General features: G+C 33.8%; 3 protein-coding genes across 3 annotated transcripts; 2 read left to right on the top strand and 1 right to left on the bottom strand.

Moving 5' to 3' along the window:
• Positions 1-25,217: 25,217 nt before the first annotated feature.
• On the top strand, positions 25,218-34,230 carry LOC112286635 (ARF guanine-nucleotide exchange factor GNOM). Its single transcript, XM_024528701.3, has 11 exons — positions 25,218-26,345; positions 26,798-27,055; positions 27,372-28,474; positions 28,944-29,250; positions 29,675-29,995; positions 30,103-30,436; positions 30,660-31,795; positions 32,176-32,448; positions 32,651-32,913; positions 33,128-33,336; positions 33,703-34,230. The coding sequence occupies exons 1-9, from the start codon at positions 25,857-25,859 to the stop codon at positions 32,909-32,911; spliced, it is 4,482 nt and encodes a 1,493-aa protein (XP_024384469.1). The 5' UTR covers positions 25,218-25,856; the 3' UTR covers positions 32,912-32,913; positions 33,128-33,336; positions 33,703-34,230.
• Positions 34,231-37,543: 3,313 nt separating this feature from the next.
• Positions 37,544-40,630, top strand: LOC112287101 (putative serine/threonine-protein kinase PBL18). Its single transcript, XM_024529768.3, has 4 exons — positions 37,544-37,828; positions 38,017-39,128; positions 39,232-39,633; positions 39,773-40,630. Exons 2-4 carry the CDS (start codon positions 38,130-38,132, stop codon positions 40,295-40,297), a joined length of 1,926 nt encoding a protein of 641 aa, XP_024385536.1. The 5' UTR covers positions 37,544-37,828; positions 38,017-38,129; the 3' UTR covers positions 40,298-40,630.
• A 208-nt stretch (positions 40,631-40,838) lies between these two features.
• On the bottom strand, positions 40,839-44,567 carry LOC112287102 (uncharacterized). Its single transcript, XM_024529770.3, has 7 exons — positions 44,039-44,567; positions 43,338-43,704; positions 43,072-43,184; positions 42,727-42,887; positions 42,264-42,313; positions 41,957-42,031; positions 40,839-41,554 (listed from the first exon to the last, which is right to left on the bottom strand). Exons 1-7 carry the CDS (start codon positions 44,244-44,246, stop codon positions 41,041-41,043), a joined length of 1,488 nt encoding a protein of 495 aa, XP_024385538.1. The 5' UTR covers positions 44,247-44,567; the 3' UTR covers positions 40,839-41,040.
• Positions 44,568-72,089: the final 27,522 nt, after the last annotated feature.

The raw sequence follows: 72,089 nt of genomic DNA on the forward strand, positions 1-72,089 counted from the left end.
CAAATTAATGGACAAATAGAACAAGTAAATGAAATTTTAGAGTAGTACTTGAGGTATAACATCAACTATCTTCAAGATGATTGGACAATTCTTTAACCATTGCCAAAGTTTACATATAAAAATTCAATATATTCTTCCACTTAATATTTTTTTCTTTTTTTTTTATCAATTACGGTTATCATCTATGACTTGATACTTTTGACTTTTCAAAAGTTGATAATCCTATGGCAAAAGATTAAGCAAATCATTTGTCTAAACTACATGAAAGAATGAAGGCACAGTTAAAGGGAGCTCAAGAACAACAAAAGATTAATACGAATGCTTATCGCAAAAAACAATCAAAATTCAATGTAAGTAAAATGATATAGTTACTTTGTCGTAATATCAAGACTACTCATCTTTGTGATAAGTTAATCTATCATAGGCTTGAACCTTTTTCTATTAGTGAATAAGTTAATTATATTGTTTTATGATCATATCTACTGAAATCTATGAAGATCTATCTTATATTTCATGTATCTCTTCTTAAGCTATATAAGATAATGAATATCTTGAAAAGAAGACAAATGCCACCTCTTCCTATAGAAGTTAATAATAATCAAGATTTTGCTGTGGAAGAAGTCTTAAAGTTAAGGTGGTACTAAAATAGATTGAAATATCTTGACTTTTGGCATGGATATGATATTAGTGAAATTACATAGAAGCTAACAAAGAATCTTATAAATGTAGCAAAGAGAGTTGAGAATTTTTATCAACAACATACATCAAAATTAAGATAAAAATAAAAAATCTTTGCTATAAAAGAAACAAGTTTAAAAAAAGATAACAATCTACTTTCTATCTTTTTTTATAGATTTTGTATATTTGTGATGCTAAAGAGATGAAAAACAAACAACTAGTAGATTCAACTTAAGAACTTTGATTTGCGGACTTATCAAACAAGACATTGCAATTGTCACAACCTTCAAGACAATAAAATCAAAATGAAGATCCAAAAGAAAGACATGTCTTTCCTCAAATAAATGGCGAGATATAATGTTATTGTATTATGTGAAGTATTACTTGAGAATGCACTTCGCACTTGATTATAGAAGATAGAATAGAAATTATAATAAAAAAATTATTTTTTTAATAAAGTACTAAATAAATTCTAATTAAATCTTAACATTGTTAAATAAGCTTTAATCAATTACAAAAGAAACTTTAAAGAAATTACAAAAGAAATAATAAGAAATCTTTAAAAAGTTGAAAAATAATCCTATCATAGATATATACATGTTAGCCAATAATTACCTATATAAATAGATAAAAGTAGATATAATTAAATAAAAATCTATTAATTCTATAATATCTTCTAAAGAAGCTTCTTAAAAGCTTTATAGATGTTTTTTTGACTTTATAGGTATCCATTGTTGATTTTTAAGTTAAAAACTTGGTTAATAAGTTAACCATGTGCTATACATGTTGGTAGCTTAAAGAGCAAGTTAACTATATGGTACACATATAGAAAAACTTGTCTTGTAAGTCAAAGCATTTGTCTTATAAAGTCAACATATATTCAAGGTCTTATAGAACATCGCCACATAACTTCTAATTAGATAATATGTATAAAGACAAGAGTGAAGCTCTCTTCATTTTTGTCAATTCCTTTTTTTTATTTCTAGTCTAATTTCAAGAGTTTCAAGTTTTCTTGTCTTTTGGTAATAAGCCAATCCAGTTTCTTTTTAATATATGTACTTTCTTATTTCTATTTTGTTACTTTTTTTTATAAGGATTTCATTAGTTTATGCATCATCTTATAATTCATGTTTCTAATAGATTGATAAGAGTATACTTATAATATCATAGCTTTGTCTTGTGTTGATTAAGAGTAGATTACTCCTTTCTCATGATAAGACATAAGCATATTAGAAGCTGTGGATTATCCTCTTCTAAATTGATATTATTCTTAGTATTTTCTTTGTCCTTAAGTCCTTTCTTTTACTTATCTTTAGTGATATTAGATATTTCTTTGAGTATTATTATGGCAAAGCTTGTTGAAATGAAGAGTGCAATAGTACAAATGTAAGAGCAATTGAAGGAGTTGATGCTTGTGATGCATCAACTTATCTTTCCATCATAAGGATCAACAAGAATGGTAGAAAGTGAGGATATAAAGATGATTAGAGCTGCTTCAATATGTGCACTAAATCATGTCCCTTCACCCATGGTAGAACATCCTTTAAGTGTTAAAGAACCAAGAGTTGCCCTACCCCAGAAGTTTGATGGTACAAGATCTAAATTTTGAGGATTTATCAATCAAGTACAACTTGTGATTGAACTTCAACGTCAAAACTATCCAACTCTAAGATCACAAGTTAGATTCATTGATACACTTTTTTTCAAGTTTACTACTATCACAATTTTCATCTTTTTTTGAATGACAAGATCCAATATTGGATAATTTAGAGGTATTTTTGGAAGAATTTTGGTCCATGTATAGAGAATATAATGCAACTCATGTTGTAATGAATAAGATCTATATTTTGTAATAAGGCAATCAATCTGTAATATTATATGCTTCCATGTTTTGACAACTTATAACTTATATCAAGTAGAATAATGCTGTATTTTTTAGCCAATTTTTCTATGGATTATAATATGAAGTAAAGAAATTGATGCTCAACTTACTTGATTCTGAAACATTGAATCAAGCAATTGACTTTGCTATAAAGTGTAACAATGAACTTTATGAATTTTGATCTAAGAATCTTACCATTGGGCTTCAACATTACTATAATTCAATGGCAATATTATCATCTCTTCAACATACATTTAGAAGTAGAAGATATACAAATTGATGCAATGCATTTTAAACCTATTATTGAGGAAGAAAAGACTTGTCACCATCAAAAAATATTTTACTTATATTGTGGAGAACCTAAATACATTGCTTAACATTGTCTAAAGAAGTGACAAAACCACAAAGAAGATACAGTTATCAAAAAAGACAATGTGTCAAAAAATGAATTATCTAGCTACAATAGAGATTGTGCGGCTAGAATCTTGTACAATTTGTAATGAAGGTCCTATCCTCTCCTCAAAATCCTCTCCTTATTTTATAATAGATGTGCATTTATGACCTAATAATCATAAAGCCTCTGCTTTGATAGATTCAAGAGCCTCGGCTTGTTTCTTAGATGTAGAATTTATTAAAAATCATAAAATATCATTATTATAAAAAACTAAACCTATTTATGTAGAAATCATAGATGGTCGTCTGTTATCTACTAGAGATATTACTCATGAAACACTTCCTATGGATGTAGCAATAAATGGTCATAGTAGTTGCGTAATCTTTAATATAATTAGATTTCTCTCTAATCCAGTCATTTTAGATTTATCATGGTTAAAAAAATATAATCCTTGCATAGATTGGATTTTTTAAACTCTTGACTTCTCTAAAATTATAACTAAGAGTGAAATCAATCTAGTAAAAAGTCATAAGTCTAGCACAATAAAACTTATGTTTGTAGGTACAAGAGTTTTTTTGCATATTACCAAAGAATGATCACTTTGTTTCATTTACACTACACTTATTTCTAATAATGCAAAGTCTTCAAGTCGCATTCGAAGCCAATATCAAGAGTTTCAAGATGTATTCAAGAAAAAGAATGTAGATACTCTTCTAGAACATCGTCCCTATAACTGCTCAATCGACCTTAAAGAAGGAGCACAACTTCCATTTGGACCAAGCTATAGTTTATCACAAAATAAATTAACTGAATTCAAAGAATATATTGAAGAAAATCTGGCCAAGAATTTTATACACCATTTGAAATCTCCAATAAGAGCTCTAATCTTATTTATAAAAAAAAAAGATGGATCATTATGGATGTGTGTTGATTATCAAGGACTCAAGAAGATCACCATCAAGAATATGTATCCTCTACCTTTGATATCTGGACTTCTCAAATAATTGAATCAAGCTAAGATCTATACAAAAATAGATCTACATCATTATCTTAATAATATTCTATCTTGGGATAGAGTCCTACATCTCTTAATTTTTGTAACATATGACAAACATGAAGTTCATGTTCATCTGTGTTTTTAAAATAGATCAAGATGTTATTCAAATAATATACAATGAAATTGTCAAAAAATACTCAAAATACACCATTTATTAGATGTTGAAAAGCTATCAATGCATTTGTAAGTCCAAATGTATTAGACTTTACCTATCTTATTTGTGAAGAAATAAGATGGATCTTTACAAATATGTATGACTATTGAGGATTCAACAAGATCACGATCAATAATAAGTATCCTTTATCTTTGATTTTAGAACTTCTTGATCAATTAAATAAAACAAAGATCTATGTAAAAATAGATCTACAAGGAGCATATAATCAAATATGCATTAAGAAAAGAGATGATTGAAAAATTATATTTCAAACTACGTATGGGTATTTCAAATATAATATCATGCCTTTTGGACTCACGAATATATGAGCTATTTTGCAACATTTAATGAATGATGTCTTTTGTAAGTTTTTTTTAATGATTTTGCCATATATTTTTGGACGATATCTTAATCTATACTAAAAACACAAAAGAGCATGAAATTCATGTTTGTTGACTATTACAAAAACTCAGAGATACAAGATTATATGATAAGTTAAAAAAGTGTGTATTCTATATTATTTAAGTTGACTTCTTAGGATATTTCATTTCCAACAAAGAGCTAATGATGGATTCGAAGAAAATCCAAACTATCATGTATTGAATGATTCAAAAAATAATAAGAGATGTGCAATGCTTTTTGAGCTTTGTCAATTACTATCGGATCTTCATTTCTGAATCAAGAATTTGATGCTGTATAAAGGAGTTTATTTTTGCACCAATCTTATATCATGTTGACTTTTCAACGGTATTTTTTATGGAAGCAAATGCATTAGACTTTGCCTTCAATGCAGTATTATTACAAATAGGAGTAGATGACAAAATCCATCTAATAGCTTTTTATTCTAAAAACTTTTCAACAACCAAGATTGATTATGAGATCCACAATAAGAAGCTTTTTGCAATCATGGATTTATTTCAAGAATGGCATCATTATTTGGAAGGTATTGTCATGTTGTAACATGACTATATAGTAAAAGATGATAATATGGATCTTATTATAGAAGAGCCAAGTTAAAAGATAAAGTAAAAAAACATAGATGAAAGATAATTAGATAGTAAAAATTTTAATAGTAGTACTATCTTTTTAAAAAAGTAACTTCTACTTACTTTATAGGGCCATAAATAAGGTAAAATAAGATAGATTGGAAAAATAAATGATGTAAGTATCTTTAAGAAAAATTTAAGATTAAATTCTATCAAAAGTTACTTAGAAAAGCTAAATATTGATATCCAAAGAAGGCCGGTTATGAACTAAGATTGAAATCAGATCCCAAGGCACTAAACCAAGCCTCGACAATGATTCTAGGACTCTTTTGTTGATTGCAAAGTAAGATTTGATAGCAGACTAGATAAGATTTCTATGAGCATTGATTTTGTGTGATTTTTATTTTTAATGACTTAATAAAGGCTTAACAAAGTCAAGTTTGTTTCAAATGACTTAGATTTTTGTGAAATAAAAATAAGGTTGATATTTTGGAGAATTTTGTAATAACTTTGTAAGAGATCTACAAGTAAAATTTTGTGTATTAATGGTTATGGTTGTGATAAATACGTAATGTGAATTTTACCTTGATCTAATCATTGAATTGAGGGTTATTGAGGTTTAAGTGGATTAAGGTCTCAAAAAGTAGAATTTTAGGTCCAATAAGGATTTTTAAGGTTTCTTGCAATCTATTAGTTGGATTAAAGTAAAATTTATAAATAAGGATAGTAGACTTTTTTTTCTATATATACAAGAATTTTGAAATCAATCAAATGAAAAAAAAAAAAAAGGAATATTGGCTCTAAGAGATTGGCATCAAGATTGAAGAAGGAAGATGGCTAATACTTGAGCAAGTTTTTGAGGTTATCGTCTATTTGATAATTTCGATCCTTTTCATATTTTTTGTACTTGTTGTCAATTTAATTATTAAAAATTATGTAAATTTTGAGTTAAGATCAACGGTTCATTCATTAGTTATTGACGTTTAAATCTATTATAGGAATTATTAGGATTTAGTTTAGGATTTAGGATTTGATTAAGGATTAGAGTTTGGTTAGGATTTGATTTAGGATTAGGATTTGGTTAAGATTTGATTTAAGATTTTGAATTTGGTTAGGGTTTAATTTAGGATTAAGATTTGATTAGGAGTTGATTTAGAATTTAAGATTTGAGTAGGATTTAATTTAGGATTTAAGATTTTATTAAGATTTATTTAGGATTTAAGATTTAGTTAGTTTATAGCCTAAAATTTGAATTAAGTCCAATAGGATTTTAACTAGGATTAAATTAAGATTGAATTAAGATGTATTTAAAATATATTTGTAATCAATTTAATATTTTTTTAAGATTTCTTATTGTTTCTTTGTAATTCTTTTGAGGTTTCTTTGGATCTGATTAAAGCTTACTTAATATTATTATGGTCTTATTAGAGTTTAGTTAGTTTTCTATTAGAGTTAGGATTTTGTTGTTGCAATTTCCATTCTACCTTCCATAGCCAAGTGCTCGGAGCATTCTCAAACAAGACTTCATGTATTATGATAGCACCTTGAGTTTAGTCACTATGTATACGGATTACAAGAAACTCAAGTATTTTATGTCAACATGTGTTTTAAAACATTTAATGAATGATTTTTTTTGTGAGTTTCTTAATAATTTTGCCATATGTTATTTAGATAATATCTTAATCTATTCTAGAAATACAAAAGAGCATCAAATTCATATTTGTTATATATTACAAAAACTTAGAGATATAGGATTATATACTAAGTTAAAAAAGTGTGTATTCTATACAATTTAAGTTGACTTCTTAGGATATTTTATTTCCAACAAAGGGCTAATGATGGATCCGAAGAAAATCCAAACTATCATATATTAAATGATTCAAAAAATAGTAAGAGATGTATAATGTTTTTTAGGCTTTGTTAATTACTATTGGATCTTCATTAAGAATTTTTCTCAAGTTAAAATTCTACTTACATATTTGACTTATAAAAATAAACTTGAGTGGAATAAAGAAGCCAAAGTATCATCCAATGCTTTAAAAAAGATTTTACTTTTGTATTAATTTTATATCTTCTTGACTTCTCAAAGGTATTTTTCATAGAAGCAAATATATTAGACTTTGCCTTGGATGCAGTAATATCACAAATGGGAGCAAATGACAAATTCCATCTAGTAGCTTTTTATTCTAAAATATTTTTATCACTCGAGATTGATTATGAGATCCACAACAAAGAGTTCATTGCAATTTTAGATTCATTTCAAGAATGGAGTTGTTATTTAGAAGGCACTTGGAGCCCAATCTTTATGTATATAAATCATAAGAATTTCAAGTATTTCATATCAATACATATTTTAAATTATTGCCAAACTCATTAGAACATGTTCTTATCAAGATTAGATTTCAAGATCATTTATCGACTTGAAAAAATAAGATGGTTTGTTAGTTGCTCTTTCTAGACATTCTTATCTTATATCAAAAGAAGGAGATGCATCTTTTGATCAATAAAGAATGATTTTCTTGAAGTCAAAGTATTTTCACCTTCAAGCAACATAATCAATATTGACTATTGATTCAATACGTATCAAACAAATTCAATCAAATATGTCCTCTAATACTCTTATCCATGATATCAAGAATAATTTTTATAAGCCTTATGATACTTCTAAGTTCAAGTTTAAGAACAACCTACTCTATTTTAAGGCATGATTATATATTCTAAAAAGTAAAGCATGATTACGTATTCTTCAAACTTGTCATAACTTTCTAATTGCCAGACATTCTGGATACACTAAGATTTTGGAACTAATATCAAGAGATTTTTGATGGCTTCAAATGTAGAAGGCGGTTAAAGACTTTGTACAATCATGTGATATTTGTTCAAGATCCAAGACTACTTAGCATTGAACTTAAGGACTTCTTCAACCATTATCTATTTCTAAACAACCATGGTCTTTTATTTTTATGGATTTTATCACAAAACCTCTAATCTTAGATTTTTATGATTCTAACTTCATGATAGTAGATCATTTTATCAAGATGGCACATTTTTTACCATATACAAAATCTATTACATGTGAAGAAATGACTAAGTTTTTTCTTAATAACATCTATCGCTATCACGAATTGCTTAAAGATATTATATTAGATAGGGGGACTTAATTTATATCATGATTTTAGATAATCTTTTTTCAGATTTTAAAGGTAGATATAAAGCTTTCTTTGGCTTTTCATCCTCAAATTGATGAATAAATGAAATAATGTCATGTAGCGTGATTTATAATTTGAAAATACACAAAATATCTAGTTGTAGAAAATTTAGTTTTAATTTATTGGCTAATCTCCAGTAAGTGATTTATTCTCCGTTTAACTTATATACAAAGTCTTGGCTTCTAAAATCTCTTCACTTTATATAAAATATCCAAAATATAGCAAAATCTCTCAGAACATATTTTTAATGTAAAAGATTTCTTTTTTCCAAACTTTAGAAATACATATCACTTGATCCAACCATTTAGTTTCTCTTAAATTCTTATATGATGTAACTATTATCCTTAAGATTTATTACAAAAAAATGAACCATAAAATTACTACTAATCTTTGTGCATCTTAGAAATCCTAGCTTACAAGCCTCCAAGTACTATTTTCTTCATATTTCAAAATTCCAAAATTTAAATGCCACAAAATTTATGCAAAAAGTTTATTTATATGTTTATACATATTTTTTTAAAATTTGAGCTAAAATATTATCAAATTACTCAAGCTATAGTTCAAAACAAAACCACTAGTAAATCGAGTTACTTACTACCTTTAGATTACAAGTGCTGACTTAAACCTCCAATATCTCCTTTATTCCAACTTAGAATTCATCAAATAATATACCAAAAGTATAGTCGAGAAAATGCTCTTTCTAATCTTGGTTGCCAAACTTATATTGCTTTATGTATGCATGTGTAATATCTAAAAGAGTGACAGTAGATACAAAATCAATATCTTAACTTTGAGTGCTTCTATTTCTTACATAAAAACTCCAAATCACATAAAATTTTTACCAAAAAAATAGCCAAAAATCTAAAAAGACTCACTTTAGTCCTTGAAATTCAAACGCCCTCGAACGAATAATCCTAATTCCTAATAAGGCTTCGAGCAACTTCTTTAAAGCCCATTGGACATGATTTTTGGCCAATAGGAATAGAGATTTTTATTACCCATCTCCATTCATCCTTATAGATACCTTTACTTCTCTTTGTGCTATCAAGGCCCCTCTCCAATCTTTTTTCTAATAAGAATTATATAATATATGTCCTAAATATCAAATAAAAAAAATAAAATAAGAATTCAAGAATCACCAATGTCTAATAAAAGTGACTTTAAATATATAAAAGTTACTATCAACCAAAATTAATCATAAAAATCACTATTAAAAAAAATAAAATTATATAAATTCTAATAGTAGTTCTTTTAAATAACTTCTTTTCAAAGTAGTAATTTAATTATATTCTACAATCAATTAAAATCAACTAATATGGCTCTTATCATATTATTTAATAAGTTTTATGTCAAACATATAAACTCAATATTTTTACATGGTAGCTAAATCACAACACAATAATAGATGCATGAAATTTTAGAGCAGTACTTGAGATGTGCCATCAACTATCATCAAGATGATTGGACAATTCTTTTATCATTGCCAAAGTTTACATATAATAATTTGGTATATTCTTCTACTTAATAAACATATTTTTTTATCAATTATAGTTATCATCTATGACTTGATACTTTTGACTTTTCAAAAGTTGATAATCTTATGGCAAAAGATTAGGCAAATCATTTGTCTAAGCTATATGGAAGAATGAAGGCACAGTTAAAGAGAGCTCAAGAATAACAAAAGATCAATACAAATGCTTATTGCAAAGAACAACCACAATTCAATATAAGTGAGATGGTATAGTTACTTCATTACAATATCAAGACTATTCATCATTGTGATAAGTTGGTCTATCGTAGGCTTGAACCTTTTTCTATTACTGAATAAGTCAATCATGTTGCTTTTTGATTATATCTACTAGAGTCTATGAAGATCTACTCTATATTTTATGTGTCTTTTCTTAAGCTATATAAGATAGTGAATATCATGAGAAGAAGATAAATGCCACCTCTTCTTATAGAAGTCTAATAATCAAGAGTTTGAGATAGAAGAAGTCTTAGAATTAAGGCAGCACTAAAATAGATTGGAATATCTTGACTTTTGGCATAGATATGATATTAGTGAAATTACATGGAAGCCAACAAAGAATCTTACAAATACAACAAAGAGAGTTGAGGCTTTTTATCAATAACATCCATCAAAATTAAGATAAAAATAGAAAATCTTTGCTATAAAAGAAATAAGATCAAAGAAAGATAACACTCTACTTTCTATCTTTTTTTATAGATTTTTTATATTTATGAAGCTAAAGAGATAGAAAATCAACAACTAGTAGATTCAACTTAAGAACTTTGATTTGTGGACTTATCAAACAAGACATTGTAATTGTCACAACCTTCAAGACAACAAAATCAAAATGAAGAACCAAAAGAAAGACATGTCTTTCCTCAAATAAATGGTGAGATACAACGTGTTTGGTATCACCACCTTAGAAGAGACTCTCATTATTTGGTGATTTTATTAGAGATAGAAACACTTCCTTATAATATTCTAAATATTTAATTTGAAAGAAGTTAGAAAGGCCTCAATAACAATCAAAGAACATGGTGGTCTACTTATCATAGTCTAGAACAGTATTGATGGCTAAAAAAGACCTATCAACCATCTTCAAAGAGAACAAAGATCAAAGTATCTGGAAAATCTAATTTGCCATATTTTAAATTTTTTTAATATATGAAGATCACTCTTCACGAAATTCATTTCTAAAAGATAGAGTAATATCATAGATATACATATGTACTTTATTAAATATCTATATGATTAAGTAGAAGTAAGCAAAAATAGATAAAAATAAGCTAATTTCATAATACCTTCTAAAAGAACTTCCTAGAAACTTCATAGATGTTTTTTTTACTTAATATATATTTGTAATTGATTAGTAGGCCAGAAACTTGGTCAACAAGTTAACTATGTGTTGATAGCTTGTATAATAAGCTAACTATATAGTACACATATAGAAAACTTGCCTTACAAATTAAGATACATGTCTTGCAAAGTCAACATGTTTTGGAGGTCTTATAAGATATTGCCACATTGCTCCTAGTTAAGAGTATATATAAAAACAAGAGTGAAGCCTTCTTTACTCTTGTCAATGTTTTTTTAGCCCTTAGTCTTATTTCAAGACTTTCTAGTTTCTTTGTTTTTGGTAATAGCCATTTTAATTCAATAATATATAATTATTAAGTGGCTTTCTAGTTCTTTTCAGTATTACAAGAGTATATTAAGGATTTCTTTCTTCAAGATTCATGTCTTGGATACTATACTCCATTACAACTATAATACATATCAATATTTATAAATATATTATATATTTTAATTAATTTTTATATATTATAAATAATTATTATATGATAGAAGCTCTTCTTATAGGTCTAATATGTAAAGACAAATTTGAGTGGAGCAAAGAAGTTGAAGCATCTTTTGAAACTCTAAAGACATCATTTATTTTTGTACCAATTTTGTATTGTATTTTTTATTTTAAGGTATTTTCTATAAAAACAAATACACCAAATTTTGCTATAAGTATCATTTTGTCATAATTAGAAGCAGATAATAAGCTCTATACTATAACTTTTCATTTCAAAAAATTTTAGCAAGTGAGATCAATTATGAGATCCATGACAAAGAGCTTCTTAAAATTATGGATTTGATTCAAGAATGGTATCATTATCTAAATGGTATTTAGTTATTATGTATATGGATCTTAAGAATCTTAAGTATTTTATATCAACACATATTTTTAATCATTTCCAAGCTTGTTGAAGTATGTCTTTATCAAGATTTGATTTTAAGATCACTTATAGAATTAGAAAACAACAAGGTTTGTTAAATGTCCTTTTTGAACATTCTTATCTTTAATCAAAAGAAACAAATCTAGCTTTTGATTAAAAAAGAATAATTTTCTTAAAGCCAAAGAATTTTCATCTTTAAGCAATAAATCAACATTGACTATTGATTCAATCTTTGATAAGAAAATTCAATCAAGTATATCTTCTAATCTTTTTATTCATAATATCAAGAATAATTCTTATAAGTCTCATAATATTTTTAAGTTTGAGTTCAAAAATAATCTATTTTATTTTAAGTGATAATTATATATTTTAGAAGGCAAAGCAAAATTATGTATTCTTCAAGTTCATCATGGCTTTCCAACAGCTAGATATTTTGGATAAAATAAGACTTTGATACTGATATCGAGAGATTTTTGGTGACTTCAAATATGAAAGGCAATTAAAGACTTTGTACAATCACGTAATATTTGTTTAAGATTAAAAATTCTTCATCATCAATCTTATAGATTTCTTTAGGCATTACTGTTATGGACATATATATTTACTTTAATATTTACCTATATGATTAATTAGAAATAGATAAAAATAAATTTATTTCATAATATTTTCTAGAGATGCTTCTTAGAAGCGCCATAGACACTACTTTGACTTTATATGTATTTGTAGTTGATTAGTAGGCAAGAAACTTAGTGAATAAATTAATCACATATTACTGGCTTAAGAAACAAGCTAATTATATGGTGCACATAAAAAAACTTGTCTTATAAGTTAAAATATATATCTTGTAAAATCAACGCATTTCAAATGTCTTATAGGACATTGCTACATAGCTCTTAATTAAAAGTATATATGGAGGCAAGAGTGAAGTCTTTTATACTCTTGTCAATACTTTTTTAGTCTTTAGTCTTCTTTTAAGACTTTCTAGGCTTCTTGACTTTGAAATTAGTAATTTTAGTTTAATACTGTATTATCTTTGTATGATTTTTTAGTCTTTTTGAATGATATAGGAATGTATTCAAGATTTCTTTCTTTGAGATTTGTGTCATTGATAGTTTAAGAAGAATATTAAATTATTATTCTTATTTTATTTTAGAAGTGAGTGGATTATTTCATTTTTATTATTATATTTTGAAGGTTGCAGACTATTACCTTTAAATAAATAATATTATTTTTTAATATTATTTTTTTTAAAATAGAATTTTTTTTTATAGAATATTTTATTTAATATTAGAAGCTACATATTATCTTCTTCTAATTTAACTTTTTGAATTTTTTTAAATTTTCTATAGAAGGAATAATCATGGATGCTATTCTCAAGAGAAGTAAAAATAGATTTGTAATTATTACACATATTCATGAACTTATCAATATCTTAAGAGTGTAAATCTCTCGTATTTTTAATATGAATCAAAAAAGTACTATTCCTATATCCATAGAAGAAGTCAACAATGAAGTTTAAAATTTAAGTTAAGATATTGTATAATTAAGAAAAGCAAACAAATCAAGTTTACAATTGAATTTTAAGAGTCTTACTACTAGAAGTATGAAAGAGGCAAGAATAAGTATGCAAGAAATGTTTGATGGAATAAGATCAAAATTTCAAAGATTTATATAATAAATAAAGCTCTATCTAAGGTGCCATTTTTTTTAATATCATAATGGATTTACTCAAGTTAGATTTAATAGAGCACTTTTCTTTGGAAGTATTCTTTTTTATTTGTAGTTTTAATAGAAAAATATTTAAGACTATATTATGATTTGAATTCATTTTTGGAAGTTTTTGTGGATATATTGAAGAAAGTAATCAAGAAAGGATAGCTAAGACAAAGCTTATATTTCCACAATAATGATCATAGTAAGCTACTACATATGTTGGTGAATTCCAAAATCTTGCTTGAAATATAGAATGGGATGACAAATTCCTTATCAATCAATTTTAATATAGGCTAAAAGACAATATCAAAGATTTATTGTTGACAATGCTAAATAATAGATTCATTAAAGTAATTTATTACTGAAGTTATTATATGTAATAATTGATTCTTTGAAAGATACCAAAAATAAAATTTTAATTGAAGAAATATAAATTAAGCCATAGTGACACCTTTTAAGATTTTGGAAGCTTACTTGTCTATGCCAAAGCCTATCCAAATTAACATGATCTGTTTTAAATTTCTTATTAAGCAAGAAAAGACTTGTCATTATCAAAAAGATTTATGCCTATATTATGGAGAATCCAAGCATATTGCTCAACATTACCTAAAAAAACAACATAATTATAAAATGAAGAATCTCGTTGCCAAAAAAAATGATATATCCAAAAACAAGTTTCTCCAATTACAACAGAGACCATGCAGCTGGAATCTTATGAAATATCTAGTATAGGTCCTAATGTTTCTTCAGATTCTTTATCTTATTTTATAATAAAATTTTATTTAAAACCAAAAAATTATGAAGTCTTAACCTAATTAAATTCATGAATCTTAGTCTGTTTTACAGATAAAGACTTTGTCTAAAAATAAGATATATCTTTAATTAAAAAAACTAAATTTATATACATAGAAGTAATAGATCTTCATTTATTATCTTTTAGAGATGTTATACATGAAATTGATCCTTTAGATATAATAACTAATAGTTATAATAATTTAGTAATATTTAACATAAATAGATTTTCTTCTAATTTAATTATTTTAAGATTATTATAGTTAAAAAAGTATAATCTTTAAATAGATTAGATTTCTTGTAACTTTAATTATTTTTATTATTTAATTCAAGATTTTACTAAGTGAATAGAATTCATAAGATTAATACATCCAAACCATAAGTAAAAGGTACAAGATACAAAAAAAGAGTAGAATTTTGCTATATATGTGATATCTAATATTAATAAAAAAAAAGAATTCAAGTGGAATCTTAAGCCAATACTTATCATAGACATATAATTCAAAAAAATTCCAGAAGATTTTAGAAGGTTCTAGAAGATTCCAAAAGGTACTAGTAGATTTTAAGAAGGCTCTTAAAAGTTTTAAGAGATTCTAGAAGGTTCCAAAAGATTCCAATAGATTCTAAGAAAGTTCTAAAAGGTCATAGAAGGTCCTAGAAGGTTCTTAAAGGCTTCAAATGATTTAGGAGGTTGCTAAAGAAAGAACTTAGGCTTACTTTGTTTTCAAGCCTCATAAAAACTTCTTAAGAAGCTTCTTAGGACCTAGTATATATAAGAGTCAAGGCTGAGAGGATCCTTAGTCTCGACAACTCACTTCTTATGGTTTAGCCAGGACCTTCTTGCCTAATATTTAAATTTTGTTTTAATGTCGAATTAATTCTATTTCTTGGTCTTGAATCCTTGTCTTGTATATGGTCCCTAACAATTTGTCAAGACTGTCATAAAATAATATAAGGAGCTTGGACTTTCTTGACAAAGAGTGGATTATCCTTCTTCTTAAAAATACTATAGCATTCTAAAGGTTGTGGATTACCCTCCCTTAGACTAATATTGTTCTTTTCTTAATATTCTTTTGGTTTTTTTTTTTTTTATATATATATATCATAGATCATTTTTTTTTTTGAAGCCATATATTTCTCTCATTTTCTATAGCAAAAGGTAGAAAAGTTAATATGACAAAATCTAAAGAGATCAAGTTAGATTCTATTATTAATGCTCTTGAAGCATTGAGGATTAAGACAAAGACTTTTTCAAAGCAGAATAAAGAGCTATATATGACCATACATAATTGTCAAGGAGTTGGAGTGCATCAACTACCACATCAAATCGCAATAGAGGCTTCAAATTCTCAAATAACTATGTCTACTTCATACGTGGAAGGTACATCCACACAAGGCAATGATTTGACAACAATAATAATAAAGAATCAAGGATCAATCTTTCAAAAAAAATTGATGGCACCCACTCAAAATTTTATGGCTTTGCAAACCAAGTGCAATTAATCACCTTCCTTCAACCTCAACAATATTCCACTGAAGCATCTTGTGTTGGTTTGGTTGAAACCTTCCTCTTGGATCAAGCTTTATCCTGATTTGCTCTATTATTTGAAAAGAATTCTCCTATATTGCATAATTTTGAAGTATATTTGGCAACATTTGTAGAAGCATTTAGTGAACATGATAAGGTTCTTTCTTCAATAATTAAAATTTAAATTCTTTGACAAAGAACACACTCTATATCAATGCATGCCTCATATTTTTGATAATTAGCATGTGATATAAATTGGAGAGAAGATGCATTGATGAACCAATTTTATTGAGGATTAAGACACAATATCAAGGACTTATTGTTGTCTATGCTAGATCCTCTAATACTCAATGAAGCCATTAATCAAGTTGTGAAGTACAATAACCATTTATATCAATGACCATAAAATAAACATTCTTTAATTATGTCACATGCATACACCAATTATTCTGTAGCTTCTTCAATATCCAATTCTAATGAGCAGTTGGAAGATAAAGATATACAAATTTGATGCAGTTCGCTTCAAACCTCTTTCTAAATAAGAAAAAAAAGCATTGAAAGAAACTTGGCTTATGCTTATATTACAAAAAATATAATCACAAGATTATTAATTGTTTAAAGAAATATCAACATACATATAAAATGAAGAGTGCGGCCATATCATCAAAAGTGTTACAAAAAAATGATGGTATTTAGCCACAGTAAGGACTATGCAGCTAGATTCTTCACTATCACAAATCAAAAAAGATCATGTACTCTCTGTCAATCCTTCTCATTTTTTTACTATACCTATATGATTAGAAGTCACAAAACTAGATTTTTATGTATTCCTTGACTTGAGAGCCTCCGCATATTTTATTGATAAAAAATTTTTTAGATCACACAAAATTTGTACGGTCAAAAAATCCAAAGCTATATATATAGAAGTAATAGATGATCGATCTCTATCCTCTAGAGATGTCACTCATGAAATAATTCAATTAGAAATAATCTTTGACAATCATAGCAGCCAAGTAGTATTCAACTTCATAAGATCACCATTAAGTCTAATTATTTTAGGACTCTCATGGCTTGAAAAATATAATCTATGGATAGATTGGATATCATGAAAGTTAAAATTTCTTCTAATAGATTATAGAACCCCTAGATCTATGAGAAACCTTCTAACACCCGACAAGCCAAAACTTAAAAAATATTTATTTATTATACTTAGAGTATTTGTGAGGGTGGCCAAACAAAGTACTACATTTTTTATCTATATAAATCAACAATCAAAACGTGTGGTGGCTACAACAATAATTCCAAATGCATATAAGAATTTTATAAATATATTTTAAAAGAAAAATATGGATATCTTAGTAAAGTATTATCCTTATAATTGTGTAATTAACCTTCAAGAAGGTGCTCAATCACCTTTTGGATCCATCTATAATTTATTCTAGAATGAACTTGCAACCTTAAAAGAGTACATTGAAGAAAATCTAATTAAGAATTTTATTCGACATTCGAAGTCACCAATTGGTGCTTTGATATTATTTGTAAAGAAGAAAGATGGATCTTTATGAATGTATATCAATTATTTTGGTCTTAATAAAATCATGATAAAGAATCGATATCTATTACTATTGATATTTAGACTTCTTCATCAACTTAAGTAAGCAAAGATCTTTACGGAGATTGATCTAAGAGGCACATATAACTTGGTATGCATTAAGGAGGGAGATGAATGGAAGTCAACATTTTATATCAGGTATAGATACTTTAAATATAATGTCATGTCTTTTGGACTTATTAATGCTCTAGCCATATTCCAACACTTAATGAATGGCATATTTTACGAATATCTCCACGACTTTGTTGTGATCTATTTGGATGATATTCTGATATTTTCCAAGAATCTAGAAGACCACAAAAAACATATCCGCCATATATTGGAAAAGCTACAAAGTGCTTAGCTATATGCAAAACTACAAAAGTATATATTTCATGCACCTCAAGTTAAATTTATTGAATATATTATTTCCAACAAAGGCTTTTCATAGATCCAAAGAAGGTACAAGCAATCATTGATTGGATAAAGCCAAAAATTGTACGTGATGTCCAATGCTTTCTTGAATTTGTAAACTTCTATAAGATTTTTATTAAGAATTACTCTAAGATTGCTGCTCCACATATGCAATTGAAATGCAAGGATAAATTAGACTGGGGCCCCAAAATAGAGAAAGCTTTTCAAAGTTTAAAAGATGATATTTGCTATCATAGATTTTTTTCTAAGAATGATGCCACTTTCTTGAAGGTTCATCTCATCAAGTGATTGTATATACAGATCATAAGAATCTTAAATTTTTCATGTCAACCTGAGTATTAAACTGTTGCCAAACACGTTGAAATATATTTTTATTACAATTTGACTTTTGCATCGCATATCGACTCAAGAGCTAGCAAAGATTATCAGATGCATTATTAAGATATTCCTACCTTGAACCAAAGAAGATAAGGTAGCATATGATCAACAACAAAAAAAATCTTCTTAAAGCTTGAGCAATTTCATCTTTGAGTAACCAATGTATCAACGCTTGTAGATTTATCATTTTTTGATCAGATTCGTAAAGCCTCAAATATGGACCCTCTTGTTTGTAATATCAAATGTCTTGCTAACAATCTTCCTAAAGAGTCTTCTAAATTCAAGTATAAAGACAATCTCTTATTCTTTAAAGAACGTTTATTCATTCCAAAAGAACCAACTTGCTTATGCATTCTTCAAACATGCCATGACTTCTCTCCAACCAGACATTTTGGATTCAACAAGACCTTGGAACTTCTGTTTAAAGACTTTTGGTGGCCTAAAATAATGAAGAACATTAAAAAATTTGTACTATCATGTGATACTTGTTCAACGTCAAAAAATCCTTGACATCTGTCAAAGGACTTTTTCAACCCCTTCTTATTTCAAGACAACCATAGCATCTATTTCTATGGATTTTATTACAAATCTTCCACTATCAAACTCATTTGATACTATGTTCATATTTTTTGATTGATTGACTAAGATTGTAAGAAGTCAATTACTAGTGAAGAGATGGTAAGATTCTTTATTGAAAATGTCTATTGTTACCATAGCTTGCTAGACAACATTGTATCAGATTATGGGCCATAATTTGTATCAAGGTTTTAGAAGGTACTTTTCAAGATTCTTAAGATTGACATCAACCTTTCCTCTGCCTTCCACCCTCAAGCTGATGGCCAAACGAAACAGGTCAATCAAATCCTTAAGCAATATTTGAGGTGTACCATCAATTATTAATAAAAAGATTAGACTTCCTACTTGTCGTTGGTAAAGTTTACAAATAACAATATAATCCATGCATCTACACAACAAACACCATTCTACTCAAACTATGGACATCATCCAAAATTGGATATGATAGAGCCTTCAAAGTTGGCAAATCTAGCAACAGAGGAATTTGCTACAAAGATGGCTAAACTTCAAGCAACCATGAAGACTCATCTAGAAAAGGCTCAACAACATTATAAATTATTTGTGGATGAATTGAGGAAGGAACATCCTCCATTCCAAGTTGGTGACATAGTATGGCTTCTTTGGCATAATATAAAAACCAATAAGCCATATAATAAGTTGGACTATTGAAGGCTGGGACCATTTGTGATTCAAAAATAAATTAATTACATAACTTATCACTTAGAGTTATCTTCATCCCTGAAGATTCATCCAATCTTTTATGTTTCACTCTTGGAAAGGTATAAAGAATCGAACGTACCAAGTCGAAGACAATTACCACCTTCTATGATTGAAATCAATGATCATATTGAATTTGAGGTAGAAGAGATATTAGATTCAAGGATAAGACATAAAAGACTTAAATATCTCGTCAATTGGCGTGGATACGATATCAACAATCATACATGGAAATCAGTTGCCAACCTTATAAATATGTAAATGAAGGTTCGAAGGTTCCATCAACGATATCCATCTAAACCAAAAGCGACAAATGAAGAACAATAGTTTAATAAGATAGCTTTACCATGAAGATTTTTAGTTCTTGGCTTCATAAAGAAGGAGAGGAGGCAACCTTTGAAGAGGCAGTTGTTGTCAAATAATTAGAATAGTATAAGTCAATAGTTTGAGTTTACGACCATAGCATGTTTATATTCTTTTGATCCTGTCTACTTTCTATGATATGGATAGTCAAGAAATAGATGCCTTGTCGATCATACCATTTCAATTAAGTAGCTTGCGGAGACGACTCCAAGATGAAGAGTTGTTCAAATCATAAAGACATCGAAGGATACCTAATAATAGGTCACTAGTAATCATATTTGAGGTAAAACTTGCCTATGAAGGATGTCCAAAAGAAGTGTTTGCAGGACAATTTCATAATAAAGATATCAAAGTTCATGTTTGGTCACAAGTAAAAGGCTTGGGATACTATCGATGGCTACAAGGGCCTATAAACCATTTACTTCACAAAAAACAACTCGAATATATAATGGACACCATGCGTCAGATCTTCAACTTCTTGCACATATACTAGCTTATTGCAATATTACTTCTCAGACATCTTGAAGCTAAAAGAGGATGTGATGTCACTGATATACAACTAAAGAAGGTTTTAGAACGTTCTAAAAGATTTCAAAATATTTTAGAAGATATCAATAGATTCTAAGAAGGCTCTTAAAGGTTCTAGGAAGTTCTAAAAGATTTTGAAAGGTTCTAATAGATTCTAAGAAAGTTCTAGAAGGTCAGAGGAGATTTTAGAAGGTTCTAAGAGGTGGTAGATGATTTAGGAAGGTGATGAAGAAGGATCTTAGGCTTACTTTGTTTTCAAGCCTCATAAAAACTTTTTAAGAAGTTTCTTGGGACTTAGTATATATAGGAGTCGAGGCTAAGGGGATCCTTAGTCTTGACAATTTATTTCTTGTCGTTTAGTTAGGACCTTGTTACATTATATCTAATTATTGTTTTAATATTAAGTTAACTCCATTCTTTAGTTTTGCATCCTTGTCTTGTATATAGTTCCTAACAATACTAAAATTATCAAGATATTTTTTTAAAAAAAGAATATAAATATTCTTTTAGAACATTGTTTTTATGATTGTTCTATCAATCTTCAAGAAAGAGCTCAACCACCATTTGGACCAATTTAAAGCTTATTACAAAATAAATTGATTGCATTCAAAAAAAATATTAATAAAAATTTGGCTAAAAACTTCATATGCGATTTTAAATCTCTAACCACGACTTCTATCTTATTTGTGAAGAAAAAAGATAAATCTCTACGGATGTGTGTAAACTATTGATGACGAACAAGATCACCATCAAGAATAGATATCATGTGCATTTTATTTTATGACTTTTTGATCAACTAAATCAAGAAAAAATCTATATAAAAATAGATTTATAAAGAGCATATAATTTGGTATATATTAAAAAAAGAGACAAATAAAAAATTATATTTCAAATCAAGTATGGGCATTTCAAATGTAATGTCATACCTTTTGAACTTATAAATGCATCAGCAATTTTTTAGCATCTAATAAAAGATGTCTTTTGTGAGTTTCTCGATTATTTTATTATCTATCATTTAGATAATATTCTAATCTATTCAATGAATATAAAAGAATATGAATTTCATGTTTATAATGTGTTACAAAAGTGAAAAGATACAAAATTATATACTAAGATGGAAAAGTATATATTTCATAATATTCAAGTTGACTTTTTAAGAAACATCATTTCAAACAATGGCCTTATAATGGATCCTATGAAAGTCTAAATTATCATAGATTGAAAGATTCCAAAAATAATTAGAGATATTTAATATTTTTTAGGATTTGTCAATTATTACTAGATCTTTATCAAGAATGTTTTTCAAATTACGGCTCATCTTATATACATAATATATAAAGTCAAACTTGAATCAAATAAAAAAGTTGTAGCATCTTTTGAAGCCTTAAAGATAGCATTTATCTCTACACCAATCTTGTATCACGTTGACTTTTTGAAGGCATTCTTTATGGAAACAAATGCATCAAATTTTGCCATGAATGTTGTTTTTTTACGAATAGGAGCAAATGACAAGCTTTGCCTTGTAGATTTTTATTCCAAAAATATTTAGCAATCAAGATTAACTATGAGATTTATGACAAAGAATTTCTTACAATTGTAGAGTCATTTCAAGAATAGTGTCATTATCTAGAAGATACTTCTAATATAGTTATTGCATATACATATTACAATAACCTTAAGTACTTTATATTAGCACATGTTTTGAATAGTCGCCAAGCCTATTGAAGCATATTTTTATCAAGATTTGATTTTAAGTTTACTTATAAATCTAATATATAATAAGATTTAATAGAATTTCTTTCTAGATGTTCTTATCTTGCATTAAAAGAAGGAAATGCAGCTTTTAATCAATAAATAATGATTTTCTTGAAGTCGGAGTCTTATTAGAAGAAATCTCTAATGTTAATATTTTTATAACTAAATTAATTAAGAATTATTAGAAGAATTTATACTTACTTCCATTATATTTGAAATAATAAAACTTCTTAGATTCAATTGTGAAGTTGACTTACTTATTTTTTTCAACTGCATAATTTTTTGGCATAGACTTTAAACTTCATTTTTTATTTTTTTAATTAAAATTATATTAATATATAATAACCTAAAAATTTAATCCAATAGTTTTTATTTGAATTTTAATTTATTAAATAATACAATTCTATCTTTAATTATTTTATAATTAAAAGTCTAATAATATTTTTTAATCATAATTGATAAAAAAAATTAATATTAAATTTATAGTTTTTTATTAATAACTCAAAGAGAAGTATTAAGATTATTTAATATATTATTAAAATATTTATAAATAAAATAAAAAATAATCCATTATTAGATTTATGGATGTCCAAAAATAATATGAATATTATTAAAAGTATTTTATAAATAAATATAAATTCTAATATATTAAATTAAAGATCAAAAGGTTTAAAAATATTTATAAAATATTAATAATTATGCTTTTGTATATGTTCATAAAAAAGACTTCTAAAGTTGTCTTAAATATTTTATGTAATTTTGAAGCTTTATTGATCTTTTTTAAAATGCCTTTAAAAACATAAAATTTAATCATTTGAAAGTTTTTAGAATATCTCATAAAAGCTCCTATTTCACTAAATTAATATTTCTTAAATTATAGTAAAAAAATAAAAAAATAACTTAATATTATTAACAAAAGAATAAAAAAATTAAATCTTATCTTTATTTTAATTTTATATTTAGTGTTATATTTTAATTTATTATTTTTTGATGATATGAATTTAGACAGAAATTCAAAAAGATAATATATGAATTTATCATAATGAAAGAAAAAAATTGAACAAAAATAAGATAAATATAAGACAAAAAAGAATTAAAATAAAAAATAATAATTATACAAGAATTAAATAGATTTGAGCTAAGATAAAAATTAAAAAAAATAATAAAAAAATAGAACAATAACATCAAGAATACTAAAGAGGACTTTAATCTTGTCTCTACATATATTAGCTACCAAAAAAATCTTGTGAAAGTTTTTTATGAACAATGAAGAATGTCGTCTAAGGGACACTTTGCACTTTGGCCAATTGTCAAGTAAACAAAGGACTTGAGCAATATAATTAGTGGATAAAAAACAATTGATTGCTAAGTCTTCACATTAGAAGTAAATTAAACAAATTGAGTTGGAAAATTTTTTAACTAGATAAGTTATTCTATTATATTTTGATAAATTTTTAGATTGGTCTTTTGTCTAATTTCAAGTTGAGTTGTCAAAGTTGTCAAATGAGTATTGTATAAAGTGTCTCCAAGTGTCCAAATTGTACATTCTTTCTAACATGGCTTTGATAAAGTAAGAAATTCTTAATTTTATTTTTTAATAGCCATATGACATAGTTAAAAGAATCTAAAGATACAATCTGTGTTTAAAAAACTTCTTTAATTTTATTTAATAAAGATATTATATCTAATATATTTCTACCTATTTTTTTTATAAATTTTAAAATATGAGTAAAAAAAAATATATATATATATATATATATATATTCACATCAAATATCTTTGTGTAATTAATTTTTTATCTTTAAAATAAGAATAAAAACAAAAATTGTTAATTAAGCATTTTTTTTAAAGTTATTTAAGGCATGTATACTATTTTTTTATAACATCAATATTCTTTTTTAAATAATAAAAGAATCATTAAATTAAAACTATTGAAAAAAAGTTAATTATATTATATATTATATAATACTTAGGTATTAAATTTTTTTAAAATATATGAGTTAAATTTGATTATATATATTTACAAATATATGAGTTAAATTTGATTAAATATATTCTTAAATAATATTTTTTTTATATTTGTTATTATACATTAACATGTCTAAAAAGTCTTTGTATTGATTTAATAAGAGAGTTAAACTGAATCCATATTTGTGCTTGATATTTTATAAATTGACTCTATTTTCTTAAATGACGGATTTTATTTGTTTGTTTTGAAATTAATAAATCAATAAATTAATTTAAGAATAATTTTGTATTTTATGAATTCATCCCTATTAAATGGTTTTTATTTCTTTATATATTGCACTCTGTTATTTTTATTTGAAAATATCATTACGTAGGATTATAAAGTTGTCTTGTATTTAGAGGAAGAAAAACCCATTTATTTTAAGATTGACGTGCATGGAGAGTACTCTAGAAGTTGATGAACTAATATCACATTCCATCAAGTCAAAGATTATTACTTAGAACTCGGTGTAGAGTGACATTATCATTTATTACACATGCATAATGTTGTAAGTCTTAGAATTTTCTATTTTACTGGACTGCTTCACATTTCCATAAGTTCTGTTTTATTTTCCTAGAGAGCAGATCTACTCAGGGTTTACCCTACAGCGAAAATTACTGTTACCCGTCTGACCGAGCAACTCTTATAATGCAATGGTCTGTTACAGTATTTTGACTCGTAAATGCGCAATGATTTTATCGAATACGAGGAAGTGTGAACGCGACAGCCTCATTTGGAACTGTACACTCGTATACCACTCAATGATATACGCCGTGTTTTGGAATGCACATACTATGCACGGATCCCATCGGTCCGGGTCTGCCCAAGTTTCACGGTCAATGCCCGATCAGGGGAATGTTGGGACGCCATAGCCAAAGCGGAACGAGGAGGACAAGCTATGGCTATGGCGATTTTGTTGCTGCATTAGGCCGCACTCTTGGCGGCATTTTGCAGCGTCGATCTCTGCCAAGGTCCTCGACTGCTTCGCAATCTCGCCAGCATGTGTCGTGGTATATTTGTTTAATTCTTTTATCTGTTCAGCCGGTGGAGAAACTGGTGGGAAAAGGTTTTTTTTCAGATGGATGCGGGTGTATTATCGACGTGGAAGAGAGGTCGCGACTTGTAGATCGGGGTTGAGGAGAGCGTGCTCTTGCGATGGATGGTGTAGTTCAGTTAATTGTGGCTGGATTGAAGGTGTTGAAGGTTTGAGCTAGTTCTGGGGGTTGTTATTGGAGCTGGATGAAGTTAGGGTACCAGCTTAGGGCCATTTCCAGGAGTTAGAGGGCTCGATTTATTTGGGATCGGAAGTGTGGTGCTGGAGGTTTGAAGGGGATGTGAAAGTGCATGGCTTTGAGGGACTTTTGAGAAATTGATGCGTCAATGAGTCGATCTGTTGGAACCCCGAGAGCAGAGATGGAAGGCGGGTGGAGGGATAAAGCTAGGAGAAGCAAGGGAACTTTGGCGTGTATGGTGAATTCTGAGGTCAGTGCCGTACTAGCCGTGATGCGTCGTAATGCACGATGGGCGGGTCGGTATTCTGCAAGCGATGACCAGCTGGAGCATCCCCTCATCAGGTCCTTGAAGGGACTTCGACGACTCGTTTTTACTTGGCAGCAACCATGGCCATCTATCGACCCTTGCCTGTATCTCTCCCCCTTCTTAGATGTAATACGGTCAGATGAGACCGGTGCGCAGATTACGGGTGTGGCACTCTCTGCAGTGTACAAGATGGTTCAATTAGAAATCTTTGACGTACAGACCGCTAACGTGGACATTGCAATGCACAAAATTGTGGATTCTGTGACGAGTTGTCGTTTTGAAGTTACCGATCCAGCGTCAGAGGAGGTCGTGTTAATGAAGATTTTGCAGGTATGTGTGTTTCTAAAGTCGAGTCATTTTTCCTTTTTGACCCAGAGAGGGTCGAGTTGATTTCTAAACACAGCCTTTACCACAACTTATGAGAACCTCGTGACGATTCGTAGTAGTTGGCCCTACATTATGATGTAATCCTCCGAAACATTCGATCTAATATGGATGAAGACACTTCCGCAATATACGTTTCTTAAATTCATGAAGATTTGTTCAGGAATCCTTGAATTACTAGGCCCCAAATTTGGACAAAATGAGCTTGCTTTTTGGCTTGATATTATTGCACTTTACTTTGACATTGACATGAATTGTGGTGGTTTTATTAGTGGTGGATAACCCGTTCTCAATGTTAGATTCTTTAATTCAGCTTTCTCCTTCATTATACTTCTCTGAATTCCCTATGTCTTCCCTAGGTTGCTATCAACTAATGAGGTAAATCCTTTGATTTTTAGGTGCTGTTAGTCTCCTTAAAAAGTGGAGTTGGGGCAGTATTGAGTGATCGAGATGTTTGCAACATCGTGAACACCACTTTTCGAGTGGTTCATCAAGCTGGTAGCAAGGGGGAGCTCTTGCAGCGTACAGCTCGCTACACAATGCATGAGCTTGTCCGAGCTGTCTTCTCTCATCTACCTTCCCTGAAGCCAACATCTCTGGCGATCGAGATTGCTCCACACAACACAGAAAGCAGTTCCAGTGCTGGGAAGGATCTTGTATGTCTCTTTGTGTTGGATATTTTCTTTAAAAATCTGTTGCTATTATCCACACACAAATGAAACGAAACATTGTGCATGCAGATTTTGAATGCCTATATAGGCTGACATGCTGATTAAGATTTTCGCACAGGCTTGGTAAAGGTTGACAATGTGGGCTGAAATACATCCTGCTAAAATGCCGGCTATTCTGAACTTTTGATGTATTCTGAACTCTTGATAATTTATAAGGTATTGAATGGTAATATATTACTTTCTGTGCCTCTTGTATACTGATCATTGAGGAGCTCACCTTTTTATTGCTTGGTTCTGGCAGAATAAGTCTGGATCAGAGGAGGCAAATGAGCTCAGTGGTCTCGTAAACACAAGTAGTATCTCTTCTGCTGATGGTAGCTCGGACTTAGCAGAAGCTGAACAACCTGTGCTTGTTAGTGATGAGCCCTCTGAAAAGGATGCCGTTGCACATCTCCTGAACGGAAGCGATGGAAGTCAAAATGCTGCCATTGAGACCGTTGGTAGTGCAGAGGATTCGATTGTTGCGGCTTACGGTGTACCATGCATGGTCGAAATTTTCAGTTTCTTATGTTCCCTTCTGAATATCGCGGACCTCCTAAGCCCTGGCCAGCTTGTATTGGCCAGTGACGAAGATTCGCCACAATTCGCCCTGATGCTGATTAATTCTGCACTTGAGCTGGGAGGTGATGCCTTCAAAAAGCATCCTAAACTATTAGATCTTATCCAAGATACGCTCTTCAGAAATCTGATGGTGATTGGACTTTCGCAGAACCCAATAGTTCTATCATTAGTATTTGGAATTGTTTTAAATCTGTACCATCATCTTCGGGGACTAGTCAAGCTTCAGTTGGAGGCTTTCTTTTCCTTTGTCTTGATCCGTCTTGCATCCGGCAAGCACGGGGCCACATACCAGCAGCAAGAAGTTGCTCTGGAAGCGCTTGTTGACTTTTGCCGTCAGCCTACATTCATGCCTGAAATGTATGCAAATTTTGATTGTGATACCACACTAAGCAACACTTTTGAGGATCTAGGAAATCTGCTCTCTAAGAGTGCTTTTCCGGTCAACTGCCCGTTATCAGCTATGCATGTACTAGCATTAGAAGGATTGCTTGCTGTGGTACGAAGTATGGCAGACAGAATTGATACTGGAATTCTAGTTCTTGCATCAAGTAATCTGGGAGCTGGCAACCAGGAATACATTCCATTTTGGACATTGAAGTGTGAACATTATGATGATCCTTCGAGCTGGGTTCAATTTGTAAAACATCAGAAGTACATCAAGTGCCGACTCATGATAGGAGCTGATCACTTCAATCGGGACCCCAAGAAAGGTCTCGAGTTTCTACAAGGGATGCGGTTGCTTCCTTCCGAATTAGATCCTAAAAGCGTGGCTTGTTTTATCAGGTATTTAACCGGCGATGACTAAATAATCTTTTTAATATTGGCAGTGGTCAATGTCCATGCGCTTTCTTTTTATAGTTAGTCTTACATATATGGTTGTCGAGTTCTATGCATTTATGTTATTAGCAGCCTTGTAGCTTAAACTGGACATCGGAAGCATTTCTTTCCTGTTAGGTCGTGAACAATACTTCCGATGTCCAATGTTTAAGCTAGAAATGTCGTGAACAGAACTTTTTTTTTTTTTTTTTTTTTCCCCTCTGTGGAGGAAAGACACCGTAAAAACGAATAGTTTTTTGTTTTATTTTGGAAGGTGGATACGTCCGCTCTTCCAAATTTACTAGATCTATATATTAGGCACTCTTTGTAAATATTCAATCAAAACAGAATCGCATGTGTAAGTAGTTCTTAGTTTGGACCAGTTATTTCGATATTGCAATTTTGGTCTTGTGATGAGTATCAGTCTTCACTGCAGGTATTCAACAGGATTAAACAAGACCGTTATTGGAGATTACCTTGGAGACCCTGATGAGTTTTGTCTTCGAGTGTTGGATGAGTTTGCCCAAACTTTTGATTTTAGCAATATGAGGATAGATTCGGCGTTGCGTCTTTTCTTGGAGAGTTTTCGATTGCCTGGGGAAGCACAAAAGATTCATAGAGTTGTGGAGGCTTTTGCCGATAGGTACTATCAACAATCGAAAGGTATCCTTGCCAGCAAAGACGTGGCTTTTGTTCTGTCGTACTCGGTCATTATGTTGAATACCGATCAACATAACAAGCAGGTTTGTCACGTTCTGGCGCAAGTGCTTTCATCCATCTCCATCTTGTGTACACTGGATGAATTGTTCTCGATCTAGATTTATATTGATGTGTGTCAGTGTATGAAGCTCGTGTAGTAAATCTGTTGAGAAAGAGTTAATATTTACTTCTGAAGAAATCTTTGTTTGTTTAAAAGATACATGAGGCTCGAGGTGCATTTACTCTCGATTGCGACTGCTGAGTGAATGTTTTAATTCTCGTAACTACCTTCAGAATCATGTTAGACGCTCCTTTCAGATTGTCTAGCAGCATCAAGAATAACTTTTCCCTTGTGATCATTACTTGACCCTTTTTTTGTTTTGTTTTTGTTCTCTTTGTTTTTGGGTTTTCGTCTTTAAATTTTTTGGCAAATCTGGGGAAGCAGTTGACGTTGTTTCTGGGATTCAGGTGCGAAACAAGATGACAGAGGATGACTTCATTAGGAATTTGCGAAAGATCAATGATGGGCAAGACTTGCCACGACAGATGTTGGCTGAACTGTACCACTCAATTGTGCATAATGAAATCCGCATTTCATATGTTAGTGAGGCTGGCGTTGCGAACATGACTCACAGTCGGTGGATCGATGTGATGCGTCGATCAGTGTCTACTACACCGTACATAAACTGTGATGAGCGGCCTCTTTTAGACCATGACATGTTTCCCATCATATCGGGTCCTTCCATTGCTGCCTTATCGGTCGTGTTTGACCATGCAGAGGATGAAGAGGTATGTGAATAAGTTGATGCAATATTTATTGTGGTGCTTGTTATTTCGCACGCAGGCACTCGAGTATACAAGCAGACTTTAATCAGCAATCTTACAAATATGTGTAGGTTCTGCAACTATGCATCGACGGATTTCTCGCAGTGGCCAAATTATCTGCCAGCCACCGTCTGGAGGATGTGTTGGATGACCTTGTGGTTTCTCTCTGCAAATTTACAACATTACTTAACCCTTTTCCTCTTGAAGAGGAACCTGTTATCGCATTTGGAGGTGATACGAAAGCACGGATGGCAACAGTCGCAGTGTTCAACATTGCAAACAAATATGGAGATTTCATCAGGACTGGTTGGCGAAATATCTTAGATTGCATTTTACGGCTGCAGAAGGTTGGGCTCTTGCCTGCTCAAGTTGCCAACGAATCAGTAGAGAAAACTAATACAACAGGTGAGAATGGATTCTTGTGGAACACATATTTGACTTGTAAGATGCTGCTCTTGTTTGTAAGTGTGTGTACTATTTGTCATGGGTTCGGTAAGTGCGACTTAGGAGGCATATGGGATTTGCATAGTAGTTTAAAATTCGTTTATTTACCTTGACACTTCTTATCGATTGTATTGGCTAATGAACAAGCATGATCACCGATCATGTTATGCTGGGAGCTTTGCAGGCGACTCAGCACATAGTAAACTTGCAGGATCGTCGTCGACAAGGATTCAAATGCCTGAACGTGTTCGACATCGGCGTCGTAATACAGGCTTGATGTCGAGGTTCAGTCAGCTGCTGTCTTTGGAGTCTGATGAGCCACCCGCAGTCCCTACAGAGGAAGAACTAGCTGCTCAGCAGCGAGCACTTAGAACCATTGAATCTTGTCACATACACCAGATATTTACTGATAGCAAATTCTTGCAAGCTGAGTCACTGTTACAATTAGCGAGAGCACTTGTATGGTCCGCGGGCAGGCCTCACAAGAGTGGGGGCTCAGCAGAGGATGAGGATACAGCAGTCTTGTGCTTAGAACTCCTCATTACAATCACCCTCAACAACCGGGACCGCATCATGCTTCTGTGGCAAGGGGTTTATGAACACATGGCTGGAATTATTCAGACGTCTGTCTTCCCAGGGTTGCTGGTTGAGAAGGCTGTCTTTGGGTTATTGAGGGTTTGTCAACGTCTACTTCCTTATAAGGAAGATCTGGCGGAAGAGCTCCTTAGATCATTGCAACTCGTTTTGAGGCTTGATCCCCGAGTGGCAGACGCATTTTGTGAGCGAATAACGCAGGAAGTAATGGTCTTAGTACGGACAAATGCAGCACATATCAAGTCACCGATGGGCTGGCGAACCGTGACATCGCTTTTGACCGTAACAGCCCGACACCCACGGGCCTCTGAGCCAGGATTTGAGGCTCTTATGTATATTATGCAAGCCGGAGCTCATTTGACTCCTGCAAATTATGTTCTCTGTGTAGATGCAGCTCGAGCATTTGTAGAAGCTCGAGTTGGGGGACCGGGACGGTCTGTGCGTGCATTGGATCTACTTTTGGATTCAGTGGGACGTCTTACATTATGGTCAAAAGTTCACTCCGAGGGTGCAGATGCCTCTGGTACTGACAGCGTGGAAGGACTCTCCAGACATTCTCAGGAGTTAACTGAGATGTGGGTGCGTCTGGCGCAGTTATTGATGAAATTATGCTTGGAACAAAGAGAACTAGTGCGAGATCACGCTATTCTTTGTTTGCAAGGCTGCCTTTCTGCAGCAGAAATGATCAGTTTGACTCCAGCATTATTGGCTCAATCTCTTGAACAGGTGTGTTCCCCAGATGCCCAATTATGGAGGTCTGATTTGGTCAGATGTCTAGAAGGGCCAATCTATTGTTGTGGCTTTAATACTTTGATTAGTCTGTCAAATTTTTGGATCGTTATTAAAAAGGGCAGCATGCTGAAAGCTCAGATGCATTTTCGCACATCGATATCCTTAGCATGGAGGTTAGGTGAGGATGCTTCATTGGGTATTGCTTGAATGTGTTATATGTCGATTTAGTTTCCTTGTTTTTTTTTTTTTTTTTTTTTTTGTTTTTTTTTTTGTTTTGTTTTGTTTTTTGTTTTTTGTTTTTTGTTTTTTTTTTTTACCCGGGTTTTCTCTATTTCTTTAATGTTTCCTCGCGTTTTTCTCAATTGTTTCTTCAGGTGGTTTTAAAGCTATTGGATGAGCTACTGGATCTTGCTGTTAGGCACCCAAAAGAATATCAAGGCATGGAGGATACTCTTTTTTTGTCAACCAAGTTTCTCGCAAAGTCTTACTTACAGTTTCTGCCTCAGCTTGTTACCTTACCTACTTTTCAGTCATTGTGGCTCCAAGTTTTGAAACGTATGGAAATGTTCATAAACGCCAAATTTCGCGGCAAACGCAGTGAAAAACTGCAGGAGCTTATACCTGAGCTTCTTCGAAATATTTTGCAGGTGATTGAGTCTTCTGCCTAGCCTCGTCTGTTTTCATGTTAGTAATGAGTACCATTCTATGAAGCGTTTCATACGTACTCTACTTTCTTGTCTGGTCTAAATTCTGTTTGTCTTTGGATTTCTATGACTGAAAGTATGTACATCTCATGGTTTAGTAGTGATATACACAACCTCTCTCCGCTTATAGAATTTGGTTTTGCAGGTAATGCATTCTCAAGGGATCCTGGTGCAACTAACTAAACCAAGCCAGGACAACATGTGGGACATGACCTGGAAACACGTGGGTGACATAGTTCCTACTCTAACACCAGACATAATCAAGGAAAGCAGTCCGGAGGTGAAGGATGGAGGTTTTGCAGTAGTAGGAGAACAAATGTCCCCTGCATCAGTTCCATCTGATGTGGAATCCGAATACACGATTGTTGAGAAGGTGGACAGCATAAGCCTGGGAGATCAAGGATAATTGTGAGAACCATTCGTTTACGCTGGTCTATTTTTGTTATAATGTTGCTTATCTATGTTCAAAGCCAGATCATGTTTGTAATTTTTTCATTCCATGTACTGAATCTAACAACACACGTTATCCTGGCTTTGAAGTCTCTTTTGTGATATGATTGGTTTGTTTTCTTTGTTCGGTTTTTGGTATAGTATTACTGACACATTGTTCGTTTGTAAACAGGATTTAATCACCACATTTCAATGTTTTAGATTGCTGATATGAGTATTGGCTCAATCAATATTTTAGGAGTCCTGAAAATTGCTTCCAATGAATTAAAATTTAACCATAGATAACTATGGAGAGAAGACTATGTGTGCTAGCTTCGAATGGTGGCATTCATTACAGCAGCGGATTTGCCTTGCATCTACAGTTCTGAGTATTCTTTTTAGGTAAGTCTTAAGGATTTCACCTGCTTACTAGTGTTCTAGTATCGTACTTTATACTCGTGCAGATGCAATGGAGTTGGACACTGTGTGTTGTGCACTTCTGTCCAGTAATTTGGAATTCAGTTTTGAATTTGGAGAAACCTCTTCATCAGTGTACATATCTGTGATCTTTGTGGATTTTTAACTTTGGTCAGTAGGTTAATACTTTCTGTGGTTTTTCCATTTAATAAGTGGCTGAACACTGCAAATGCTTTACAGCTGCATCCCCTCTTCTCTTCCCTTTGGTTCTTAAAATATCATTTGTTTACTTGAAAGTATTCGTGAACATCTCAAATGCAAAGCGGTCATTGACATGTGATCCGTGTGCAGGCTTTTCCAAGTTATGCACACACATCTACTATTCTTATTGCGGGGAGGCCTGCGCTGCAGTACGAATGAGGGTTTGAATCAGGAAATTTGTAGTTGTACATTTGCCTCTTTAGAATTTCTATTCAAAATGATATGATTCTTTTTCTTTTTTTCTTTAGAGAATAACTTCATCCTCATTTTTCCTTTGCTCAACTACCTTCTGCAGCTTTATTATAGATTATATACTGCAAGACCTTGGTCAAACTTTTAACGCTTTTAGAGAACATCAAGTTCTCCAGGATTGAAACTTTTGGTCAATGTCTTTTTACATATATTCTAAACAGGACTTATTTATTTTTGTTATTCCAAATCAACAGGGTAGCATTTAGTCCACCAAATCATGGTCCAGCATAGATGTCTGTGATTAGTACTGAAGCGCGAACAGAGAGAAGACTTTTTTTCTCATTCGGATGTGATTTTGGCTTCCAATAAAACTGTTTTACCTCTGGTGTGGGCCCGACAAGCCGGACCTGCTTCTTTAGCCAACCAGCCACTGTTCCTTTAAGATATTTGTCTGCTGTCACAACTGCAACATGAATTTTCCTGAATGTTTTCTCTTGTTTCACACCTTGGTTACTTGACAACATGGAACGTTTTATCCCAAACGATCCAACTACCCGATTGTGACTCACCTAATGTCAACCAAGAGTTTCTGGAAAAGACAGTCGTTGCGTGACTAACCACTTCAAGAAATCATCATACGTATCGACGGCAAATGCGGACATTTGCAATCGTGTGGAACCAGCTGCCCATGACAAAGGTAGAGCTCCCTTGTTATGGAAGTAGAGTCATCAACCTTCTGTGTTTACCGATCAAGTCAGGACCGTCATGGTGTATCCTCATTACCCTTTTGAAATAATTCTGAAAAAGCAGCCTATCTTTAAATATCTGCATGACCATGAGCTACCCACCGCGTTCTGCTTTAATAAGGTACATTACGGCCTAGAAACCTCCAAACGTGGCCTACCATTTACTTTAACACTCCTATAGATCCTGCTAAATTGAGCTTCGTAGGCTTTATCATTTAAACTCGAGGTAACCACGTTTGTATGGAGTGAGGCTAGTCAAGATTACAGTCGATTCGCTCCACACAAGTCAGAGCCCTTCACTTTCTTGAGGAATTGCAGGCACATTATTGGACCTTCGATTGAAACTTAAAACAGGTTAACTTCTAGTTCTTAAATGGTGCCTGCCCCACAAATTCAATCGAAGCCTCTACATGGGTGTCTAGGGTGACCGAATGGCTTTCCTTTTCTCAAAGCTCATAACATGCGCACATTTTCTCTTACCAATCTGGTAAATTATCATGTAAATTTCATGATGGGCATACGCAGCTTATAGAAGGGCATCCATTCACATGATATTGGACAGTCAGTCAGGGTGATGTCTCACCACTACAATAGTGTGGACAACAAGCAAACTTTAGGTTCAACTACTGTAGTCAACCCATTCTTAATCACCTCCCATTTCTGACCTATAGGTTGGTGTATTTCCAATTAACTTGACATGATAATAATGATTATTTTTGACACCTTATAGTTTCACATTTTGCCTCAATTCCATAGTGCCATTGGATAAGGAATTAAAAAAAACTATGACAATTCAAAAAAATTGGCTAGAATCAAGCATTCTTGATTTTGTGACCAGCCACTTGTTGAAATTAGGTTGATCTATATGTCAGATTTGTATCAAATCAAATCTTGAGATAAAACATTAATAGTAATTATGTTTTTGCACAAAATGATTTGAAAACACCTAGAATCCTCCTGATTTTTTATTTCTCTACATAGAATTTTATTTTTATTTTTTATACACATATTGAAAATATATCAAAATGCTTAAATTATTGGAAATGGTTTGGCTACCTTAAGTAAAACATATGTATTTTTTTCCTAACTCATTTGTCTCTTCACATCTCTTTGGATGCTCACCTTCTCTTCTATATCACATGATATGGCATCAAGTGCCAAATCTAGTCAAATGTATGTGGTATAGTGGTTTTTTCATCCATTTAGTTTTTTCCATTAGTCGACTTTGTTAACATCAACTAGGGTTTGAATACTTAGGCAAAAAAATCCCTTCATTTAACATTATTATTAAGTCAAGTCTTATGAGTGATTTTTGAGAGAAAAAAGCTTATTGTAAGGATTTTGCTTGGCTATGGTAATTAGCTATTTAGTAAAGCTTTAGGATTTCTTTTCTACTCTCACTTGCACTCTTGGATCCTCTCTTTGTGGTGTTGGAGATAGTTTGACTTATTTGTATGAAGATTCTTATTCTTTTACTAAGAGGGTATTAGTTGTGCATTTAATTTAGATTACATACTTTATAATTGATTTGAAGTACTCAATGTGTTGTGTGTAACAATCTTTGTTTATACAACATCTATTTTTTTCTTTTCCATTCCCATCCTCTTCTTTATTGAAGTTGTAAAACTCTCTTTGTATACTACCACCTCCCATTTGTTGTTATAACAAGCCTTGGTATTGCTTGCCTTCATCCCATTTTGTCATTCCTTATTTGTCATTAATTTTCATTCAATGAATATTATTGCAATGCATCTTGCAGTACTGCTACTAACTACCTTTTTATTAGATTAGATTTTGATATTGGAAGCATGCAAATCTTTTATGTATTTCATAAAAATCAATCATTGCAGTGTAATTTTGTGTTGGTTTGAACTACATTAATCAATCTTACATACTGAAAATGATATTAGTAAAAATAGTGAAATGTAGGTCAAACATGGAGTTGGCACATGCAGCCAAGTGATTCTAACTGTGTTTTTAGCAACAAATCAACAGTCCAAACTAACCACAAATGTTTCAATCGACAATCAATCATCATCTCCTGGTCAAAATTGGCAGGGAAGAATTTCAGTGGTCACAAAGAACCTAGAACAACAAACCTTAAACCTTCACACAAACACAAGAAAATTAAATATAAACACTGAATAAAATGAACTAAAATCCACGCAGCCTCTCAAAATCCACGCAGACAAGAAGAGCATTAAGAAAAACGAACTAACGAATGATCAAGTGAAGGGGATGGGGGGGCAATAATCGCACAACATTCATGCATTGTTTCGTTCGTTCGTTCATCACCACGACATCTCATCGACTGACCATTAACGACCCGTCAGAGAAGTAGGAAGAAGGGAAACAGCGATGGCGTTGAAGGAGGATGCGCAATGGCACCAGTTCCCCCGAGACTTGGGTACAGATCATGCAAGAAGCCGGAGGACCCCAAGTACAAGTACCGCTTGTGGCGATGGCGCGGCAGCAGCAGCAATTGGCAACACAGGCGTTACAAAGCGGCAGATCGGCGGCAGCAGCAGCAACAACAGGCACCCTTCGCGGCGGGTGATTGACAGGGAGTATCCTGGCCCCCAGTTGCTGCGCCATTGACACCAAACGGTTGACCCAGCTGGACACGACGGAACTGCTATTAAAACCCGACCGTGACTGGTGCTCCGTTCTATATATAAGCTCTCACGAATATGGCGTGACGAGCTGCTATCATGCCTGCACTGCTCCCGTCGAAATCCCCCCCTAAGCGCCCCCCCCAGACTCTGGGCTAGCTCCTAAATTCGGTGGAGCCTTTCTCGCTCTTGCCTCTCCCGTCACCTGGATCTTTCGCTCCCATACTTGCAGTTTGTCGTCACCAGGAGCGATTCTAGTTTTAGGGCTGAAAGGTGATGGATTGAATCAGTCTTGGTTGATTGATGCGGGGGAGCTGGGCGTGGAGCGGGAAGAATTGATCTGCCGTATGGTTGGTTGGCTGGGTGCACTACGACATTCCATCCCCGCTCGGAGCCTTCTCGTGAGAACTCGGTCAACTGGTCCTTGATTCCTTCAGATGGTCTTGGCGGCCGCTTCCTCGGGAGTCGCTCCTTGAGTCGGTTTGTCGTCATATATCCTTCTTGGAGTAAATACCGTGATGGCCTTGTGTATGTGAGGGGCTGCATTAGGCGGTGTCCACGCAAGTTTTTGCGTTCGAGGAGATGCAGTGGTGTGAACCTTCATGTACCTCACATTGCAACTCAAGATCTGTCTGATATCCGCCAATTCGAGATCGATTGCTTGTGGTGAGATTCTCTCTCGCGACTCGTTCTAGTGCTGCACATTTGGACTGTTCGTAGCATGATCTAGTTCACACGGCCTCGATATTGCTAACTGGTGCAGTGTCAGTCCGCAGGGACAGTTCGACGTTCTGATCAATGCTGCAATTTACTAGCTGTATCTGAATTATGAAGTGTGTACTTGCGTTTTGCAGATGCTTCGCCACTCTCTGTGTCAGCTATCAATGTAACCGCTGCAGCCAGGTGGAACTAATCCCTGGAGACTCATTCCTGGATTGCGCCGCTAAGAATTTGATTCGTAGCCAACATGCCAAGTAGTTTGATGATGGAGGAATCACCGAAACAGTCCAAATTTCCATCGCGGAAATCGGTGACAGAGTTTGGACTGCTCGGGTGCTTCACATGCTCCATGATCGTGTTACACAAGCGCGAGGTGGCCAGCTCCTCATCCAGCTCCTCTTCCAAGGGCGAATTCTTCAGCAACGACGATCCAGATGTGGAGCTTTTCACCACTGACAGCTCTTCTGTCTTGGACATGAAGAAAATATCCACAATAAGGTTTGGAAAGTCTCTTACTGACCACAAATTGACTGCATTGTCCGTCCAAGCCGCGGCGCCGATTATGAATACTGACACTGAAGCCACGGAAGAATCCTTCGTGTTTTCTCCTCCTGCTTTAGCCGACAGTGTTGCGGAATCTCCGTCGTTCAGAACCCTCTCAGATCCTCTTCTCAGCACGTTCTCATACGATTGTGCCTCGGGGGCGGAGACTCTGGCGAGAATCAGCGTCAGTAGAACAGCTGGAAATCAAAGCTTTGGAGGGCGTCCGCAACCTCTTCCACCCGTGGTCTTGAATACGAAAGTCGCCCCAAGTGGTGCCAAGCCTGTTTGGCTGCCTTTACCGGAGCCGAAGGATGATCAGTGCGGGAATGGTTCCTCATTGTCGACCTCAGAGCTGCGGTTCAACTCGGGCGGCAGCTATGAAGTCTCCACTCCGTCCAGCCAGCTATCGTCATTAACTTCTTTGGTTCGGAGCGAGATTGGATCATGGAGTGCTCGGCGAGCGAAAAAATCCTCTACTCGAGGTTTGCCTCTTCCGCCGCCGTCTGTGGCGACCAAATTGTTGCCTGGTCTTGAATCTTACGAATTCAAGGAGCTTATGGATGCCACACAAGACTTTGCACCGGGATGCTGTATGGAGAAAGGGGAGTTTGGCGCCGTATATCGGGCGAGTATGAAGAACAGGGCTGCTGAGCACACAATGAAAGAAATGGCGGTGGTTCGGCTTGCCGCCATCGATAGTCAGGTGGAGTTTTCGTTTCTTGTGGGTGGAAACGAAGCCATTGGTATTCTTGAGAGTGCTCGTCTCAACAATCCTGACAGTGTTCTCTTGCGTGGTTGATATGCAGACTTTGAAGGACTGGAAAGCGGATGTTCAATTGATGGCGCAGTTGCCAGACACCGACATATGCCTGGTCAAAGGTTACTGTTCGCACGAGGACGTGAAATTAGACTACGCGAAGATTGTAGAGCGTCTGCTTGTATTCGAGCTATCTCCTAATGGCAACCTTCACGACTATCTTAGCGGAACTCGTTCCAAAATCCAGTTGGATTGGTCTGCGCGAATCAGCATTGTCCTCGGCGCGGCTCGTGGTCTCTTGTACCTTCACGACCGAGCTCCTGTGCAAGTTTTGTACCGAGAATTCAAATCCTCCTGCGTACTTTTGGACAAGGATTACACGCCTAGGTTGGCTGGCTATGGCTTGACAGTGACGAATTCGCCTGCTGACAAGAAATTTCTGTTCACAACGGTGATCCTCTAATCCCTCATCAAAGCGCATCCATCTGTTGAGAGTAATTCTTTTCTTTCTTTTTCTTTTGTCTTAAAGAACCATAACCACGTCAAAACCAGTTTTATTAACCATTGCTCCGATAATCTTCTGTGTTCAGGCGATGAAGATAAGCCAGACTCATGCTAAGAGCAACGTACGCAGCTTCGGCATCGTCTTGCTTGAGCTTCTAACTGGTAAGTACAGCCGCGACTCATTCTTCATGTGCGACGAGAAGAACTTCGTGCAATGGGCAACTCCTTTTCTTAAAGATGAATCCAAGCTGCAACTCATCTTAGACCCGCGCATCAAAGGAAATTGCCCGATGAAGGGAGCTTTGAAGCTCGCTGAGTTAGCTCTCTGGTGCTTGAAGAGGAAGGAAGCTCAAAGACCCAGCATGTCGAGGGTGGTTGACACCCTCAAAACTATCAAAGACAACTATCACAACTTTGATCACAGCTTCAAGGGGCAAGAAAAGCTGCGCGCTACTTTTGGAGGCATTTCTTTCAACGATCTACGGCACAGGTCCCAAGTTGTGAGTCAATATTTGTCCATGGAATGTGCGTCGTCCATCTCGGATTCTTCTGGAGAAGATGACTCAAAAACTTCTGCTTCTGTTTCAAGCTCACTAGCCTACACGCTGTAGACTGGGAAATTCCTATGATGAGTAATTCTCTGTCGCCTGAGTAAGTTTGTGATAGCATTATTATCATGTAGAGACTGGACATGCCTCAGTAGTGAGCAGTGCTCTTGGAGCGCATGTAGGGCACAGTTTTGTGCCAATTTGTACATTAGAGCAGAATTGGTAGCGAATCCTAGTTGCGTCAGCTCTGAATGCCCCAGAAATTAAAACCCGAGAGCCGAGTAGACCAAGAGATTAATTACTGCTACGACAAAATACTGCACAGCTAGTTTTAACAGGCACGAGCATTAAATACTTTTAACAATTGAACGAAATGAAAGTTGTCAATTCGTCGTATGAAAGTTGTATACTCAATAGTTTCTTTTCACTTCGTTGACTATGTAGCATTGAGCATGTAAACAATGTGAAATAACTAATCACTGGAAGAAAAGTAGATAAACCTCATTTAAGATCTTTTACGATGTCTGTCGTTAACGCACATGTACATGCCCATTCCAATTTGTGTTCACGTTTTGACGATAAGACAATGTGCAGCAACAAACCATGCACGAACCACTGACCAGTAACATATTTGCTGACGACATATTACATTGTATAAGTGCAATAACTACCTGAATGGCATCTACTTGTGGACAATTACCAAAGGACATGCTCCATGTAATAATATCATTTATTTTCTCTACAACCCATGTCATACGAAAATTTTGCAGATAGTAAAGTACGAAGATGATACAGGCGTTGTTCTTTCATAGCCCTGCTTCAGATATGAAAGATTCCTGCAGTCTTGCAGCTAGTGCTGCATCTTCCGCCTCCTGCCTACTCCTATATGAAGGGGTTGATCTTCTACCCAAAAGCTGTTGATATCCGTCCACTCTTAAACTGGAAGGATTTGGGTAGTCGGCAGTCGATTGTCCCGACTCGAGTACTTCCGACGCTCTTCGGAACGATGTCAGATTATTAGCCGTGAGCCGCAACCGCTCTGGCCTTGCAAATGTTAGACTTCCTGCATTAGGCCGCAATCGTTCCGTACCTCTTGAAGATCTACTCAGTTCTCGCCAAGGAGTGGGACGACTGATCCTTCGAATTACCCCAGGGCGCACTTGAGACTCAGTACTCACTGGGGCACCTTCGGGTTTGTTATTTTTCCCTGGGCAATTCTCCTTTTGATCTTTCAATCGGGCAGCAGCTTCTTGGGGAAATAACAACTGAATCGTATTCCACAAAACTGTATTGATTGGGCAATCAAATTTACTGGTTGCTCTGTAACACGAAAATTTAGCCTTAGACGACGGATGACACGGTGACTCTACAATACTTGTCTCATTTGCTACGAGCATGTCAATACTGCAATTCACCTAGCACCAATTGTTTTCTACAATGGCGATGATATAACTTGCCACTGGAAGCGCTTCTATCGAGCATTTCATTGTCTGTAGTCTACCTTGGTCTGCTTTGAATACTGCAAAATTTTTCCTTGGTTGAATTTACAAGTTTCCTTGATTTCAGAAGACGTGCAAATTTTCATGGTTGGCGCGGTTTCCAAAAACTGAATTTAAGTGTCAGCTAGAACTATGTCGGAGAGAGTTCTTCAACTATAATTTAAAAAATTGTAGACGATATTAGTAAGATATTCCTAGACAAATGAAGGCAAGAAAAACACACCTCAACTGCTGTCTACATTTTGGACAGCGCATTCCACATTTTTGGTACACAGATTGCAAGCAGCCACTGCAGAAGCTGAAACAGTTCAGGCTCTTGTCAGTATGATCAGCGACGTCTTCGACTCCAGAAGATACATGATGTATCAGCTGGGTATGGTAACAGAGAAGTTGAAGTGACATGAAATCATGAAAGCTAAAAGTATTAGGACCCCGCAGAGGATATTAGCAAATGATGGGTACACAAACAAAGAGAAAATGAAAAAGAAAAAAGAAAAAAGAAAAACCTGTTTGGGCTTAAAATCGGTTACCTGTGACCGCAGATTGTGGTGGAGGGTTCAAAGCATATATCCAAGCAGATCTGCATTCCAACAAAATCTCAAATTACAAGTTCTTATGAAATCAGGTAGTCACATTAGAGGTCTCCTTAACTGATCGCAGTGAGTTAGGGAGCAGCACAAAACTACTCAAGTTAGGTAATAATAAGAGTCTAATCAGATACTCCCTAACACCAGATAAATAATCTTGTCCAAAGCTGAAAAGTTTTATCCAACCGATAAGCTGGCTCAAACTATCAGTGAAAATTTTACTTGGAAAAAGAGCGGTATGTTCCAAATGAGAGGAGATACTGTTACAAAGGTGAGGATTGGTTCTGTGCATTAACATTTGGAGCAGAACGAAAAATCCATGCACGAGAAACTTCCTTGAGCCTTTCCATCGATGGAAGTATGTCAATAATGTGAAAACAGGTATCAGTATTTGGAAAATGCTTACCACGCAAGTGAGTTCCTCTCTTAATTTCTCCAGCTGAAGTGCATTGTTATAGGACACGTTGGCCACTGCAGGTTCTTCTCTGCCTCTCAAGCTAGTTATGTTGGCACAAGGTTGGGGATTCTTGTTCTCTTTATCTTTAGAAGGATGCTGCTGCAAACTACCTACGGGCACAAGAAGGATATAGATCACTATGAGGCAGTTTGAAAATTAACAGATATCTCGAATGCTCAATGTACTTGTGAGCAAGGAGTTTGAGAGTACTACTCATGCTTCATCTTCACATCCATCTCAATAAATACAGTATACCTAGTTGATAAATCAATGAAATTGAGTACCAACCCGCACCTTCAGTTTTCATTGTTGGAGCTCCACACTTATCAATTTCGTCGTTCAATACGGCCATTGGAATAGGAATTATGGGTTCTTCGTTTGAAGAGACCCGGCGTAATCTCCTGGGTCTACAGAATGGCACGTCGAGGAGATAACTGAGACTCCTTCTGCTCTGGAATTGTTAAAGCTTTACGCTGCCGCTGGAGCACTACCATGGAGATACTGAAATGGAATCCTCGTGCAGAGAAAAATAAAAAAGAAAAAAGAAAGGCGTGGATTACCTTCGTGCTGCACTAAGTGGGGTAGCGGCTTGCCCAGGTGTGCGAATCCCTCTTTTCCGATCACGACATTCAAGGCAGCCCCTACAGGTAGCTGAACAATTTGAGGCACGAGAGGGACCCTCGGGTGTACTTCCCTCCACTGCTGGGTTCAACCTATTCAGCGCTGGTGAATCCACAGCAAGCATAAGCAAAGTCTCATCATCCCACCCAGCCATTGCTGCTGCAGAACGGAAGTTGGGAGTCAAGTCCGCGGGATTCTCTATCCGCACAGGACGTCTCCCTCTCGGCGTATGGGGCAAAAACACTTGTTGGACTGTGTTCGATCCCCCCGCCTCATCTCCCCGCTGTTTCGTTCCAAAATCAAGACCTACATAAATCAATTACAGGTCAAACTTGTGTATATCCTAATATTGACCTATTCTCTATGTCCCAATCTCGCAATTCAGCCTACAGACATTAACACCTCCACATGCCATATGGCTATCCTGTCGATATTCGCGATGCAAATTCGTGTTGCCCCAACACAGATTGGCAAATATAACAGCTCTTCTCTATTCCGGTACTCAGCACGGTGAACTTCTCAGAACTACAGGGTACACAAAATGTATAGAACAGCGCCGATCAGCGTTCTGACATTGAAATCCTTAGTCTTAATGCCAATCCTTGTGCGTAGCTGAGAAAGTCAAAATTTCCTCACCCACCTGAATTCCCGCCCGATCCTTCATCATCGGAAGAAGTGAGATTTATAACTTCAGCCTCACAAACTCCATCGCCGCCGCTGGCAACCATTCCTTTCTCTCCCCCACTCGGAGTCTCCGATCTCGCGTCTAGAGTCGCTGTTCTCCTCACACCTGCTACCTCTTGTCTTCTCACACCACTCCGTTCCCCAGATTCACCGCCGCTCTTCATATCAACTGAAAACTTGTCGACCACCTCACCCAAAATTCAAAGGCTTTTTTAAACAGCACTCACTCCCACTCGATACCTTGAGAAACATAACTGAGGCAACAACAACCGCAGGAACAACTAATTTCACCATGCACCCAACACCTTGCGTTGATGAAACTGCCGACTGGTTGAAGGGCTATCGGCTAGAGACTGTAGGGGTGGGATCACCAAGGATTTAAGGCACCACAGTGTACTTTGGATTTGTGAGTCTTCACGCTGAAGCCAGGAATCGTAAGCACGAACTATTCGAAACGGAGATTGATAGGATTGAATCGGTGGCTTGAACAATGTTGCGAGATAGAATTCAGTCAGGCAGGCGAGCAGGCGATGGTGGAGCTGACGAGGCGGTGGGTCGGGGATATTCAAACCAAGTAGCCGTTGGATCCAGAGTGCCGCTTCATATGGAAAGCACAAGTATGTACGTATATATATACATATTCTTACATACACACATTATAACACAATTTTTTATTTAATTATATTCTTGAGTAGTATGTAATTAGCTGTATAAAATTATTTTCTAAAAAAATCATTGTATTTTTAATGTGAAAAGTATTTGGTTTTTTTTTTTGTTTTTTTTATTTTTTATTTGAAGATTAATTTCAAATTTATTTCAAAGATATTTCAAAGTGAAAAATTTTATATTAATTATCCGTTTTTAATGTAATTTTAAATTGATTAATTATTTTTAATATAATTTTTTTCTTGATATATGTACATTATATTTTATTATGACAACCAAACAATTCAACTTCAAATGTTAAACACTTTATTGCTTGTTTTGTTATATTATTAGTAATATTATTAAAAGAGAATTATATTTTAGTTCCAATGAATTGATTTTTTTTGTAAATTATATTTAGTACGGTTATTTCAAAAGAAATCTTAGAAATTCAATTAAATATGAAAAAATTGCATAGATTTTTAATAAATACATTTGGCAATCTTTTATTATTGATTTAGGGAAATGTTAAATAAACCCAAGCTTTTACTGAATAGACCCACCCATTATGAAAAGAAAACAAATGACACTATATTCATTTTTCTACTATTGGATCCAAAATCCATAAAAACCTACAACATTCTTCATCATTACCATATTCTTCATCATAAGTAGGTCAATTTAGTAAAAAACTATGTCTATTTAACATTCCTCTTGATTTAAGGTCTTTCTTGCTAAATGTTGTTTTTTGTACATGTTTAGTATTTTAATATATTTATTTAATAAAGTATAAAACTAACTTGATAAAATATTTGTATTATGATAATTTATATTTAATTTGATATCAGAATGAAAATATCATAAAAATAGTATAAAATTTATTTGATAAAAGTCTAATTTTAGTTTTAAAAAGATATGTGTTTTTACAATAATATTATTCAAAGTTTATCAATATTAATGAGTATTTTGTATTGAAAATTAAGATTTATGTAAAATAAAGATTTTAAAGGTTTAAAATTCTAAAAATAAAAACCAAGAATTCTAATTTTATTAACTTTATTATAGGTATTAATCAAATTGTAACTTTAAATATCTTTTGATTTTTTTTATAAATCCAATTACTATTGTATAAACAAAGTTACAAGACAATAAGTACCTCAATCTTATAAATATAAATTTTTGAACAAACGAAGTATTTTTTTTATTCCTAGTCTTGTATTTAATTTTGATATATTCTAATGTCTTTTTTTACTTGCAATTTTTAATCTCTTTTGTGATAGGTAATTTAAAAATTATTAATTCATATTTAATCTTTAGACTTTAAAAAAAATAAATTGATCACTTTGCATCCTTAAGAATCTTATTTGAGTTTAAAATAAAAAATATAATTTGATATTAATCTTTAATATGTTGACAAGTGTCCTCTAGAACCTTGACATATAATAAAGTCCTTAATCAAATAAAATATCTCTTGGAAGTCTTTAATATTAATGAATATTATTAAAAAAAATGTTTCTTGATTAATCTAGATTTTTGTACAAGATATAAATGTGTCATTTTGATTTAAAAAATCCAATATAACAAAAAAAAAAAAAAAAAAAATTGTAAAATTTTTAAATAGAAATATTTGTAAAAAAGTCCATTGAAACAAATGACTAAGATTGCTTTGGTATAGGTAGAAGTTAAAGAAATCTATAAACTTAATAACACAGAGTCTTGGCTTGAGAGTAATTATTATAAGATTAATCAAATGCTTTAATAACTTTTCATAACTAAGGCTATCAAAAATTTCTTAAAATAATCTCTAAATTTTTATTATATCTAAAATGTCTTGCTATTAAGAAGTCATGTTGTGCTTAAAATATACATAAAAGTGATTGATATTTAAAAATACATAATTGTCCTTATAATAAAGAAGGTTGCATTTAAAATAAAAATTACTGAAATTATTATAAATATTATTTCTAAAATCTAAAAATAAGTTTTTACTTCAATTAACTTCATTTATATAAAGAGTATAAATTAAGATAGTTAAATTAATAATTCAAAGATGTAGTTGCTATAGATTTAAAAACATTATTGGATGTTAATCATATGAAATCTCTCTCTCTCTCTCTCTTCATATAAGATAAGAATACCTAAACAAAGCATATTATATATTATTATTATTATTATTATTATTATTATTATTATTATTTTCAAATAGATATAAAATAAAATAAAAATTATGACAAAGATATATTCCTATGGACTTAGCAACAAATTAAGTCATGTATTAACATGGGATATTCAAGGTTCTTGTGATTAATATAAAGTATAATTGGATTAAAATCATACTTTAGATATTCTTGTAGTTTTTAGGGTTAATCTATAATTATAAAAAAATTATGTTTTGGATCTCATATTTTTGAGAATCTTCTTAAATAAAATAATATAAAATAACATATGATAAAGTCTATCATATATATCTATTTATAATAAAATTTAATATAATATAAAATTTGATTCATTTGTTTTGTAAACTTTGAAAACTTTAGATGAAAAAAATGCGGAGCTAAAATAAAATTTATTTTTTGAAGCTACCAAAAATCTCTTGAAAAAGGCTCCATTATTTTGTCGTATCCAAAATATCCTATTGCAAGAAAGTCATATTTTGCTTAAAATATACAAAGTTGTGCCAAACCTTTTAGAATATCCATAATATAAAAATCATCTTTGAAATAAAACTGAATAGATTAATTATAATTTTTTTTTAACATTAAAATAATTAATTTATCAATGTACTTAAATAGATTTTGTTAAAAAATATTATAAGAACTAAAATTATTGAATTTAAGGCTCAAAGATATAATTTTTGCAGTTTTATAAAAATAATTTATTTTTATTCATATGCAACATATATATATATATATATATATATATATATATTTATATTGAAAAAAGACAAGAATCTCTATATAAGTCGTCTAAAAATTATTTTTTTATTTGAAAGAAAAAAATATAAAACTATATACAAATTATAATAAAAACATGCTCTAACACGTTTGACAATAATTTAAGATTTATATTGACATTAAGTGCTCAAGGTTTTTATAATTGATATAAACTTTTTTTGAATTAGAATTCTATTTCAGATAATAATCCTAATTTTTTTAATAAATCTATATTATCCAAGAACTCTTTGTTGCAAATTTTATAACTAATTTTAATTTATTAAAACTTTCTTAGATAAAAGGCAATAGAATCATATCTATTATCTAAATCTATTTTTAATAAAATAATTATTATAGAAAATTTTGATGAATATATTTCTATAAATAAAATGGCTTAAAAATTAAGAACAAAAAATTAGTAGAGTTAAAGTAATTTTTTTTTTTTTAAACTTTAAAATTCCACTTTTATATCTTTTTTCTATTTTTCAATTGTCTATTGAAGTTAATTGTATGAATTAAGCAATAATTTGAAAGAAGCTCTTTATAATTATCCAATATTAACTTAATATTTTTTTAAATCATGAGACTTTATATATAATTTATTAAATCATATGATCTATAATATTATATATTCTTTTAGAATCTATTTATAAATTTCTATTTGAAAGAATATATTCCAAAACTTTACCTTATATTTTGTGAAATATATATTTATAAGTTTTTTAATACAAAATAAAAATATTTTTTATATTTATTTAATTTTTTAAAATAGATAAGAATTATTTTAAAATAATACACAAAAAAATTATCCAAGATAGTACTAGATGTTGTCAAGAAAATAATTAGTTGTTTCCTCATTTGTAGTAGTTTTTTTATATGGTAAAGATTACATAAATTTAATGAAATATTATTGAATCTATTACAAATATAGAGCCAAGAAAACTTAATGTGAGAAGATTCATGATAAAATCCATAGAAGTAGATGATCATGGTTGTTTTGGTATAGATAGTAGTTGAATAAATTCATAAGGTCTTTAATGACGAGTTTTTGATCTTGAACAAATATCAAATAATTATACAAAGTCTTTAATTGTCGTCTACATTTGAAACTACTAAATATATCTTATAATTAATTATAAGGTCTTGTTGTATTCATAATATCTTGCAATTAGAAAATTATGAAATTTTTTAAGAACTAGTAATTGTACTTTATCTTTTGAGATATACAAGAACCTCTCAAAATATAATAGACTATTCTAAAATTCAAATTTAGAAGTATTATAAAAATTTTAAAAATAATTTTTGATATAATAAATAAGCAGATTTAATGACATACTTAATTGAATTTCATTAAAAAATATCGAATTAATAATTAATGATGATTTTATTTTTCAAAAATAAAGTTGTTTTGGCTTCAAAAGAATTTTTTTTTATTCATTAGAAGCTCTGGTCTTTCTTTTAATGCAAAACAAAAACATCTAGACAAAGTATTTAACAAACATTGTTATTTTTTTAGATGATAAGTGATATTAAATACAAATTTTGATAATGACATGCTCTAATAGTCTTAGCAATAATTTAAAATATATGTTGGTATAAAATACTTAAGATTCTTGTGATTTGTATAAGTAGTTACTAGACTAAAAATGCCTTCAACATAATAGTGCAATTCTTGAAATAAATTCATAATTAGAAGAAGTTTTTAAAAATAGATCTTATAAATTATCTTGGCTATTAAAAATATTCTTAAATAAAAAACTATAAGGTGAAGTTTGTCATTTGCTTCCATTTATAAATAAACTACATTTAAGGTAATATTTGATTTATTTTTTTCTATAAAAAAAAATCTTAAAAAAATTAATGCAATACAAGATTGGTACAAAAGTGAAATTTATCTTTAAAGCTTCAAATATTTCTTTAGTTTCTTTATTCTACTTAATTTTTTTTTATAAATTAAATATATAATTAAAATTATATCTTGAAAAAATTTCTTGATAAAGATTTAATAATAATTTATAAATCCTAAAAAATATTAGATATTTTTTATTATTATTGAAATATTCTAATGCATGATAGTTTGATTTTTTTTGTGAGCTACCATAAGTCTATCCTTTGAATTGATATATTAAAAGAAAATAACTTAAGTTGTATAAAAGATAGACTTTTTTTTATCTTAGCATATAATCTTGCATCTCTAAGTTTTTTCAACATATAAAAAATATAAAAATTTATTCTCTTTTCTATTCTTACAATAGATTAGAATGTTATCTAAATAGTGAACAAGAAAATCATCTAAAAACTTTTAAAAAAACATCATTTATTAGATATTGGAAAATAATTAATATACTTATAAGCCAAAAAGATATGACATAATATTCAAAATTTCTAGATCTGATTTAAAATTATTTTTTTTATTTGTTTCATTCTTTAATGCATACCAAATAATATATTCTTTGTAGATATATTTAGGTATAGAACTTTATTTGATTCAATCAATAAAGAAATGATGATATTAAAGATAAAAGATATCTATTTTTGACAGTAATCTTATTGAACCTTTAATAATCTATACACATTTGTAATAATTTTTTTTTTTCAAAAAAAAAAAAAAATGTTAAAAATTTTAAATGGTGCATGAAATCTTTGCTAAGCTTTTATTAATGTATTCTTTGAATGCAACCAATTTTTTCTATAATAAGCTATTATATATATATATTTACTTTTTTACTTTTGTTAATACTTTTGTAGTTCTTATTCTTGTTTCAAGATTTTCTATACTACTTATCTTTGACGATAGTCATTCTAGTTTAATGTTATATCATCTTTGAATAATTATTTAGTCGTTATAAGTGACATAAGATGTAACAGGGTATGAATAAGATAATTATATAGATAATTAAAACCATGGAAGTTTCTAGAATTGGGATTAGGTTAGTGGACCAAATAGGATCCACCATAGAACCTTCTAGAAAAGGCTTAAGGCGGTTATTTAAATGGGATCCACCATTGAACCTTCTAAAAAAGAGTTTAATGCAATTATCTAGGTGGAGGTCTATCATATAGGAATATTTTAGAAAATCTAAGGTAATAGGATAAGATATAAATAGGATTGGCAATGGCCTTTTAAGGCATTTGGTCAAATATGGCTTCAAACCCTTTCTCTTAGTAAAGTTTGGTTCTACATCTTTCTATTCAGTTTTGTTCTGTTCTGTTTCTATTTGCTCAGTTTTTTCTTTTACGTCCTATTTTATTTAGTTTTATTTAATTTTATTCTGATCTATTTTGTCCTAATTTGTAATAAAGTCTTATGTTGTTAATTGGAAGGATCTTGGATTTTTGAAATAATCTAATTTTGTTTCATTGACATTAGAAAAAGTGTTAGATTGTTTATTTTTTGTAGCATGTCAATAATTATTATTTAATTTAAGGTCAGTCGTTGTGGTTACACTTGGAATTGTATTGAAGATACTATGGATTATTCTTAAAAAATCAATCGAGAGGTGTGAAGATATTAAAATAGTAGATTCCAATGAAGAAATTATAATATGAGAGATATGACAGAGTAATTTGAGATGGAGGTTCAAATAGAATACCTCTTAGGTCAAATAGCTACTATTGTTCTCGTTGTATTCAAGCTTCAATATAGCAAAGCAATTGAATTAATAGATATTGATTTGAACACGGAGAAAGATTGGTTATATGAATTGGGTCTATTAGTGTCACAATTGACTGTACTTTGATTATTTGAAATCAATTATCAAACTACAAAACACCAAGGCTTACTACTTCCATCTTAATTCAATCCATAATCCATTCTATGACTATCAATTCAACAATACTTCCATATTCTTATCCGTTCATCTCCCACTTACTCTCTTTGTGTTTATATATATTTAATTACTGATCTTTAGCTTACCTCTTGTATTCAGTTTTTCAATTTATCACACAGAATTCAATATCTTGGCTTACGACTGTTACAGTCTAGCACTCCAAACTAACTTCTCAGTATTTAGAAACTATCCATTACTCGTCAATAACAAAGGAATAAAAAGAGGTAGGACCAAGCTTGCCCCGGCTTACGACTATCACAGTCTGGCCTCGATCTCCCTTTCCTCAACCTCTTTATCTTACCAAAAAGATGATCCGTCGGCCAGCAGATTTCAAAGGTTATGACCCTTTGAATTCTTAACCATTTATTCCACTAACAATCTACTATTACCAACTAAACTGCCTAACCATCAATCTAATTCTCATGGTTACCAATAATCAATCAGTAACTTACTATAAAATTTATTTACCTATTCTACATAGCTCGACTTCTAATTGTGCAGCGCCTTCGCAAACATTATTTAGCCTCAACTTATAAAGATGTAGCAGCGTTGGCTTCTTCAATTAATGGCGTTGGCTTACCACCCTTTGAATAGGTAACCTTTTCTTCTTTACATCTTCGTCATCTGCCTCAGTGTTCGATGGTTCTCCATCCAAATGTGCCATTAGATCTTCATTCAACAAACCCAATTCTCGTACTTGAGACTCACGTCGGGTAATTTGGTTGTTGTGCTCCTCCAACATCTTCTGTCATTCTTCTGTCGGTTTGAAAGATATCTCCAAAGGTATTGTTGCTGAAACTGGTGTATTGGTCTGCACTAAATTATTGGCCTCCTTTGCTAATGTAGCTAGTTTAGTCTACAACATCGCAACCTCTACCTACAACTGTTCTTATCATTCCTTCCAATCGGTCTCCATCCTTGCTTTCTCAAACACCATATTTGCCATCTTCTCCTTAACCATAAAAAAAAAAAAATGATACTTGTTAAGATCCCCCATCCTACTTCTTACTATGGTCCAATCAATTGGGACAACTCCCCCTTATTTCTCAGGATTTGTCCTAATGAAATATCCTATCATTATCATTATTTATCTCCCCCCCTTTTGGAATAGAAAACTCGTCCCGAGTTTATGTATAGTAAACTTTAAGCCGATTGCCATTGATCCATGTCATAAATTTAGTACCCATAAAATCTTTCAATTGCATTGAACCATTTGGAAATCCATCAATAACTCGATATGGCCCATGCCATCGAACTTGAAATTTTTCTGGAAAATTTTTAAATCGATTATCATGAAGAAGTATCAAATCATTTGGCATAAAAGCCTTTGGTCTAAGCTTACTATCATAATAAGTCTTCCTTTATTTTTGTATAGTTCTCATTATCATTAATGCATTGGCTCTAGTTTCATCCAATTTTTCTAATTCTTCTAAATAGTGCCGTAATGAATCTTGATCTCCCAATCTAGTATCTATAGCAATTCGTAAACTTTGGACTTCAATTCAATAGATAATATTGCTTCCTAGCTATAAACCAATTAGAAAGGGGTAGCATTCGTAATAACTTTATACGTTGTCGTGTTGTAACACGAGTATACAGTGAAAATAAAAAGAAAGGGGAATTTTATTAATATTCAGTTACCTCGAATATTAGGAGCATCGACCAACTCCAATACAAATACTGAGTGGTCAGGTTCAGTCACTCCGTTACAGTCAGCCGGGGCATACTGAAATGCTCCATTCGATTCCAATAACGGGAGTCAGCAGGAAGAGAAGGACCAATTCACACGACGGGTTCGAGGAGCCAATTGGATCCAATTTCGATAATCCAATCCGGGTCCTCTTATCCAATATGAGACCTGAATTGGCCGGTCAACCCAATGCAGTCTAATTACGGAAAATCCAGGTCTTACTACGGGTCTTAGCCAATCTGACGCGAGGACCAATTTGACCCAATTATGGGAACATCTAGGTTACTACGGGCATCTTTCCCAATATAGGACCTGAATTGGTTGGGCGACTCAATGAAGTCCCGATTACGGGGTTCGATTCTGTTTCAGGCTGTCCTGTTCTCTGTGCCGTTTCAGGGAACGTTGTTTTCGGTAAATGGATTTCTTAAAGGTAAAAATGGAGGAGAAAGCTTCACGACGAGAGCCAATTTCGGATCCAAGCTTGAGGTGGGAGCCAATTCCGGATCTAAGACGGAAGATTGAAGAAATTCAGAGGATAAGGTTAAGGGGGGGATATAGTTTTGAGGGGGGAGGTTTTTTTTCGGGGGAATCAGGAGGGGGAGCGAGTTTTCAAGCTTTTGCAAGGTTACCAGTTCGGTTTTTTCATTGGAGGTTTTTGGAAGATCAAGGGAATTAGAGAGAGGAGCTTCATGCTTCGGGTCGGGGAAGGAAAGACATAGAATTTGGATTTTTCTTCTTCGTAGAGTTTTGGGAAGACTGAGGCAATCGCTGCTGAAGTTAGTGTTGTAATGGTGAATCGGGATTTTTAAATGAAGTGGGTTTGAATACTCTTGACTGTTTTATAAAATTGAGTTACGTCTGTGATTGAAGGATTAAAAGGGTGTCTATAGGATTGAGTATGCGGAGTGAATGAAATTTATTGGGTTAATCTAACAGGACAGTTAGTAGATACAAGATCGTAAGTACAAAGGAGTATTGAAGATTAACAGTTTGGGTTGTTCGAGGTTCTCTGTAACGTCTAGAGACCTATCGGCTGGGGCAAAAAAAAGACTTCGACAAGCAGTCGAAGAGCATCCGTATAGATTTACGGTACATTGTTGCAGTCGTTTATATTCCAGCAGTCAAAAACTGATAGACTGCTTGACTATCGGCGAATCTCCATACTACCTTCTACAGCCAGACGCCCGGCGCGTTCTCGAGCAGGAAAGCACGTAATACGACATAAGTGGTGAACCCGACGTGAAAGCTTGAGGTAGAAGGTATTGGGTTTCGGTTGATTTTATCTTTATTTTTATGGAAAACGAAAATAAAAATTTTGAAGGATTTTTGGGAGAAGTTTCTGGTGGGGAGTCTTCTAAAGGACAAGGTATGCACATGGATCCATCTATTGCTAGTTTGTTTCAAGCCTTCTCATTGTCAATGCAGCAACAGCAAAGCAATGATCGAAAGGGAGCTTTGGCAACCAAAGCATTGCAAGCAGTGGTCAGTAAAATTGATCAATTTGATGGGAGGAATATTTCAAGGTATTTAAGATGTTATGTTCGTGAAATGGAATTAAATCGGGTTTCTGAGAAGAAAATGGTTGCACTATTTGGACTTGCCACGATACCGGAGATAAGGGACCACATTACATCGATTACGGATCGTTGTGGGAATTCATGGGAGGATTTTTCACATGCATTGAAAGACGAATATTTCTTGGAAGATGCTGATCGCATTACTAAGAAGCTGTTTCTGGGATGGATTGAACGGCCCAATAAGAATTTGCAAGCAACAGAGCTACTAAGAGAATTTAAGAGGCAGTACTCTCAATTATCAAAGATAGAAAAATTGACATTGGAGCCGAACAAAGTTGACCTATTTCTTCAAGCTGCTGATGGAGAATTGCAAGAGAAATTAGAACCCCTTCTTGAAGACAAAGAAGAAGATGAAGGATTGACAACGAAGTGGAAGAACGTTGAAGATGCAGTGGGGTTGCTTACAAAAAAAAGAAAGGAGGAAGGATAGGAGCAATAGTCCGAAAACAGTACAAGCACCCAAAGCTCCAGTACGTACAACACCACCGACAATGCCTACAGTTCAACCTTCGACATCCTTGTCAAAGAAAGCAGATATGGGTATGGAAGAAATTATACGAGGAATGCGAGATTTTCAAATCAAATTGGCAAGACTTGAAGAGAATACTTCTATAAACAATTCGAAGAATGTTTCAAAACAAGGATATGTACAAAGATGCATTTGGTGTGATGATGCTTCACACACTAGAAAAGATTGCAATGAATTTAATAATATGATACGGCAAGGAATTATTTGTTGGAAAGATGGGAAGATAGCATTGAAAGATAGGAAGGATCTTCTTCAAACCAATTTTGGCAAGGGAGGAATGAGAGCATTGGTTCAAGATTACTTAAAAGAGCATGAAACAGTAGTACGAGAAAGTGCAAGTTATGGTGCTAGAGTAGATGATGAAATTGGTGGAAGTATGGAAACTAGTGAGTTTTGGGCTTCTGCCGTTTCTACAATGCAAGAAGGGAAATTACCTTGAGAAGCATTATTGAGAACTGCAGCTACAATACGAGGAAGAACAGGTTGGGAGGATCCTATTGAGTCTCTTTCAGTTCATGCATATATTGCTAAGAGCCAACATGAAGCTTTGATGGAAGAAAAAAGACGAGGAAATTTTGATGATACTAGAGAAGGAAATTCTTTTAAGAGGCAAACTCGAGGAGACAAGGCTCGGGAGGCAGCTTCACAAGAATTGCCTGTAAAGGATACCTCAGCATTATTGAGAGAAAAAACAACGGAGACAAAAGATAAGGGCAAATCAATTGCTTATAAGCTACTTTCTGACATTGAAGTGGCAACAAATTTGAAAGGGGTGTTGGAAGAACGTATATTAAACGCTAAGGTGGAATTCACATTGAAAGAAGTCTTGAGAATTGCAAAGAAGGAGTTTCATGATGTTATCATTGACAGCATTAAGTGAAAGAGGCAATTAATGAGCGAAACTGGAATGAATCATGCTATTGATGCAAGAATATGTAGAGATGAAGAAGAGGTTGATATTGGTTACAAGCAACCAACAAATGAAAAGAATGGGTATAATCAGCGAGTACATTTCGAAGATTCTAGTGACAAGGAAATGGAAACTTTGAGCCATTATACTCGAAAGCATTGGGCAAGGGTAACTAATGAGGTATTGGTGAAGGTAGGAGATATAGAAGAACCAATAGTTGCCTTGGTGGACCATGGTTCTGAAATAAATCTCATGTCTAAAGATCTTTATAAGAAGCAAAAATGGCCAATTGATATGGAACATGGATGGGCAATACGAGCAGTTAATAACACACGAGGCGAATTATATGGAGCTTGTCCAGATGTCAAAATTCGGATTGGGGATGTTGCGACGGAGCAACATTTCTTCGTTCAAGATACAACGTCTTATCCGTTGATTTTAGGACAACCTTATATCACGGCAACACGGATGGAAACAAAAGTACTTGATGATGGTTCTGCTTATGCAAGGGTACGGAGCGAAGATGGGAGGAAAGCTGTACAATTTCTAACAGTACCTCCTAACCATGAACGGAACCGAGATAGGTTGAGGGAGAAACCATTGCCAAAGATTGTTGAAGGATTTAAGGATTTTGGGGAGGTACCACTGTAAAGCGAGATTATGGAGGTACAAAAGAGGAGGTACTCTTGCGAGATGAAGGTGCCTTTGATGCGAGTTTTATTGATATATTGGAGAATGGAAATATTATGTATAAGAAAGTTGATGATTTTAAAAGAAAAGAAAGAAAAAGATTATATGATATTGAAGGACAGTTACGCAAGATAGGTACATTGCAAGATGATGAGAGGATTTTGGGTGTTTATGAAGAAAATGGGCAAGAAGATTCATTGGAATTGATTACATCTATTGGATCAGGGGATAATGATAAGATTGTTGAGATTCATTCGAGAGAGGTTTATACCATGCTTGAATCTTTTCAAGCACCAGAAGTCACAATAGAGACGAGATATAAAATGGCAGATAAGAAGGTAAAGCCTGTTGCCGGACCATTACCAGAGGATTCTAAAGAACAAATGGGAGAAGCATCAAAAGAAGCAAGTTTAAGAGATCCAATGAGTATTGGACATCAGTTTACTGAAGAGACTTTTGAAGAATTGAAGATTGGTTCTGATGGTTCTTTATTGCCGGAGGAAATTACTTGCTTCAAAAAGATGTTGGCTAAACAAGGTAGATCGTTTGCCTTCGAATCTCATGAAATTGGGTGTGTGGATCCAAATATTATAATACCTATGGTTATCTTCACTGTACCGCATGTACCTTGGAATCTAAGACCGATTCCAGTACCGAGGGCACATTTACGTAAATTGGTGGAACTATTGAAAGAAAAGATAAAGATGAAAATATTAGAACCTTCATTTGCGCCGTATTCTAGTCGATGGTTTACGGTACCTAAGAAGAATGGGTCACTATAGTTTATTCAAGATATGCAGCCGGTGAATGCTGTAACTGTCAGGAATGTAGGAATTGGACCTATTGTAGATGAATTTACTGAGGCGTTTGCTGGAAGGGCGATCTATTCAATGGGTGATTTGTATTCAGGTTATGATCAATTTCAAGTTGCTGAAGGAAGTAGAGATATGACAACGATGAGGACACCGCTTCGATTGGTTAGAATGTGCACTCTTCCTCAAGGCGCGACCAACTCAGTTGCGCATATGATGAATGGGATGAATAAGGTATTGAGAGATTTTATTCTGAAAAAGACTATGCCTTTTCTGGATGATGTTCCTATAAAAGGGTGCAGAGAAGGGGACAAGGATGAAACTTTAGATACGATGTCGTGTTGTATCACGAGTATACAGTGAAAATAAAAAGAAAGGGGAATTTTATTAATATTCAGTTACCTTGAATATTGGGAGCATCGATCAACTCGAGTACAAATACTGAGTGGTCAGGTTGAGTCACTCCGTTACAGTCAGCCGGGGCATACTGAAATGCTCCATTCGATTCCAATAACGGGAGTCAGCAGGAAGAGAAGGACCAATTCACACGACGGGTTCGAGGAGCCAATTGGATCCAATTTTGATAATCCAATCTGGGTCCTCTTACCCAATATGAGACCTGTATTGGTGGGGCAATCCAATGCAGTCTAATTACGGAAAATCCAGGTCTTACTACGGGTCTTAGCCAATCTGACGCGAGGACCAATTTGACCCAGTTACGGGAAATCCAGGTCTTACTACGGGTCTTAGCCAATCTGACGCGAGGACCAATTTGACCCAATTACGGGAACATCCACGTTACTACGGGCATCTTTCCCATTATAGGACCTGAATTGGTCGGGCGACTCAATGTGGTCCCGATTACGGGGTTCGATTCTGTTTCAGGCTGTTCTGTTCTCTGTGCCATCTCAGGGAACGTTGTTTTCGGTAAATGGATTTCTTAAAGGCAAAAACGGAGGAGAAAGCTTCACGACGAGAGCCAATTTCGGATCCAAGCTTGAGGTGGGAGCCAATTCCGGATCTAAGACGGAAGATTGAAGAAATTGAGAGGATAAGGTTAGGTGGGATATAGTTTTGAGGGGGGTTTTTTTTTTAAGGGGAAATCGGGGGGGGGGAGCGAGTTTTTTTCAAGCTTCAGCAAGGTTACCAGTTCGGGTTTTTCATTGGAGGTTTTTGAAGATCAAGGGAATTAGAGAGAGGAGCTTCATGCTTCGGGTCGGGGAAGGAAAGACATAGGATTTGGATTTTTCTTCTTCGTAGAGTTTTGGGGAAGACTGAGGCAATCGCTGCTGAAGTCAGTGTTGTAATGGTGAATCGGGATTTTTAAATGAAGTGGGTTTGGATACTCTTGACTGTTTTGTGAAATCGAGTTACGTCTGTGATTGAAGGATTAAAAGGGTGTCTTTAGGATTGAGTATGCAGAGTGAATGAAATTTATTGGATTAATCTAACAAGACAGTCAGTGGATACAAGATCGTAAGTACAAAGCAGTATTGAAGATTAACAGTTTGGGTTGTACGGGGTTCTCTGTAACGTCTAGAGACCTACCGGCTGGGGCAAAAAGGACTTCAACAAGCAGTCGAAGAGCACCCGTATAGATTTACGGTACATTGTTGCAGTTGTTTATATTCCAGCAGTCAAAAACTGATAGACTGCTTGACTATCGGCGAATCTCCATACTACCTTCTACAGCCAGACGCCCGGCGCGTTCTCGAGCAGGAAAGCACGTAATACGACATAAGTGGTGAACCCGACGTGAAAGCTTGAGGTAGAAGGTATTGGGTTTCGGTTGATTTTATCTTTATTTTTATGGAAAACGAAAATAAAAATTTTGAAGGATTTTTGGGAGAAGTTTCTGGTGGGGAGTCTTCTAAAGGACAAGGTATGCACATGGATCCATCTATTGCTAGTTTGTTTCAAGCCTTCTCATTGTCAATGCAGCAACAGCAAAGCAATGATCGAAAGGGAGCTTTGGCAACCAAAGCATTGCAAGCAGTGGTCAGTAAAATTGATCAATTTGATGGGAGGAATATTTCAAGGTATTTAAGATGTTATGTTCGTGAAATGGAATTAAATCGGGTTTCTGAGAAGAAAATGGTTGCACTATTTGGACTTGCCACGATACCGGAGATAAGGGACCACATTACATCGATTACGGATCGTTGTGGGAATTCATGGGAGGATTTTTCACATACATTGAAAGACGAATATTTCTTGGAAGATGTTGATCGCGTTACTAAGAAGCTGTTTCTGGGATGGATTGAACGGCCCAATAAGAATTTGCAAGCAACAGAGCTACTAAGAGAATTTGAGAGGCAGTACTCTCAATTATCAAAGATAGAAAAATTGACATTGGAGCCGAACAAAGTTGACCTATTTCTTCAAGTTGCTGATGGAGAATTGCAAGAGAAATTAGAACCCCTTCTTGAAGACAAAGAAGAAGATGAAGGATTGACAACGATGTGGAAGAACGTTGAAGATGCAGTGGGGTTGCTTACAAAAAAAGAAAGGAGGAAGGATAGGAGCAATATTCCTAAAACAGTACAAGCACCCAAAGCTCCAGTACGTACAACACCACCGACAATGCCTACAGTTCAACCTTCGACATCCTTGTCAAAGAAAGCAGATATGGGTATGGAAGAAATTATACGAGGAATGCGAGATCTTCAAATCAAATTGGCAAGACTTGAAGAGAATACTTCTATAAACAATTCGAAGAATGTTTCAAAACAAGGATATGTACAAAGATGCATTTGGTGTGATGATGCTTCACACACTAGAAAAGATTGCAATGAATTTAATAATATGATACGGCAGGGAATTATTTGCTGGAAAGATGGGAAGATAGCATTGAAAGATAGGAAGGATCTTCTTCAAACCAATTTTGGCAAGGGAGGAATGAGAGCATTGGTTCAAGATTACTTAAAAGGGCATGAAACAGTAGTACGAGAAAGTGCAAGTTATAGTGCTAGAGTAGATGATGAAATTGGTGGAAGTATGGAAACTAGTGAGTTTTGGACTTCTGCCGTTTCTACAATGCAAGAAGGGAAATTACCTCGAGAAGCATTATTGAGAACTGCAGCTACAATACGAGGAAGAACAGGTTGGGAGGATCCTATTGAGTCTCTTTCAGTTCATGCATATATTGCTAAGAGCCAACATGAAGCTTTGATGGAAGAAAAAAGACGAGGAAATTTTGATGATACTAGAGAAGGAAATTCTTTTAAGAGGCAAACTCGAGGAGACAAGGCTCGGGAGGCAGCTTCACAAGAATTACCTGTAAAGGATACCTCAGCATCATTGGGAGAAAAAACAACGGAGATAAAAGATAAGGGCAAATCAATTGCTTATAAGCTACTTTCTGACATTGAAGCGGCAACAAATTTGAAAGGGGTGTTAGAAGAACGTATATTAAACGCTAAGGTGGAATTCACATTGAAAGAAGTCTTGGGAATTGCAAAGAAGGAGTTTCATGATGTTATCATTGACAGCATTAAGTGAAAGAGGCAATTAATGAGCGAAACTGGAATGAATCATGCTATTGATGCAAGAATATGTAGAGATGAAGAAGAGGTTGATATTGGTTACAAGCAATCAACAAATGAAAAGAATGGGTATAATCAGCGAGTACGTTTCGAAGATTCTAGTGACAAGGAAATGGAAACTTTGAGCCATTATACTCGAAAGCATTGGGCAAGGGCAACTACTGAGGTATTGGTGAAGGTAGGAGATATAGAAGAACCAATAGTTGCCTTGGTGGACCATGGTTCTGAAATAAATCTCATGTCTAAAGATCTTTATAAGAAGCAAAAATGGCCAATTGATATGGAACATGGATGGGCAATACGAGCAGCTAATAACACACGAGGCGAATTATATGGAGCTTGTCCAGATGTCAAAATTTGGATTGGGGATGTTGCGACGGAGCAACATTTCTTCGTTCAAGATACAACGTCTTATCCGTTGATTTTAGGACAACCTTATATCACGGCAACACGGATGGAAACAAAAGTACTTGATGATGGTTCTGCTTATGCAAGGGTACGGAGCGAAGATGGGAGGAAAGCTGTACAATTTCTAACAGTACCTCCTAACCATGAACGGAACCGAGATAGGTTGAGGGAGAAACCATTGCCAAAGATTGTTGAAGGATTTAAGGATTTTGGGGAGGTACCACTGTAAAGCGAGATTATGGAGGTACAAAAGAGGAGGTACTCTTGCGAGATGAAGGTGCCTTTGATGCGAGTTTTATTGATATATTGGAGAATGGAAATATTATGTATAAGAAAGTTGATGATTTTAAAAGAAAAGAAAGAAAAAGATTATATGATATTGAAGGACAGTTACGCAAGATAGGTACATTGCAAGATGATGAGAGGATTTTGGGTGTTTATGAAGAAAATGGGCAAGAAGATTCATTGGAATTGATTACATCTATTGGATCAGGGGATAATGATAAGATTGTTGAGATTCATTCGAGAGAGGTTTATACCATGCTTGAATCTTTTCAAGCACCAGAAGTCACAATAGAGACGAGATATAAAATGGCAGATAAGAAGGTAAAGCCTGTTGCCGGACCATTACCAGAGGATTCTAAAGAACAAATGGGAGAAGCATCAAAAGAAGCAAGTTTAAGAGATCCAATGAGTATTGGACATCAGTTTACTGAAGAGACTTTTGAAGAATTGAAGATTGGTTCTGATGGTTCTTTATTGCCGGAGGAAATTACTTGCTTCAAAAAGATGTTGGCTAAACAAGGTAGATCGTTTGCCTTCGAATCTCATGAAATTGGGTGTGTGGATCCAAATATTATAATACCTATGGTTATCTTCACTGTACCGCATGTACCTTGGAATCTAAGACCGATTCCAGTACCGAGGGCACATTTACGTAAATTGGTGGAACTATTGAAAGAAAAGATAAAGATGAAAATATTAGAACCTTCATTTGCACCGTATTCTAGTCGATGGTTTACGGTACCTAAGAAGAATGGGTCACTATAGTTTATTCAAGATATGCAGCCGGTGAATGCTGTAACTGTCAGGAATGCAGGAATTGGACCTATTGTGGATGAATTTGCTGAGGCGTTTGCTGGAAGGGCGATCTATTCAATGGGTGATTTGTATTCAGATTATGATCAATTTCAACTTGCCGAAGGAAATAGAGATATGACAACAATGAGGACACCGCTTGGATTGGTTAGAATGTGCACTCTTCCTCAAGGCGCGACCAACTCAGTTGCGCATATGATGAATGGGGTGAATAAGGTATTGAGAGATTTTATCCCGAAAAAGACTATGCCTTTTCTGGATGATGTTCCTATAAAAGGGTGCAGAGAAGGAGACAAGGATGAAACTTTAGATACGAGGGGGTGTCGCAGATATGTTGTTGATCATATACAAGGTTGTGAAAAGATTTTAACTCGGCTTGGAGAAGTTCATCTTACATTATTGGGTATGAAGTCCGTATTTGGAGTACGAGAGGTTGTAATTGTTGGACATTTATGCGGATCTTACGGAAGAAAACCAGATCCGACTAAAGTTGATGCAATTGGAAGGATGAAAGAGGATTGTGGTTCTTTAACAGAGGTTCGCAGGTTTTTGGATGCATGTGTATTTTATCGAATCTGGATCCCTCATTTTGCTCACATAGCGGATCCATTATATGAACTGTTACGCAAGGGTTACCGATTTGAATGGAAAGAAAGGCATATTCAGGCAATGCAAAGATTGAAGAAATTATTGATGTCACCTCCAATATTGAGGAAGGTTGATTATAAGTGCAATAGACCAATGATTCTTACTGTAGACGCTAGTCCAATTGCCGTTGGATGGGCGGTGGGTCAAGATGATTCGAATGGGAGTAGATTTGCAGTTCGATTTGGGGCTAAAGTTTTAAGTATTCGTCAGCGTGCATATTCGCAAGTCAAAAGAGAACTTTGGGGAGTCGTTTCGGCTATGAAAGCTGAAAAGGACTATTTGATTGGGGCAGTAGTAGTAATTGAAACAGATTGCTTGCCATTGCTCAGAATGATTATTAACTGTTCAATGCCAGATATTGCAATATTGAGATGGATTGCTTATATTAAGTCACTAAATCCAGAATTTAAGCATATCACTGGAAAAGACAATTTAGTAGCAGACATGCTATCTCGAGCAAGATACGAGAGGGAGGACGAAATGGTTGAAGACATTGATGATGTCGGATTGAAATTCTATTCAATATCAAATCTCAACAGAGAAGACAAGCTATTTCTTGAAGAATCTTATGAAGGAGAATTATTGGATATTGGTCATTATTTGAATACCTTGTCTAAGTAGGGAAATTGGTCTACAGAAAAATTCAAACAAATAAGAAAAAAAGCATATGGATTTTTACTTCGAGATGGATTCTTATGGAAGAGACCGAAGAAAGGAATTGGAATGCCACAACGAGTGATAGGCAAAAGGGAAGAAAAACTAAAATTATTAAAGGAGTTTCATGATAGTTTATGGGCAGGGCATAGAGGAATCTGGGCTACTTTTGCTAAACTCAAGGAACGATATTGGTGGAAAAATATGTATCAAGATGTGCTCTCATTTGTAGAGTCATGTGAAATCTGTCAATCGTATTCTAATATCCGACATCGAGATGGTCTTCATCCTACGTATCCTCTGGCTATTCATTTTAAATGGGTTGTTGATTTGATTATTATGCCGGTTGGGTTATGGCAGATGAGATATTTGGTTTTAGCTCGTGAAGATTTATCAAATCTAGTAGAAGGAAGAGCATTGAGGACAAAATCTACAGAGGGGATTTGTAGGTTTTTGCTTGAAGATGTCATTTGCCGTTATGGGTGCGTAGGAAAAATCACTGCAGATCGTGGAGAATTAAATGCACAAGAAGCTCGTAAGTTCTTTGAAAAATGTGGAGTTAAACTATCACTGACTACTGCTTATAATCCGGAAGGGAATGCGAAAAGCGAACGCGGTCACCCGCCGATTGTGAAAGCATTAGTTAAAGCTTGTAATGGGAAAGTTAAAGAGTGGCCAGGGCTTTTGTCATTTGCATTATGGGCTGATCGAACAACACATAGTTCGGTGACAGGATATATGCCAGTAGAACGTATGACAGGTCAAAAACCAATTACGCCGATTGAAGAAAAGGTACTTACTTGGAGTATGCTACCATGGGAAGATGGATTGACAAGAGAAGAACTTCTAGCTATTAGGATTCGACAATTGGAGCAAAGAACGAAAGATGTCCAGATAGCATTGGAAAGGTTAAAAAGAGCAAGGTTACAAAACAAGGCACGATTCGATAAGCAACATCGATTGAGACCAAAAGCAATCGAGGAAGGTGACTGGGTACTTGTTTATGACAATAGTCTGGATAATCAACATAGTACTTTGCGGAAATTTTCAAAACGTTGGTTTGGACCATATGTTGTAACAAGTGTTCATGATAATGCGACTTACTCATTATGGGAGTTAGATGGTACAAAATTGAAAATACCAATTGCAGGGAAGCGAGTAAAAATATTTAAACGAAGACACGCAGAGATGAATATGGAAGACCTTAATGAAGGTACAGAGATTCCGCAGCAAGGAGATGAAAGTGATATGGATAATGAAGGTGACGAAGACGAACTGGACAAAGACGTAGGGGATATATTCTAAATCAAACAGCAATTGGGTAAATTGGTGCATACCGGAGGATGCACAGGTTCAGAGGGAGTGGATGTCGTGTTGTAACACGAGTATACAGTGAAAATAAAAAGAAAGGAGAATTTTATTAATATTCAGTTACCTCGAATATTGGGAGCATCGACCAACTCCAATACAAATACTGAGTGGTCAGGTTCAGTCACTCCGTTACAGTCAGCCGGGGCATACTGAAATGCTCCATTCGATTCCAATAACGGGAGTCAGCAGGAAGAGAAGGACCAATTCACACGACGGGTTCGAGGAGCCAATTGGATCCAATTTCGATAATCCAATCCGGGTCCTCTTATCCAATATGAGACCTGAATTGGCCGGTCAACCCAATGCAGTCTAATTACGAGAAATCCAGGTCTTACTACGGGTCTTAGCCAATCTGACGCGAGGACCAATTTGACCCAATTACGGGAACATCCAGGTTACTACGGGCATCTTTCCCAATATAGGACCTGAATTGGTCGGGCGACTCAATGTGGTCCCGATTACGGGGTTCGATTCTGTTCTCTGTGCCATTTCAGGGAACGTTGTTTTCAGTAAATGGATTTCTTAAAGGTAAAAACGGAGGAGAAAGCTTGACGGCAAGAGCCAATTTCGGATCCAAGCTTGAGGTGGGAGCCAATTCCGGATCTAAGACGGAAGATTGAAGAAATTCAGAGGATAAGGTTAGGGGGGATATAGTTTTGAGGGGGGAGGTTTTTTTTCGGGGGAATCAGGGGGGAGCTAGTTTTCAAGCTTTTGCAAGGTTACCAGTTCGGTTTTTTCATTGGAGGTTTTTGGAAGATCAAGGGAATTAGAGAGAGGAGCTTCATGCTTCGGGTCGGGGAAGGAAAGACATAGAATTTGGATTTTTCTTCTTCGTAGAGTTTTGGGAAGACTGAGGCAATCACTGCTGAAGTCAGTGTTGTAATGGTGAATCAGGATTTTTAAATGAAGTGGGTTTGAATACTCTTGACTGTTTTGTAAAATCGAGTTACGTCTGTGATTGAAGGATTAAAGGGGTGTCTATAGGATTGAGTATGCGGAGTGAATGAAATTTATTGGGTTAATCTAACAGGACAGTCAGTGGATACAAGATCGTAAGTACAAAGGGGTATTGAAGATTAACAGTTTGGGTTGTTCGGGGTTCTCTGTAATGTCTAGAGACCTATCGGCTGGGGCAAAAAAAAGACTTCGACAAGCAGTCGAAGAGCATCTGTATAGATTTACGGTACATTGTTGCAGTCGTTTATATTCCAGCAGTCAAAAACTGATAGACTGCTTGACTATCGGCGAATCTCCATACTACCTTCTACAGCTAGATGCCCGGCGCATTCTTGAGCAAGAAAGCATGTAATACGACAGCGTAGTACGGTATGCCCATAAAACTTTGAATAACTTAGTGTTCGAATCTATTCTTGTTCCTTAAACTGTTTTTGTTAAGATTTTACATAAAATTCTATTAATCTTTTCCATTTATCCATTGGTTCTAGAGTGATACGGTGTAGTCTTTCGATGTTTTATCTCGTATTTCGCCATGAGTGCTTTGATTGTACTATTTATAAAATGACTTTCTTGATTACTAACCAATTCTCGTGGACAACCAAACCATGTAATAATATTTTCATACAAAAATATTGCTATTGTACTTGCTCTATCGATTTTCATAGCTACGGCTTCAGTCCATTTTGTTACGTAATCCGTTATTACCAATATATATCATTTTTGTCTATTTCTTGAGGTTGGTGCAATTGGTCTTAGAAAATCAATTCTGCATTTTTCAAAAGGCGCTTGAGCCAGAATTGGTACCAATGACATTGTTGAAGTTCCAGTAGGTCGACCCGTTCTCTAACATGGATCACAATGATAGACGAATTGGTGGGCATCTACAAACATTATTGGCCACCAATAACCAGTCTGTAAAGCTTTACAAGCTGTATTGTCCCCAGCAAAATGTCCACCATAATTGTCCAAGTGGCAACCTTCCAATATAGTACTCACTTTAGTTTGATAAATACAGTGTCGCAAAACTCCATTCTTGCTTTGTTTATATAAAGCTTCACCAATCATCGTATAAAGTACACATTTTAATATTAAGCATCGTTAAAGCTTTTCATTAAAATTAGATGAGAAGGTTTGAAATGTCAAGTATTGAATTATTTCACTATACTCTGAAATAATTACATCTACCGTAAATAATTCTGCATTAGATAGTGCATCATTAATGGGTTCATTATCCAATATATTGGATAATCAAGATAAATGGTCCATATTGGAATGTGATTTTTCTGGTCTTACTTGAATAGTAAAGTCAAATTCTTGCAAGAGTAAAATCTATTGTGCAATACGACCACTCAATTAAAGCTTATTAATCATATATTTTAAGGCATCATGATCAATATGGAAAAAAAATTTATAACTAAGAAGATAATGTCAAAACTTTTGTATGGAATAAATCATCTCCAATGCTTCTCTTTCAGTTGTTGTATAATTTCTTTTAGCTGCTACCAATTGACGACTTATATAATAAATAGGGTGATCAAAACCCTGGTCATCTTTCTGGCTTAGCACAAAACCAATTGGGACATAAGATGCATCCACATAAACTTAGAATGGTTTTTTCCAACAAGGTGCCACCAATATTGGTACTAAAATCAATTTTTGTTTCAATGTTTTGAATGCAATTGTACATTCCTTTGTCCAAAATAGTTTGGTTCCATTGATTAGTGGTTTCTTCAAGAGATTTGTCAAGAAAAGGTATATAACTGTAAATAGATAGATAAATCACCGATAATAATTGACATGGTCGACAAATGTTTGAACACCCGTAACAGTGTCTAATTGCTTTAATTCTACTATAATCTTTATTTTCTCCAAATCTGTAGCAATGCTTGCCATCGAAACTATATGACCCAACAGTTTACCAGAAGGCACACCAAATTGGTACTTTTTCGAATTTAAAGAAATTCAATATTTGGTACATTGATTCAAACATTGACCTAGATATTTTAAATGCCTGGCTCTCGTACTAAATATACAGAAATCATCTAGAAATATTTCCATTGAAATTTGTAGATAGTCTTGGAACGCTTGCATCATTATTCTTTGAAATGTAGTTGGTGCATTACAAAGCCCAAACGGCCTAACCTTATAGGCAAAGGTCCCCCAATCCGTAATAAAAGTGGTTTTTAATTGGTCTTCTTTTGTAATTTTAACTTATTTATAACTAGAGAATCCATCAAGAAATGAATAACATTCATGTCCAGTAACAACATTCAATATACTATCTGTGAATGGTAAAGGAAAATAATCCTTCTTGGTAGCCACATTTAATTTGTAGAAATCTTGACATATGCAAACTTTTCCATTTTTTTTTCGGTATGATAATAATTGGTGAAACCCATTCACTGAAAGGAACTGGATAAATAAATCCAACTTCCAAGAGTTTATCTAGTTTTTCTGTTACCATAAGTGAGTATTTTGGATTAAGTCGATGTTGTCTTGGGCGTATTGGTGTAGCGTTCTCCTCCAATATAATTTGATGCTCACAAACTTCAGCTAGAATTCCTTTCAAATCCACATATGACCATACGAAAGTAGTTTTATGCATTAAAAAGTAATCTACCTAAATTTCTTTCTCCTTGCCTTTTATACCATCCTAAATCTAAATGATTTGGGGAGCCTTCCTTGCACCTAAATTAACTAGTTGACATCGTGGAATTTCAGGAGTTTTTAAGATAATGTTTTGCTCAATTTTAGAATCTTTCATAAAATCTGACAAATTAGAATTTTCTAACTCCAATTCTATAGCATTAACATGATTAACATCCTATCTATGCATTCAATATGCAACTATATGATGAGAATTGTCAAAAATATCTGGACGAACTAAGTACTCTCTCGGTCCCCTGTATTGGTATTTCATTCTAGTGTGTTCGACAACTTATCTTGTATCAGCATAAATTAGGTCAGGTGTACCAATTTCTTCTTCTATAGACTCATCTTCACAATCCGACCTGAATTCTAAACTCACCAATTGGATTTCTCCGTGATATTGGACAGGATACATTTGAAGCACAATTTTATCATTATCTTTCCTAATTGTCAATGTACCATGGCCTCAGTCATTTCGAACTTTAGCTTGATATAACCATGGTCACCTCAATAAAATTGGATATGAAAATATAAAGCTTCGCAATTAAAAAATAATATAATAAATTTTGTAGGTAATCCCTACAATTATTGTATCAATACTTCGTAAAATACCCATAGGTTTAACTTGATTAGAGTCAACCATTCTCAAAACTAATGTAATAGGCAATAAGTGATCCAAACCCAACTCCTTCATTGTAGCAGCATTCATAAGATTTACACTAGATCCTCCGTCTACTTGCACTCCCAATAATAACACTCCATCAATTGAGACATCAATCCTTGATGCACCCGGATCAGGATTCAAACTTAGTTCTCAAATTTCTTTATTTTGAGATCTGCGACAAATTAATGAGGAATTCAAGGTAGTTTGGCACTCAAGTGCTACCACCAATAGTTGCTTCATAGAGATCATGGACTCTATGGTGCCCAAATCTTTTAGAATATCATTTAGTTTTGTATTAGTGATAATTTTTAATATCCGTTTCTTCTTTCCAATCCTAGACACCGACACAGGTAAATTGGTTTTTTCTATATTAAAAATTGGTAAAGCTACTAGAACTAAATTTGACAAAGCCTGTAAAATCAGTTCTTTCAACGGATAAGATTGATCTCTCAATTAGGCTGATATTGGTTCTTTGGAATTCTTGCCTTTGAGAGGATCTTTCAATGGAAAGGATGTTTTCTGAAATTGTATAGAGAACAGAACAGCTTGAAATGGAATCGAAGCCTCTGTAATTGATACCTCATTGGGATGCACAACTGATTCTAGTCATATATTGAATAAGGGGCCTATTTTAGGACTTGGATTGGATGGCCCCATAATTGGATTCAATTGGTCCTTCGCTTGAGGATCATCCAAATATTAAATGGATCCTTTCTTCTTTTACTGACTTCATGTATGGACAGCTTGGACTACTTCTACCCAATGAACTGGTGATTCATATGTCCCATTATTTTTTTCTCTATAATTTACACAATCGATTTTAATTTTTGATCATGATTATTAGGATTAAATAGAACATTACATTGATAATAAAAATCACCCAAATGCTTAGAATTTCCACATACTAGAGCATATTCGTCTATAAATCTTGGATTAGGACATTCATTGGCATAATAACCAATTTATCGACACCGGTAATAACATAGTGGTTTTTGATCCATACCGTCAAGTACACTTGGAGTCTCCACTAGAATATATCTACTAGGCCGATTCTAAGTAGTCATAGTAAATGATCTTGTTGACCGGTTGCTACTCGTCAAGAATTGGACTATTGAGTTGATATAGTTTGGGGATTACTCCCTTGTTTATTTCCACTTTTTTACATCTTTGTTCCATAAACCAGATTATAATTAGTATTTTAAAAATTTCCAAAGCCATGATTAGGTCGATTTTAATGATTACTATTCCAACCACCTATATTTCCAATTTGTACTTGATTAACATCCCATTGAGTTGGCTGTATTGGCTGGTTATTGAACTCTTGTTGCTTTTGTAAATGCCACCAGTTTTGGGTAGGGTGCTTTCCTCCACAAAATGTACATTGAACACCCGTTTGTCTGGGTGATGGACATTCCATATCAAAATGACCTTGTCCCTTACAATTATTACACCATAAATTAGGTCTCGTATTAAAAGGCTTATGTCATTTCTCCTTGTCTTTAGTCAAATTCACGGCTAATTCTTCCATCTTCTTTATTAGATTTAATAATAAGGCTTCATTTGGATCTTTAACAATCGCATTTGTGAATAACTCCGGTTATTGATAGGTTGGCGATACAAAATAAGGTGTCATTGTTATTGGCGCTATTGCTTGGAGTGGTGTAACATTAATTGATTTTTGCAACATTCTTCATGTTGGAGTCAGCTATTTGTGGATAATTATCCATCGAGACATTTTCCGATTGTATTTGTTGGCTTCCTGAACTTGGACTCATCGTGGCCTCCACTGTTAACAATTGGTCATAATGACATTCTTTTCATACCTTTGCTTGTGCCAACGATGCCTCTATCGTAGCTAGTCGAGCCTCTTTTATAAATATTTTCAATTCTCGTGGATGCAAACCATTAATTAATATCGACAATATAAATATATCTGGTATTTGATTGTTTGACCATTTACGAAGTATATCTTCGACCCGGCCATAATAGGACTCTATTGATTCCTTTGCAAACATCCTATTATTTATAAAACTTTCTCAAAGCCGATCTTCAAATCCAATTGGTCTAAAATGGATTAGGAAGGCATTCCTCAAGGCCTTCCAATTGAGAAATCTATCCAGTGGTTGCCGATTATACCATTCAAAAGTTGTATCTATTAAAGTTGCTGGCAACCATCTCAACCAAATATCTTCAGTTTTACCATTATTAGCTACACAGGCTATTAAGAATTGAGATATATCATGATCGAGATCAGAGCCCGACCAACCATTAAAAGTAGGTAATAGTGCCACACTTGTAGTTCGGTCTCCTACTGCTCCCATTTGTACTGCAATTGGTACTTTTGGCTTTATCGCGGCCATTGGTGTTATCACTGGTTTCTTGCTATTTGAATTTAAA

This window comes from Physcomitrium patens, chromosome 9 (genome assembly GCF_059467195.1).
Source record: "Physcomitrium patens ecotype Gransden chromosome 9, ASM5946719v1, whole genome shotgun sequence".
Taxonomy (NCBI): Eukaryota; Viridiplantae; Streptophyta; class Bryopsida; order Funariales; family Funariaceae; genus Physcomitrium; species Physcomitrium patens.

Excerpts from the sequence above, each read along its gene's own strand:
- LOC112286635 (XM_024528701.3), top strand. The coding sequence starts at position 25,857 with ATGAGTCGATCTGTTGGAACCCCGAGAGCAGAGATGGAAGGCGGGTGG. Across the intron at positions 26,346-26,797 it reads TGTTAATGAAGATTTTGCAG|GTGCTGTTAGTCTCCTTAAA; the intron begins GTATGTGTGTTT and ends TTTGATTTTTAG. Across the intron at positions 29,996-30,102 it reads ACCATGCAGAGGATGAAGAG|GTTCTGCAACTATGCATCGA; the intron begins GTATGTGAATAA and ends AAATATGTGTAG.
- LOC112287101 (XM_024529768.3), top strand. The coding sequence starts at position 38,130 with ATGCCAAGTAGTTTGATGATGGAGGAATCACCGAAACAGTCCAAATTT. Across the intron at positions 39,129-39,231 it reads TTGCCGCCATCGATAGTCAG|ACTTTGAAGGACTGGAAAGC; the intron begins GTGGAGTTTTCG and ends GTTGATATGCAG. Across the intron at positions 39,634-39,772 it reads AGAAATTTCTGTTCACAACG|GCGATGAAGATAAGCCAGAC; the intron begins GTGATCCTCTAA and ends TTCTGTGTTCAG.
- LOC112287102 (XM_024529770.3), bottom strand. The coding sequence starts at position 44,246 with ATGAAGAGCGGCGGTGAATCTGGGGAACGGAGTGGTGTGAGAAGACAA. Across the intron at positions 42,314-42,726 it reads GAGAGGAACTCACTTGCGTG|ATCTGCTTGGATATATGCTT; the intron begins GTAAGCATTTTC and ends GTTGGAATGCAG. Across the intron at positions 41,555-41,956 it reads AAATGTAGACAGCAGTTGAG|AGCAACCAGTAAATTTGATT; the intron begins GTGTGTTTTTCT and ends TTCGTGTTACAG.